This window comes from Osmerus mordax, chromosome 5, assembly GCF_038355195.1.
Source record: "Osmerus mordax isolate fOsmMor3 chromosome 5, fOsmMor3.pri, whole genome shotgun sequence".
NCBI classification, from domain to species: Eukaryota; Metazoa; Chordata; class Actinopteri; order Osmeriformes; family Osmeridae; genus Osmerus; species Osmerus mordax.
The window spans coordinates 2,186,292-2,255,848 of NC_090054.1; the positions used below are offsets into that span (position 1 = coordinate 2,186,292).

A 69,557-nucleotide genomic window follows, 5' to 3' on the forward strand; every position below is an offset into this window, starting at 1 on the left:
ACACACTCTAGACCAGGAGCAGGTGTGAGAGAACACACTCTGGACCAGGAGCAGGTGTGAGAGAACACACTCTGGACCAGGAGCAGGTGTGAGAACACACTCTAGACCAGGAGCAGGTGTGAGAACACACTCTGGACCAGGAGCAGGTGTGAGAACACACTATAGACCAGGAGCAGGTGAGAGAACACACTCTAGACCAGGAGCAGGTGTGAGAGAACACACTCTGGACCAGGAGCAGGTGTGAGAACACACTCTGGACCAGGAGCAGGTGTGAGAACACACTCTGGACCAGGAGCAGGTGAGAGAACACACTCTGGACCAGGAGCAGGTGAGAGAACACACTCTGGACCAGGAGCAGGTGTGAGAGAACACACTCTGGACCAGGAGCAGGTGTGAGAGAACACACTCTGGACCAGGAGCAGGTGTGAGAACACACTCTAGACCAGGAGCAGGTGTGAGAGAACACACTCTGGACCAGGAGCAGGTGTGAGAACACACTCTGGACCAGGAGCAGGTGTGAGAGAACACACTCTGGACCAGGAGCAGGTGTGAGAACACACTATAGACCAGGAGCAGGTGTGAGAACACACTCTGGACCAGGAGCAGGTGTGAGAGAACACACTCTGGACCAGGAGCAGGTGTGAGAGAACACACTCTGGACCAGGAGCAGGTGTGAGAACACACTCTGGACCAGGAGCAGGTGAGAGAACACACTCTGGACCAGGAGCAGGTGTGAGAACACACTCTAGACCAGGAGCAGGTGTGAGAGAACACACTCTGGACCAGGAGCAGGTGTGAGAACACACTCTGGACCAGGAGCAGGTGAGAGAACACACTCTGGACCAGGAGCAGGTGAGAGAACACACTCTGGACCAGGAGCAGGTGTGAGAGAACACACTCTGGACCAGGAGCAGGTGTGAGAACACACTCTGGACCAGGAGCAGGTGAGAGAACACACTCTGGACCAGGAGCAGGTGTGAGAGAACACACTCTGGACCAGGAGCAGGTGTGAGAGAACACACTCTGGACCAGGAGCAGGTGTGAGAGAACACACTCTGGACCAGGAGCAGGTGTGTGAGAACACACTCTGGACCAGGAGCAGGTGTGAGAGAACACACTCTGGACCAGGAGCAGGTGAGAGAGAACACACTCTGGACCAGGAGCAGGTGTGAGAGAACACACTCTGGACCAGGAGCAGGTGTGAGAGAACACACTCTGGACCAGGAGCAGGTGAGAGAACACACTCTGGATCAGGAGCAGGTGTGAGAACACACTCTGGACCAGGAGCAGGTGTGAGAACACACTCTGAACCAGGAGCAGGTGTGAGAACACACTCTGGACCAGGAGCAGGTGTGAGAGAACACACTCTGGACCAGGAGCAGGTGTGAGAACACACTCTGGACCAGGAGCAGGTGTGTGAGAACACACTCTGGACCAGGAGCAGGTGAGAGAACACACTCTGGACCAGGAGCAGGTGTGAGAACACACTCTGGACCAGGAGCAGGTGTGAGAACACACTCTGGACCAGGAGCAGGTGTGAGAACACACTCTGGACCAGGAGCAGGTGAGAGAACACACTCTGGACCAGGAGCAGGTGAGAGAACACACTCTGGACCAGGAGCAGGTGTGAGAGAACACACTCTGGACCAGGAGCAGGTGTGAGAGAACACACTCTGGACCAGGAGCAGGTGTGAGAACACACTCTGGACCAGGAGCAGGTGTGAGAGAACACACTCTGGACCAGGAGCAGGTGAGAGAACACACTCTGGACCAGGAGCAGGTGTGAGAGAACACACTCTGGACCAGGAGCAGGTGTGAGAGAACACACTCTGGACCAGGAGCAGGTGTGAGAGAACACACTCTGGACCAGGAGCAGGTGTGAGAGAACACACTCTGGACCAGGAGCAGGTGTGAGAACACACTCTGGACCAGGAGCAGGTGTGAGAACACACTCTGGACCAGGAGCAGGTGTGAGAGAACACACTCTGGACCAGGAGCAGGTGTGAGAGAACACACTCTGGACCAGGAGCAGGTGTGAGAGAACACACTCTGGACCAGGAGCAGGTGTGAGAACACACTCTGGACCAGGAGCAGGTGAGAGAACACACTCTGGACCAGGAGCAGGTGTGAGAGAACACACTCTGGACCAGGAGCAGGTGTGAGAGAACACACTCTGGACCAGGAGCAGGTGTGTGAGAACACACTCTGGACCAGGAGCAGGTGTGAGAGAACACACTCTGGACCAGGAGCAGGTGTGAGAGAACACACTCTGGACCAGGAGCAGGTGTGAGAGAACACACTCTGGACCAGGAGCAGGTGTGAGAGAACACACTCTGGACCAGGAGCAGGTGAGAGAACACACTCTGGACCAGGAGCAGGTGAGAGAACACACTCTGGACCAGGAGCAGGTGTGAGAACACACTCTGGACCAGGAGCAGGTGAGAGAACACACTATAGACCAGGAGCAGGTGTGTGAGAACACACTCTGGACCAGGAGCAGGTGTGTGAGAACACACTCTGGACCAGGAGCAGGTGTGAGAGAACACACTCTGGACCAGGAGCAGGTGAGAGAACACACTCTGGACCAGGAGCAGGTGTGAGAACACACTCTGGACCAGGAGCAGGTGAGAGAACACACTCTGGACCAGGAGCAGGTGTGAGAACACACTCTGGACCAGGAGCAGGTGTGAGAACACACTCTGGACCAGGAGCAGGTGTGAGAGAACACACTCTGGACCAGGAGCAGGTGTGAGAGAACACACTCTGGACCAGGAGCAGGTGTGAGAACACACTCTGGACCAGGAGCAGGTGAGAGAACACACTCTGGACCAGGAGCAGGTGAGAGAACACACTCTGGACCAGGAGCAGGTGTGAGAGAACACACTCTGGACCAGGAGCAGGTGTGAGAACACACTCTGGACCAGGAGCAGGTGAGAGAACACACTCTGGACCAGGAGCAGGTGTGAGAGAACACACTCTGGACCAGGAGCAGGTGTGAGAGAACACACTCTGGACCAGGAGCAGGTGTGTGAGAACACACTCTGGACCAGGAGCAGGTGTGAGAGAACACACTCTGGACCAGGAGCAGGTGTGAGAGAACACACTCTGGACCAGGAGCAGGTGTGAGAGAACACACTCTGGACCAGGAGCAGGTGAGAGAACACACTCTGGACCAGGAGCAGGTGTGAGAACACACTCTGAACCAGGAGCAGGTGTGAGAACACACTCTGGACCAGGAGCAGGTGTGAGAGAACACACTCTGAACCAGGAGCAGGTGTGAGAACACACTCTGGACCAGGAGCAGGTGAGAGAACACACTCTGGACCAGGAGCAGGTGTGAGAACACACTCTGGACCAGGAGCAGGTGTGAGAGAACACACTCTGAACCAGGAGCAGGTGTGAGAACACACTCTGGACCAGGAGCAGGTGAGAGAACACACTCTGGACCAGGAGCAGGTGTGAGAGAACACACTCTGGACCAGGAGCAGGTGTGAGAACACACTCTGGACCAGGAGCAGGTGAGAGAACACACTCTGGACCAGGAGCAGGTGAGAGAACACACTCTGGACCAGGAGCAGGTGTGAGAACACACTCTGGACCAGGAGCAGGTGAGAGAACACACTCTGGACCAGGAGCAGGTGTGAGAGAACACACTCTGGACCAGGAGCAGGTGTGAGAACACACTCTGGACCAGGAGCAGGTGTGAGAACACACTCTGGACCAGGAGCAGGTGTGAGAGAACACACTCTGGACCAGGAGCAGGTGTGAGAACACACTCTGGACCAGGTCAGTTGTTCCAGACATGCCAGTGGACTTGCTTTTAACAAGGACGGACCAAGAGAACAGTGGGATCATATACTGTACATCTTTATTGCATTTCATAGGCTACATACTTTTTCCCCCCAACACATTCCAATCATGTACAGGGCACTGCCAAAGCAATACCTTAGTAGAAATATTTGTTAGTGCGATACAATGGTAAAAATGGATTACAAAATAAAGTGACATGACAGTTTGTAAAGACAGTCATGTTGTCATGTCAACAGACCGTGGTGATTCCCGGCTCAAGAGCCGTTTTCTATCCTGTCATCTCTGCGTTAGCTCAGACAGGCATGACTAACAGGCACGACTAACAGACCCTCCTCGCGACTTGAATCAAAAGTAACAACAGGAATCAGATCAATGCGTATACTCGGAGATGTGGGGTAAATGACACACTCAGCAGGTGCTCAGTCTGAACAGTAGAGGGTGTAAAACATGCACATGCCCCGACCACAGGCACTTGTTCCAACAGTAGCCTAGCCCAAAGTAAACGTTTCAGTGTCGACATCATTCAGGATTAGCCGTGGCTGGAATGATGCTAGCTTGGCAAAGCGTTGGGATGCAGGTTTAGTGTTTGGGGCAAAGAAAGGGGTCAGTTTTCTGAGCACTTTTAGTCACAGGTTTGACCTGATCATTTCAATGAGGAAAGAAGCCTTGGTGAGTTGACTCACTGACAGCCAGTGCTACATAACCTACGAAGAATCGGAACCGACATAGTGAATGAAGCCTAGTCAACACGGGGCCCTGCTTCACAGTTTGGGGTCTTAACAAGACTTTTCCAGAACACCAACATCCCCTGCCTACTCGACACCAGCACAGCACAGGATTGACTGGATTGACTTAAAAAACACTTTGTCAAGTGGTTTCACATTGCTGTGTTTTGCAGTAATTTAACAAGTACCAAGTGTCCTTTGAACAACTCAACAGTTTTGTGGAAGCACTTCACATAACATTTTTGACCGAATCCAACAAATAATTTATTTTTAAAGTGCAGAGTTAGCTCAGCCTCATGTGAAGATAAAGAAAACTGATCAAATTCAAAAGCATGAATACATTCATTTACAAGTGAAAGTGAGGTCTCTAAACTCTCTCTCTCTATTGGTCCTCCTCTCTCGTTCTCCTCCCTCCCTCCCTTGTTCCATCTCAGCCACTTGCATCCATCTCTTCTTCCCTTCATCTTTGTTCACTCACTCCTTCTCCTTCACATTCATCTTGTCTTCCTCTCCACTCCTCCATCTCCTGATTTAGTTTCCATCCTCACCTCCCTCTCTTTCTCTCTCCCATCCTCACCTCCCTCTCTTTCTCTCTCCCTTCCTCACCTCCCTCTCTTTCTCTCTCCCTTCCTCACCTCCCTCTCTTTCTCTCTCCCTTCCTCATCTCCCTCTCTTTCTCTCTCCCATCCTAACCTCCCTCTCTTTCCCTCTCCCTTCCTCACGTCCCTCTCTTTCTCTCTCCCATCCTCACCTCTCTCTCTTTCTCTCTCCCATCCTCACCTCCCTCTCTTTCTCTCTCCCTTCCTCACCTCCCTCTCTTTCTCTCTCCCTTCCTCACCTCCCTCTCTTTCTCTCTCCCTTCCTCACCTCCCTCTCTTTCTCTCTCCCTTCCTCACCTCCCTCTCTTTCTCTCTCCCTTCCTCACCTCCCTCTCTTTTTCTCTCCCATCCTCACCTCCCTCTCTTTCTCTCTCCCTTCCCCACTTTAGCGTGTGATGAGAGTCAACAGGGCCTCTAGGACCCAGCGCACCACACAGTCTGCAGTCAGTCATCCCTCTCCTCCTCCTCCCCCTCCTCTTCCTCCTCCTCCTCCCCCTCCTCTACCACCAGGAGAAGAAGGGTCTTCTGCTCTGGAAGCTCTGTGTGTAGGACTCAGAGCTGGCTCTCTGGGGGGCCCGGGCTGTCTCCACGGTGACGGGGGGCATCTGCACCAGCTGCAGGGGCGTCTTCCCCTCCTTCATGGCCTGGGTCAGGTTCAGGATCTGGGAACACACACACATAGTCACACACAAACATACACACACACATACATAATGCACACACACAGTCACACACAAACATATACACACATATAGTCAGGCATGTACACACACACCCACACAAACACACAAATAAATGCACACCCACACACACCCACATACACCTGGGGAAGTCAGCCCTGTCAGGAGTGTAGAGGTGACTCACCTGCCCTCTCATTACAGAGATCTGTTTATGGAACTGACCCCTGTCGAAGCCTGGGTCCTTCTGTGCGAGTGCACACACAGACACACACACACACTATTTCAATTGTTATGACGCAAAAAATGGGTTCGTAGGCTTGATGTACTTGTACAAAACGAGTCAAATCGTACATCAAAGCCAGCCAGTGTTGTTCCCCCTGCGTGGCCCAGAGCACGCTCACCTTGAAGAGCTCGTAGAGGTCCTCCTCCAGGTCCTTGATGAAGTTGGGGTCGTTGAGTTTGGGCAGCACCATCTCCTGGATCTCCTGGGAGAAGGGCACCTTGGCCTGCGACAGCCACGCCCAGTAGAACGGGTCTGGGAACAAACAGGACCGCACCCATCACCACAGGGAGTCTGAGTGTGTGTGTGTGTACTCACAGGCCCTCCAGGATTCAGGGTGTTTGTGTGTGTGAGAGGCTGTGTGTGTGTGTGTGTGTAATCACAGGCTCTCCAGGAGTCAGGGTGTTTGTGTGTGTGAGAAGCTGTGTGTGTGTGTGTGTGCATGTGAGAGGCTGTGTGTGTGTGTACTCACAGGCCCTCCAGAAGTCAGGGTGTTTGTGCTTGTGAGAGAGACTGTGTGTGTGTGTGTGTGTGTACTCACAGGCCCTCCAGGAGTCAGGGTGTTTGAGGGGGAAGGCCAGGCCGTTGTCAATGGCTGCCAGTTTGATGATGGGCTCTTTAACTACCACCCAGTCTGTCTCCTGCACACAAGGTTAGGACATGGTTCAGTCAGTTTGGATTTATATTCAAACTAACTGTTCATGTCATGTGAAGGGAGCTGGCCTGGTTCTGGCCTGGTTCTGGCCTGGTTTAACCCAGGTCAGCTCCAGAAGATGGAGACCCAGTTCTAATCTGAAGTGAGCAGGTTGTGTGGCTGGGTGTACCACACAGTATCTCTCACCCTGTTGCCCCCGGTGTCTATGGGGTAGTCGTACTTGATCAGCCAGTTGTCATTCCCTCTGTCTGCAAGCACAAAAAACAACATGACACAGTCACTTCCTGTCAAGACGCACACAGCACCAACTTCCTGTAAAGGCGCACGCAGGCCCAAGCACCCCAACATCGTACCTAAGCCATAAGGGTCAGTCCTAGCCTCAATGATATGAATCAGTGAGCATATTAGCCATACTAGCTAGTTAGCAGTCATTAACATCCATTAGCTTGGCTGTCTCATGCATCCCCGAGGATTGTACGACTGGAATCCTTAAAGATCCATGACATGCTGTTTTTGGATGCTTTTATATAGGCCTTAGTGGTCCCCTAATACTGTAACTGAAGTTTCTTTCCCGAAATTCAGCCTTGGTGCAGAATTACAGGCACTACGAGCCGTTCCAACAATGAGCTTTCCTCAGGACGTGCTGTTTCTGTGTCTGTAGCTTTAAATGCTGTGAGGAAGAAAGAGGCAGGGCTAGCTGCCATGCTTCGGTCATTTGCAAGCCATTATGTCTCGAGGAAAAAACAATATCGTGCTTGCACGGTTGTAGCTCATTTTCTCATTGGTGGGCCAAATTCTCTGTTCGGGCAAAGCAGAGAAAAGGGGAGGTAACCTTCGCTCTTATGACGTCATAAAACCAGCATTTTCCAAACCGAGCGTTTCAACTTTCATTTCCTCAAAGTCAGAGAAGAATACCCAGGGCTTGGTTTACACCTATCGAAATTTCTAGCCACTGGGGAACCAAAGGCATGGTAGGGGAACTCATATTAATGTTAACATTTACATTTAGTCATTTAGCAGACGCTCTTATAGAGAGCGACTTACAGTAAGTGCATGGACATTCCCCCGAGGCAAGTAGGGTGAAGTGCCTTGCCCAAGGACACAACATAATAGCACGGCCGGGAATCAAACCGGCAACCTTCTGATTACTATCTCGATTCCCTAACCACTCAGCCACCTGACTCCCACACTGCAGATGCACCAAACCAAATAGATCAACAATTATTATTATTATTTGTTATTTAACAAATAGAACATGTTAAATAACCTCCTAAAGTGAACATTTCATGTCATGGGACCTTTAAGACTTCCTGTTCTAGGTTGTTGCACCCTGTCCGATTGGTGGAGAGGAGCATGTGACCCACCGGTGTTCCTGATGATGTAATCGAGGACCACCAAACGCTCGAACTGGAGCTGCAGCTGCCGATTGGTGTTCTCCGGCAGGGGCTCCGCCTCAAACCTCCTCAGCCAATAGTCTGCGTCTTTGTACCCTTCCACGAACAACTGGAAGGACCCAACCTGACCAACAAGACAGTGAGGATTTAGGAAACACGTCTGGAATTTGCATGCACAGTGTCATTTATACGACACAAATATGGCTTTCTTTCTCTCATCTTTTTTCTTTCCTTGTGCCCTCCCTTCTTCCACCCTGATATGGTGTGCAGTGTGGTGATAGGGTGCAGAGGAACACAGGCCTAACTTCACACCAAAGAGATAACATCTAGGAAAACAGAGGAGCACAGGCCTAACTAATCATACCAGAGAGATAACGTCTAGGAAAACAGGAGCACAGGCCTAACTAATCAAACCAGAGAGATAACATCTAGGAAAACAGAGGAGCACAGGCCTAACTAAGCACACCAGAGAGATAACGTCAAGGAAAACAGGAGCACAGGCCTAACTAATCATACCAGAGAGATAACGTCTAGGAAAACAGAGGAGGGTGAGTATTGGAATGGGGCCCTGATGATGTCATGGATCTAGGATCACTAAGGAGGAGGGTGAGTATTGGAATGGGGCCCTGATGATGTCATGGATCTAGGATCACTAAGGAGGAGGGTGAGTATTGGAATGAGGCCCTGATGATGTCATGGATCTAGGATCACTAAGGAGGAGGGTGAGTATTGGAACGGGGCCCTGATGATGTCTGAGAAGAATCACAATATGAAAGATGACACGGCTGATACACTTAGCGCGTTTTGAGGAAGTACATTTCCTATGGACTCTATGGACAGATTTGGCTAACTGAATAACTTCAGGTGGATGGTCAGATTAGCAATTTATATCTACATTGCTGGTTGTCATTATGTATATTTGAGACCAGATGAAAGTAATGTTCAAAAGGAAATGTGTGATAACTTTGGTTTGTGATTGTCCTGGTATTTGTTCTAAATGGCTGCAGTTGGATACCACAGACTGTAAAAAGAATGAAGTCCCGCCCCCTGGTGTCTGGCAGCAGCATAGGTCGTAAGTCCCGCCCCCTGGTGTCTGGCAGCAGCATAGGTCGTAAGTCCCGCCCCCTGGTGTCTGGCAGCAGCATAGGTCATAAGTCCCGCCCCCTGGTGTCTGGCAGCAGCATAGGTCGTAAGTCCCGCCCCCTGGTGTCTTGGCAGCAGCATAGGTCGTAAGTCCCGCCCCCTGGTGTCTGGCAGCAGCATAGGTCGTAAGTCCCGCCCCCTGGTGTCTGGCAGCAGCATAGATCATAAGTCCCGCCCCCTCCAAGTTAGCGAATGGGACACGAGCCAAACAAAAAAATCTAAGCGCACGTCTAATAATTTTTTCCCCAAAGATGGTTTCTTTCATTTTAGGTAGTTCTTATCACGCTGATGTCTGTTCAAGTGCTCATTTTTCAGATCAGTTTGTTTTAATTGGTTATTTAATTATGTAAAAAGGGGTTATACATGGGCTATACAAGAGAAGAAGAATAACATGTAAACATCAACTACAAATATACTTATATATACAAGCAGACATTCACATGCCTTGACCTTCATAATCACACAGTAACATACATCACATGAACAGCATGGTGCCTAACAGGTAGCTGGGTGGGGATGACAGTATGAGAGTGTTGAGTGAAAGTGACATGGATGTGATAGTGTTGAGGGAAATGCAGATCGCCAGCATGGAGGACTAAACCTGCCATATTTAGAAATGAATGAATGAATAAATAAATGTCCACATCCATGCATTTAGACATAAATATAATGACTACATACATCCATTTAAACCTAAGTAATGTAAGGAATTTTTTTGAGTTAGGAAAATGTTAAAAAGATTATAGATAATTGGTTCACTTTAACACTAATATTTCTATATTTTTATATTCATATATTTATTGATTTTTGCATTTCTGTATTCATTCATTCAGTTATCAGAATCAGAATCAGAAAGGGATTTATTCGCCATGAAAGTTTGCACAGACAAGGAATTTGCTTTGGCAGGAAGGTGCATACAATAAACATTAATAATAAACAATTATTATAATAATAAACATTATTTATTCAGTTATTTATTAATTCATTAATTCACTAATTCCTGTATTTCTTCATATCAATATGTTAATGAGATGTGTCAATCAAAAATAGGTAGGCGGTATTTGACACACCATTGGCTAATCGTTTTCAACGCATTGTATTTGATTATGTTAGCCTTACATCATCCTTGCTGTCATGGACGACGTACATGTAAATGACAGAGCAATTGACAGAGACTTGACCAGGCTGGCCGACCTCGTTGAAAAGGAAAATTTAATTCACCATATATGTCATTTGGATAAACAAACATGTTATTAAGATTTGACTACGTTAGTTGTGGGCTAACGAGATAGACGATCTGTCATCCCCCAATCAAGCAGAAGAGACTGACACCCATAGGCTACATCACAAACCAACTGAGAAATGTGGGTAGATTGACGACTCAAAGTTAATCATCGAAGATGAGAAGTAGCCTAGTCCTACATGAACTTGTTTGCCCCACAGCACACACCCATTCGTAGCCGACTGTGGCGCTTCGCAGCGCTTCAGGGCGCTTAGCAGCCAGTGTGTCCCAGGCGTTAGCTAGATTGAATCTATGGCTCTGGATTGATTGCAATGTCTGAACAGTTTCCATGCCTACTGGCCTCCTCTCATTATCATATTGGGAACAATGAATGAATGAATATGAGAGAGTGCAGAATGAATGGAGGTCTATGGAGCTATACCCCTCAAAATCCACTTTTCTCAGGATATAATTATTTGTTTTTTAATTAGAATTCTGAATTCGAAAGGGGAGGCAAAAAAAATACACACAGCTGGGTGTAAAAGTCGCCTTTCTGTTCTAAAAAGCCTTTTAAAATGTCAATGACGTCATACACATCGTACGACCAGAGATACTGCCTTCGACCTATAATCCATGTTGAACATGCAAAAACTACAATCAAATCTAAGATTTCTCAACGAAAATCAGGCGAAAGAGACAAATGTAGCCGTTTAGCTCCATAGACTCTCATTCAACATGCACTCGCGATCACCCCCAGTGGAACTGGTGGAACTGCAACCAAATTCGGTACAATGGGGCTTAATAGGGAGCCTCCTTAAACAGGCTCTGCTATAATGCACTACTTCAAACGCTGACTGCAACAATTGAATGCACCTGTCAGTCACAGTGATCTCCTAGCAACAGCCAACCCAGGCCCAGGGTCAGAGCATCACCACCCCTCTCAACAACTCATTGCTGCTAACGCTATCGAGCAAAAACTATTAAAAACTAGTCAGTGCAGATGGTTACCGAAAACATTGATTGTATTGGAAAGAAACAAGGTAGTCTAACTATGTCAAACTCCTCAACGTTTCCCTATCACAATAAAATGATCATGCAGAGTAGTATGCATTTTTAGCTACTACATGTTAACTAGAAAGCTAGCTTACATGACATTATTAGCTAGCGATATATTTGCGTATATGTCACAAATTTTACCCCACCACTTTTGGACCTGTGGTGCCACCTCTTGGGATATGGATGTGACAGTGTAAGGGATATGGATGTGATAGTGTTGAGGGATATGGATGTGACAGTGTTGAGGGATATGGATGTGACAGTGTTGAGGGATATGGATGTGACAGTGTAAGGGATATGGATGTGATAGTGTTGAGGGATATGGATGTGACAGTGTTGAGGGATATGGATGTGACAGTGTTGAGGGATATGGATGTGACAGTGTAAGGGATATTGATGTGACAGTGTAAGGGATATGGATGTGACAGTGTTGAGGGATATGGATGTGACAGTGTTGAGGGATATGGATGTGACGGTGTAAGGGATATGGATGTGACAGTGTAAGGGATATGGATGTGACAGTGTTGAGGGATATGGATGTGACAGTGTTGAGGGATATGGATGTGACAGTGTTGAGGGATATGGATGTGACAGTGTTGAGGGATACAGATGTGACAGTGTAAGGGATATGGATGTGACAGTGTTGAGGGATATGGATGTGACAGTGTTGAGGGATATGGATGTGACAGTGTTGAGGGATATGGATGTGACAGTGTTGAGGGATACGGATGTGACAGTGTTGAGGGATACGGATGTGACAGTGTAAGGGATATGGATGTGACAGTGTAAGGGATATAGATGTGACAGTGTTGAGGGATATGGATGTGACAGTGTTGAGGGATATGGATGTGACAGTGTTGAGGGATATGGATGTGACAGTGTTGAGGGATATGGATGTGACAGTGTTGAGGGATATGGATGTGACAGTGTTGAGGGATATGGATGTGACAGTGTTGAGGGATATGGATGTGACAGTGTTGAGGGATATGGATATGACAGTGTTGAGGGATATGGATGTGTTGAGGTGTGAAGGACCAGGTTACCTTCGGAGGAAGGCCTATCCGGTGGAAGCGTTGGCCCACTTTGGGCACCTTCTCCAGGGCCAGCCTCTTGCCTCTGGACTTCACCCTGTCTATGGCGTTGTAGTTAAACGTGTCACTGGCCAGGTACACTACCTGGAGGAGAGAGGGAGGGGGGAGGGGAGAGAGTGTTAGAAAGAGAGTCGGTGTGTGGGTGGGTTTGTGTGTGTGTTAGAGACAGCATGTATATGTGTGTGTGTTAGAGAGAGAGAGAGAGAGAGAGAGAGAGAGAGAGAGAGAGAGAGAGAGAGAGAGAGAGAGAGAGAGAGAGAGAGAGAGAGAGTGTCCTACCCTGGTCCTGGGGACGATGTTGAGCTCCAGCCTCTGGTCCACCAGGCTGGCCCCGGCCTCAGACAGGTAGCCCTGGTTCAGCACCAGGCAGTCCCGTCCAAAGCAGCAGGGGCAGCACAGCTTCTGGAGCCACTTGGTCCACTTGGGGTTCAGCTGGCCGTACGGCTCCTCGTTCTTCGGCTTGAACACCCCGATGATCTTCTGAAGAATACACACACACATAGCAACAAATACAAGTTGGTAGGATATTTCTACAAGTACAAGCGGATAAATGCTGGCATTCCTTCCAAACGTTCCCTATTCAAACGCTCTCGGGATTCCGTCGTTCGACAAAGTTTTAACCAGGGAGGAGTTCCGAGCCTGTTGCTAGGGACAACCTCCACCTCAATCGATGCAGCAGTCATTAGCCATGCGAGGCGGCCAGTCACAGCCAGGAAGTGACATCATAGCAGCGCTATACTACATTCTGAGCCCTGCAGTCAGAGGGTGATTCATGGAACACAGAGAGACTGTGAAACGAACCAGATGGAATTGGATTCGTTTTGCAACTCATTTATGTCAATCTGATTATCTAGAGTCACCTCACATGACTGGGGGGTAGGGGGGGGTTGCAGTGTGCCTGCAGGACTGGGGCCCTGTAACAAGGTTACATCTAGGAACCGTGATAGCTCCATCTCCAATTTCATAAGTGTGTTTATTGGGTTTGTGTGTAAATGAATACAAATATATTTTTCACAAAGAGAGGGGCCTGGTTAGATGTGGCTATTTTTATTTGAAGATCGCCAGCGCATGACCTTTCCAGTGTTAAGCCATTATCACACACAGACACACATACACACACACTACACACATGAATTGAAAGGGTAAACGTGTTCACTTGTCACAGGTCTGTGAGAACTGTCACAGTCGTGTCAGGAATTCAGACAATGTACACACGTGTACACATGCACACACACATGCCATACACCAGCAGCTACCAGAGATGCTGCTACACCAGCAGCTACCAGAGATGCTGCTACACCAGCAGCTACCAGAGATGCTGTTACATCAGCAGCTACCAGAGATGCTGTTACACCAGCAGCTACCAGAGATGCTGCTACATCAGCAGCTACCAGAGATGCTGCTACACCAGCAGCTACCAGAGATGCTGTTATATCAGCAGCTACCAGAGATGCTGCTACACCAGCAGCTACCAGAGATGCTGTTATATCAGCAGCTACCAGAGATGCTGTTACATCAGCAGCTACCAGAGATGCTGCTACACCAGCAGCTACCAGAGATGCTGTTACATCAGCAGCTACCAGAGATGCTGTTATATCAGCAGCTACCAGAGATGCTGTTACATCAGCAGCTACCAGAGATGCTGTTACACCAGCAGCTACCAGAGATGCTGTTATATCAGCAGCTACCAGAGATGCTGTTACATCAGCAGCTACCAGAGATGCTGCTACACCAGCAGCTACCAGAGATGCTGCTACACCAGCAGCTACCAGAGATGCTGCTACACCAGCAGCTACCAGAGATGCTGCTACACCAGCAGCTACCAGAGATGCTGTTACACCAGCAGCTACCAGAGATGATGTTACAACAGCACCTACCAGAGATGATGTTACATCAGCAGCTACCAGAGATGCTGTTACATCAGCAGCTACCAGAGATGCTGTTACATCAACAGCTACCAGAGATGCTGTTACAACGCCAGTAGAGATGCTGTTACACCAGTAGCTATCAGATATACTGTTCCATCAGTAGCTACCAGATATACTGTTCCATCAGTAGCTACCAGATATACTGTTCCATCAGTAGCTACCAGATATATTGTTACATCAGTAGAGATGTTGTTCCATCAGTAGCTACCAGATATACTGTTGCATCAGTAGCTACCAGATATACTGTTACATCAGTAGAGATGTTGTTACATCAGTAGCTACCAGAGATACTGGGGAGTCACAAGCAGGTGAACTCATGACATCATTCTCTGAGGTTCTATATTGAGACACAGGGCTGATGAGTCTGTCAGTTCAGCAACAGGGGGAGGACGGGAGCGAGCGAGGGAGGGGAATGTTGGAGAGAGGGATGGAAAGAGGGAGGAAGAGAGGGATGGATAGAGATAGGAAGGGAGTGATGGAGAGAGGGAGGGGGATGGGGGGAGGAAGGGAGGGATGGAGAGGGGGATGGGGGGAGGAAGGGAGGGATGGAGAGAGGGAGGGGGATGGGGGGAGGAAGGGAGGGATGGAGAGGGGGATGGGGGGAGGAAGGGAGTGATGGAGAGAGGGAGTATGTAGACAGCATCTTTAGGTTTAAACAGTGGTAAGACTTGTGGAGAGTGTGATTAAGCATAGAATGAGTCACGTTATGTAGGATGATGACAAACCACTCAACGAGCAGATAGTAAACCAAAGGCCCCGCGACTCTCACCCCTTGGCTGTCTTTGACAAAGTAGCTCCCGCTGGAGCCCTGATAGATCCGCTCCGGGAAGATCTCCTCCTCGATGGCCTGCTCTGCCTTCTCTACTATCTCCCTGAACTCCGGGTCATCCGGGAATTCGTTTCTGTGTGGGTCCCGGGGATGGCTGCTCCTGTCCCGTTCCAGAAGGGGCTGTCTTTCTCGGTTGAGTCCGGGACTCCCTCCGGACACGCGAACCACAGATCCCGGTGTGGTGGCGTTACCTCCGTAGTTCCCCCGCGGACTTGTCGCTTCGTTCTGGCAACGGCTGTAGTCGGCAGACTGCTGGAGAGGGGACACCAGAGGGCTTGTTTCATCCATTCCAAGACGGGATGGGAAACTAAGCTTGTTCGGTGGAAAGACGGGCAGCGGCCACGGTGTCGCGGACAGCTGTGTTGCTCTTTTGGTTCCGCTTCAATGCCGTTATCAGCGCTCTGCTCTGATTTCAAACAAACAGGAGTCATCTTCCGCATACAACCCAGCCCACTCTCAATAAAGGCCAGCTATTGGTGCGTTTGCCTGCCTTCTCGGGATACCGCCCCCTGTAATGGTGCAAGTGTTTTACGTCACTTATTCTCGGTCCTTTTTCTACGCGTGCCCGTGGAGATCGCTTGTGTCCACGAGATAGGGAATCCAACAAGGAAGATGCCGTCAAAGATAATCTCTCAAACCGAAGACGTAGCCATGGTGGAGGAAACCGACTCTACAGAGGAGAGCAAGACACCCAAAGTAAGTAAATTATGACTCGCATGCAGCCAGGGCTGAAAATGCTGGCTAATATGCCACGGCATGCCTCCATGTTTGTCCACTAAACATGTGGCCCTGTGTTCCTAGCTAGTATTGCGATGTTTACACACATACAGTAAGGTAGCAAGCCTTGCTTGGGGTAATAGTTATCTTGGCAACATATTACATATTCACTGTGGGTACTAAGCCTACGTACACTGTAATTTAAAGTGGTTTATGTCGGCTGTTTAGCTATGAGACACTACAGATCACATGCGCTGCTATCCGATACCCATGTGTTGTAAAGCCGATCTTTAAATCATCGCGACCGACATAATCCTGCAGACACGTGTATACACAACACGTTAGATCAGTGCTGTAGCGCAGTTTGATGACGTAGCTTCCAGCTGGTTTAGGGCCAACAGTGCAATAGCTCATGCTGTCTTTAAAATGTATATTTCAACGAGATGAGGGCGTAACGTGTGCTCAGATTGTTAGCACATACGTTGTTTTGACCGTTGAGCTAACAGTATGTATGATCTACAGAAACTAAAGGAGAAGAAAAACAAGGAGAAGAAACTGAAAAAGATTAAGTTGGAGGATGCTCATCCTGTGGAGGAGGAAGTGGAAGAATGCGAACCTCCACCGCCCAAGAAGAAGAAGAAGAAGAGAGACAAGGCAGACCAAGCTAACGGGCACGCGGACCCATCAATCGACACGAATGGCAACAGTGTCGAATCACCTTTGGAAACAATCTCCACTCATTCCATCGAAGAGATCAGCAAAGCAGAGAAAATAGAGGTATGGCAACCCTAGCGCTCACCACTAGATGGCAGACTAGCTCTGAGCTCTGGCAGGATTTGAGTTTAGAATGTACTAGATCTATGAAAACACAAACGGTGTGAAACTGTTGTGACTAATATTAAGTATGTGCTGTTTCCCCACCCTGTCCATCCTTCCGTCCCCTCAGAAGAAGAAGAGGAAGAAGGAGAAGAAGAGAGCATCAGTTGAAAAGGAGCAAGAGGTCAACGGAATCTCACCTATGACCCCCCTGACTAACGGACATTCCACCTTGGTGACCCCTACCATGACCCCGGCCCTGACCCCGGCCCAGTCCAGCGAGGAGGACTCCGATAACGAGAAAGATACGGTGAGCAGGGGAGATGGTCAACAACACCAAACGGTTAACCAAACGAATGTTTTCAGTGTGATGCAGCCAGCCATGATGGCACCACAACACAAGACTGACAGGTTAGACTGTCTGGGGCGGGTTTCTCTCAGGAACCATGGCTGGTATTGTGGAACGTTGATGCAGTGCTCCGCCGGAAGATCCGAACTGATATCGTTTTGTCTCTGTCTCCTCTCAGGAGACACCAGAACAGAAAGAAGGAGCCTTCTCCAACTTCAGAATCTCCCCTCAGACCATCAAGCTGCTGCAAGGTAACTCCTCACTTCCACTGAACATTTTCCACACTCTGGAAGATTCCCTGTCTAGGATGCTGTCTCGCCCCCCTGCTGGCTTTGAGCCCCTTTGACTCTCTCCCACCTGTGTCCATTGTCGTGGCAGCGCGCGGGGTGAAATACCTGTTTGACATCCAGGCCAAGACCTTCAACTCTGTGTACGACGGGAAGGATGTGGTGGGTCAGGCTCGCACGGGAACAGGGAAGACGTTCTCCTTCGCCGTGCCCCTGGTGGAGAAACTGCAGGCTGACCCTGAAGACAAGAGCCGAGGAAGAGCCCCCAAGGTACACACACGCCACACTAACACACGCATCACCGTTACACGAGCACATACCGGACGGTCACAGACGGACGCACAGTTTGTGGACGACACGCCCGCTCAGTCGTTGATCTGTCTTTATCTCATCCATCCATCTATCCGTGTCTTTCTCTCGTCTGTTCATCCTCTGTGTCTCCTTCGCTCTCTCATCTACTTATCCATCTCTCCCTGTCCTCCTCTCATCCCTCCATCTCTCCCGGTCGTCCTCTCATCCCTCCATCTCTCCCGGTCGTCCTCTCATCCCTCCATCTCTCCCTGTCCTCCTCTCATCCCTCCATCTCTCTCTGTCCTCCTCTCATCCCTCCATCTCTCCCTGTCCTCCTCTCATCCCTCCACCTCTCCCTGTCCTCCTCTCATCCCTCCATCCTTCCCTGTCCTCCTCTCATCCCTCCACCTCTCCCTGTCCTCCTCTCATCCCTCCACCTCTCCCTGTCCTCCTCTCATCCCTCCATCTCTCCCTGTCCTCCTCTCATCCCTCCACCTCTCCCTGTCCTCCTCTCATCCCTCCACCTCTCCCTGTCCTCCTCTCATCCCTCCACCTCTCCCTGTCCTCCTCTCATCCCTCCACCTCTCCCTGTCCTCCTCTCATCCCTCCACCTCTCCCTGTCCTCCTCTCATCCCTCCACCTCTCCCTGTCCTCCTCTCATCCCTCCACCTCTCCCTGTCCTCCTCTCATCCCTCCATCCTTCCCTGTCCTCCTCTCATCCCTCCATCCTTCCCTGTCCTCCTCTCATCCCTCCACCTCTCCCTGTCCTCCTCTCATCCCTCCATCCTTCCCTGTCTGTCAGGTGCTGGTGCTGACCCCCACCAGAGAGCTGGCCATCCAAGTGGCCAAGGACTTCAAGGACGTCACCAAGAAGCTGTCGCTGACCTGCTTCTACGGAGGCAGCTCCTACATGCCCCAGCGTGAGTTCCTCTTAGCACCCCCACAGCTGGATACGTCTGGAGCTACAATAGTTACAGCTGAAACCCTCTGGAGATGGAACCTTCTGGTGCTGGGAGCGAGAACAGTTTGTAGTTAGGACCTTCTGAAACGAGGACTACAAGTTTCTAGAACTACCATGAACTAGGACCATCCTGGAGCTAGGACCATCACTGTGCTAGAACCATCCTACAATCTCATGATACGTTTGTGTTTATACACTAACCATGTGTGTGTCCGTCCTGCCAGTGGATGCCATCCGTAGCGGGATCGACATCCTGGTGGGCACGCCTGGCCGTATCAAGGACCACCTCCAGAACAACAAGCTGGACCTCTCCCAGCTGCGGCATGTGGTGCTGGACGAGGTGGACCAGATGCTGGACATGGGCTTCGCTGAGCAGGTGGAGGAGATCCTGTCTGTCTCCTACAAGAAAGGTGTGTGTGGACACATCCCTGTGTAGGATTGAGTGCTTGGTTGTGTCTTCCTAATAGTAATTCTATGTGTGTGTCTAGCTAGTTATTAGTATGTGTGTAGCTAGTTATCACTGTTAAGCTGGTTTTGAGTGTGTTGCTAGTTATTTGTGTGTGTAACTGGTTATTACTGTGTGTAGCTAGTTATGAGTGGGTGTTGCCAGTTCTGTCTGTGTGTGTGTGTGTGTGTGTCTAACCACCTCCTGTGTGTGTGTGTGTGTGAGTGTAGACTCGGAGGACAACCCCCAGACCCTGCTGTTCTCTGCTACCTGCCCCCCCTGGGTGTACGAGGTGGCCAAGCGCTACATGAGGGGCCAGTACGAACACGTGGACCTGATCGGCAAGAAGACCCAGAAGGCTGCCACCACAGTGGAGGTGAGGGGAGGAGGGGACGGGGTGGTGACAGTTGGGGTCAGTGGCGACGGCAGAGTATTTTTGGGGGGCTAAACCATTCCCTCGTGGGGCTAAAGACGGTGTCAGTAGGGAGAGCATGATGTTCAGAAGGGCTGAATGATAATGGAACAGGTTGGCTTGTTGTGCTCTGTAAATGTCTTGGTTGTTCCTGGTGTGGCTGTGGCCCAAACGAGCCATACCCTGCCACCACCCATGGGTGGGGTCCGAGGGAGGGGTAACCTGGAGGAACCCGTCTCCCCTTGTCAGTAGCGGTTAGAACCGAAACTGAACTGTACTGTACTGTACTGTAGCGAGTGGTACGTGACAGCGCCTCCACTGGTACATGACAGTTACTGTTCTGTTGATAGTGGTACGCAAGTGTGTCGTGGCAGTTGCATTGGGTTTCTTGCAGCTTTTGTTTACTGTCGTTTAACTGCCCCACGGCCATTTTAGAATAGGAGAACAGGCTATAAACTTTTATAATAAAAAAAAAAAGGTAAACTGTTCGTGCTAACAGACTCCAAACCTACTTTTGATGTCTCAATACAAGCTCACCATACAAAGTAGTCGATTTAAACATTATATTGCATATAGTGTAATGGTGTGACTAATGCAAAGCAGACTTGTACACACGTAATGAATTAGTAACAAATTATTTTACTCAAAGTAACTGAATTTAAGCGTGCACATGAGCCACCATTGTAGACTCTCGTCTGTAATGCACATCGTTGTGTTGTTATCAGCGCCTCCTAGTGGCGTATATCATTAACTGTAATAACTGAAGTCAATATAGGTAGCCTACATTTGCATTTCGATACGCTGAGTAAATATAGTTGTTAATAATAGTTCATTATTTTCATATGAAGGACCTTGTCAATAAATGACACCCTATGATTGCAAATGTACTTTCTGGGTATTATACATATTGGAAACTACAAACTCCTGGATACAAATCTGTTTAAATCACTCATATCTTTAGCACAACTGAAGTTACATCATTTTAAAGTCGACCTGTGTCAAAAAATGATATGGGAGAAAATCCTTTTGTTCGTAATGACGTTGTGAATGTAAATGTCAGTTTAAGTATAGACTACATTAATAACTTCTCAGCAAGTTATTTCATTGATCAGTTGTTATGGGCTGCTGCAGCACTCAAAAGAGCAGGCAAACTAAGCATTTGATTTGACATGGCCTTGAAAATCTTGTCCAAAAACCGTTGAAATTAATAGTTTTTCATATGTAATCATATACTTTTTGTACATTACAATGAAGTTTAGGGTGTTAATTATACAAAACATAAAAAATCTCAATTTTGACAGAAAACGATTTTCGATCTTTTATGGCTTATAGCCAACAATGAGCGGCCGTGACATCCACGGGTTTCCGCAGGCCGCCACACATACAATTCTATTCTAAAATGGCCGCGGGGCAGTTAGGCTACATGACGGTAGACAAAAGCTGCAAGTCACCCAATGCAACTGCCACGAGACACTTGCGTACCACTATCAACAGAACAGTAACTGCCATGTACCAGTGGAGGCACTGGCATGTACCACTAGCTACTGTCACGTACCACTAGCTCCACTGGCACGTACCACTAGCTCCACTGGCACGTACCACTAGCTCCACTGGCATGTACCACTAGCTCCACTGGCATGTACCACTAGCTCCACTGGCACGTACCACTAGCTCCACTGGCATGTACCACTAGCTCCACTGGCATGTACCACTAGCTCCACTGGCATGTACCACTAGCTCCACTGGCATGTACCACTAGCTCCACTGGCATGTACCACTCATTCCACTGGCACGTACCACTCATTCCACTGGCACGTACCACTAGCTCCACTGGCATGTACCACTAGCTCCACTGGCATGTACCACTAGCTCCACTGGCATGTACCACTAGCTCCACTGGCATGTACCACTAGCTCCACTGGCACGTACCACTCATTCCACTGGCACGTACCACTAGCTCCACTGGCATGTACCACTAGCTCCACTGGCATGTACCACTAGCTCCACTGGCATGTACCACTCATTCCACTGGCACGTACCACTAGCTACAGTACAGTACAGTTTCGGTTCTAACTGCCTCTCCCCTTTGTTTACCAGACAAATTCATTAAGATTATTGTACTGTACCTGGTTTGCATGACCGTGTATTTTTACTGATCTTTTAGCAGAGGATGGGCGTGCTCCAGATATTTGTGCTACGTCCTGATGGGCTACTGTGCAGGAGTTGTGATTGCTTATAGGCATCCGTACAGATCCAAAAGTTGAGCTTTTAGAAATGTTTACTTTGTGTCACAGGGCAGTAAAACCTGGCTGATGTTGCACTACAAGAATCTTGATAAACTTGCCTGGTAAACTCGAGATGAAAGGAAATTCTCAGTTAAATACCAGGAGATATAATCTCACCAGAATGGTTCTGTAGAAGTGCACCAGACCAACCTGTTACTGCATATAGGGAAACCCTAGGTGTCTTGCTTTTTGTGTGTGGGTTTTTCTTGTGTGTGTGTCTTGCGTGTGTGTTTATCTTGCTTGTTGTGTGTGTGTGTGTGTCCAGCACATGGCCATCGCGTGTCACTGGTCCCAGCGAGCGGCCGTCATCGGGGACGTGGTCCAGGTGTATTCTGGGAGTCACGGGCGCACCATCATCTTCTGTGAGACCAAGAAGGATGCCAACGAACTCTCCCTGAACGCCTCCATCAAACAGGTAACACACACACGCACAGACCTGTCCATGACCACCCCAAACGAGCAACAATCGCACACCGTACCGCACACCTGAGTAGCGTGTGTGTCCGTGTCCGGTCCTGACGCTGTGTGGTGGGCTTGCAGAGTGCCCAGTCCCTGCACGGAGACATCCCGCAGAAGCAGCGAGAGATCACGCTGAAGGGCTTCAGGAACGGCTCCTTCGAGGTGCTGGTGGCCACCAACGTAGCGGCCCGCGGCCTGGACATCCCTGAGGTGGACCTGGTGGTGCAGTGCTCTCCTCCCAAGGTGAGGGGAGAGGGGAGGGGGAGAGGGGAGGGAGGGGGAGAGGGGAGGCATGTCTGTAGCTGGCCGCGTGGTGCTGACTGACGCCTGTGTGTGTCCTCCAGGACGTCGAGTCGTACATCCACAGGTCCGGCCGTACGGGCAGGGCTGGCAGGACAGGCGTGTGCATCTGCTTCTACCAGCGGAAGGAGGAGGACCAGCTACGCCACGTAGAGCACAAGGCTGTGAGTCCCACCCCACCCACGTTCCCTAGCAACCTGGGCACTCAGCCGCCAGGCTCTGAACCAAGATGATGTTTTTGCGTCAACGTCTGTTGTGGTTTACCCAAGAATGCTATTGTTGTTGTTTTCACCCGATGCTACAAACGTTTGTTGTTTACACCAGACGCCATGTATAAACTTGCTGTGTGGTTGTTTACAGGGAATCACATTTAAACGGGTGGGTGTTCCTACTGCCAATGACATTATCAAGTCGTCCAGTAAAGATGCTGTCAGGTGTGTTTCTCCCCACTTCTAAACCCACAGCTCGACAAAACCACTTCTAATATGCTGTTGTCTAGTCTGGAACCCAGAGAAGGTCTGACGTGTGTGTGTGTGTGTCTGTGTGTAGGTATCTGGACTCTGTGCCGACAACAGCCATTGAGTATTTCCGCGCGTCGGCAGAGAAGCTGATTGAGGAGCGTGGGGCGGTGAGCGCCCTGGCTGCTGCCCTCGCTCACATCTCTGGAGCGACCTCCCTGGAGCAGAGGTCTCTGCTCAACTCTGACGCTGTGAGTCACTCCACCTGCTAGCCTCTGCCTGCTACCCTCTACCTGCTACCCTCTACCTGCTACCCTCTACCTGCTACCCTCTGCCTGCTAGCCTCTACCTGCTAGCCTCTGCCTGTTAGCCTCTACCTGCTAGCCTCTACCTGCTAGCCTCTACCTGCTAGCCTCTGCCTGTTAGCCTCTACCTGCTAGCCTCTACCTGCTAGCCTCTACCTGCTAGCCTCTACCTGCTAGCCTCTACCTGCTAGCCTCTACCTGCTAGCCTCTACCTGCTAGCCTCTACCTGCTAGCCTCTACCTGCTAGCCTCTACCTGTTAGCCTCTACCTGCTAGCCTCTACCTGCTAGCCTCTACCTGCTAGCCTCTACCTGCTAGCCTCTACCTGCTAGCCTCTACCTGCTAGCCTCTACCTGCTAGCCTCTACCTGTTAGCCTCTACCTGCTAGCCTCTACCTGCTAGCCTCTACCTGCTAGCCTCTACCTGCTAGCCTCTACCTGCTAGCCTCTACCTGTTAGCCTCTACCTGCTAGCCTCTACCTGCTAGCCTCTACCTGCTAGCCTCTACCTGCTAGCCTCTACCTGCTAGCCTCTACCTGCTAGCCTCTACCTGCTAGCCTCTACCTGCTAGCCTCTACCTGCTACGCTCTACCTGCTAGCCTCTACCTGCTAGCCTCCACCTGCTAGCCTCTACCTGCTAGCCTCTACCTGCTAGCCTCCACCTGCTAGCCTCTACCTGCTAACCTTCCCCCCCCCCCCCCCCCCGTAGGGCTTCACCACCATGCAGCTGAGCTGCTCCCAGGAGATCCACAGCCTTGGCTACGCGTGGCGGGGTCTGAAGGAGCAGCTGGGCGAGGAGATCGAAAACGTCCTCCGCGGCATGACCTTCGTCAAGGGCAAAATGGTACGCGCTCACACACTGCTGGTATACAGAGTCAATAAACACACTCACTCACACATGATCTCATACACAGTTGCTACATGCACACTCGTGGATAAAGTATCTTAGATGCTGTGGTTTCATGCTGTTCCGTTTCTTTCCTCTAGGGGGTGTGTTTCGACGTTCCTGCTGACAAAGTCAAGGAGGTCCAGGTCAGTACTCCCTCCCTCCGGTAGCCTGGTATTGACTGATTAGTGTGATTGTTTAGCTGTAGCTTGAGAGAGGGGGTGAGTCTGGAAAGACAGACTGGCAGGGATTAACCCTTGTGTTATCTTCAGGTCATTCTGACCCATCAGTCATTGTGACCCACCGACGTATTGCGACAACTTTACCGCATACAAAAACAAAGTAAAGCATTTTCTTTTAACCATTGGGCTGTCTCAGACCCCCCACATAGCGAAGGTTAAAATAAAATGCTTTTATTTGTTTTTGTATTGGGTAAAATTGTCGCAACACAACGATGGTTCGTTGTGAAGCTTTGGGTCATGTGACCCGAAGGCAGCACAAGGGTTAAGTTATGGAACATCCCTCAATGCCTGCCCCCTTCTCTCTTGGCCTGATGCTACAGTAGGTAGGCTTTCAGGTATAGCAGAGTTATGCTACGGTAGCTAGCTAGGCTGTCAGGTATAGCGGAGTGATGCTAAGGTAGCTAGCCAGGCTGTCAGGTATAGCAGAGTGATGCTACGGTGGCTAGCTAGGCTGTCAGGTATAGCAGAGTGATGCTACGGTGGCTGTCAGGTATAGCAGAGTGATGCTATGGTAGCTAGGCTGTCAGCAGAGTGATGCTACGGTAGCTAGCTAGGCTGTCAGACATGGCAGAGTGATGCTACAGTCTCAGGTGACACAACAACGCCTCTTCATCTAGGTGGCAGGACGCCATCCATGACAGGCTGCAGAAGTTTTAAAGTATGGTGTTGTCACGGCTACCTTACACCCTCTCCATTCTCCCTCCAGGACACATGGCAGGACGGTCGCCGCTGGCAACTCACCATCGCCATGGAGCTGCCCGAGCTGGAGGAGAAACCAAGGATGGGCGGTGAACGCGGTGACCGCGGTTTCGGAGGACGCTCGTTCCGGGGCGGTGGAGGAGGAAGGGGCGGTAACCGTGGAAACAGTTATGGGAGTGGAGGTGGTGGTGGGGGCAACTGGCGAGGTGGACAGAAACGAAGCTTCAGCAGTGCCTTTGACTACTAAACCCCGCCCCCGTAACCACTGTGGACTCATCAGATTCGCTGTTTCGCCGTTGTGACAATGGCAGTCATTTTTTATCGTTTGGGGAACTGCCTGTTACTCTCCAGTTACATCTCTCTCTAGGACGAACCTCCCCGAATCTTAGAAACGCTGATTGCCTTGCAATTGCATATTTATACATTAAGTATGTCTGTAATCGCCCATTCTTCTGAATGAGAGGAACCTGACAATAAAGATAAGTCTGATCTGAATTCTTCTCTGTGCTTATCCTATGTAAACTTTAAACCAGTTAAAGATCCTTTAAAGCAAAATCCATGATTTGCTTCTCAGTACAGTATATTCGTGTGAAATGAGTTCCTGAAAACGTGTGCAAAGCGCGAAAACTTTGTCGCACCGAAATGTGGAGTTGGACCATTTCTCTTCTGACCTAAAAAACCCGACCTATCTACGTCAGATCACAGACGGTTGCATTCTGTTACTCAGCTGGTACGATGCAAAGGCAAAGTAATTAACACATTAAACACTCAGAGACTGCAGGTAGGTCTGTTCTGATATCTGCAATTGATTTAGTTACTGTTGCTGTTGCTAAATTCGAGGGTGTGGAGATTCAACTCCTTCAGGCGACACGTCCCCCCAGTCTCAAGCAGAGAAGACTGCTGATTTTCTCACAATTTCAAAGCCTATGGTGTTTCTTTTTCATTCGAATTTGGATGGGTAGTTAACAACACATTGTTCTGTGGTGTGATGAACTTAAAACTCATTTTCAATTCCACATTACAGGATCTTTAACATTAGATGTCTCACTTCTTGGTTCGGTGTTCTGCATCACAAGTTTCCAGACAAATATGCTGAAAAGGCAGAATATTAAAGTATCATGTTTAATTCAAAATACAAATATTTATAGTTGAAGTACACACAAAGAAAACATGTCTAGGTAAATGACACACTTACAGGCCTGCTTATGTGTCTGTAGATGTGACAGAAGTAGAAACACATTTCAAGTTGAGTGAAGAACCTATATTTGCCAGGTTACATGATTGCACATCTCCTTATCCATGCCATTTCACTTGCAGATATTGTCCTTAAGCACTCTGCACATTGCAATACTGCCCTTGCAAACTGCATTTTGTTGTACTGTACTTTGTGCTGTTTAATGACAAAGTTGAATCTAATATCTGCTTAGTAAACCCCTGTTGGGCTGGGAATACGAGGACATGTAGAGCTTAACAGTGAAGCATGTGCTTGCAGATCAAGAGGTCCAAGTTCAAATTGCTTTGGATAAAAGCTTCAGCTGAATACATTGTTGTTGTTACTGTTCTAAAACCCTGTTCTAGAATTGGAACACACGTAGCATCTCCCTTCTGCCAGTCTGAGGGGACTACGGGCGCGTCTCAATACTGTGACCTGCTGTCCTCCCCTCCCATAGCGGGCACTGGACGATGTCCTCTTCCAGCAGAGGAGCAGGACCAGGGGAGGAGGCAGGGCTGGACTACTGAGACAGGCCCGGTGTGCATGCCTCCACAGGGGCTCTGAGCGATGCGGAGGGCCAGTAGTAGCTGTCCGTCTGCAGGGCGCAGGGGTCGGATGTCAGGAGGTCCAGGTCATCAGCTGGAGGAACAGCAGAGGAGACTGTCACAGAATGTGGCTCCCTCACAGTCAAAAGAAACGAGCAGTCTGGCATGAACAACTGGACAACTGGGCTGGAGAGTGGGCACAGCTGGTCTGTCGTAATAATGAGGCGCTCTGTCCAAGTCCTGCTGAGAGACAGGGACCTGTCTTAATCTGTGTAAGGGAAACAAGCTTCAGCCCTAGGATTGGCGTTGTGTCCTTGGCCAAGGCACTTCACCCTACTTGCCTCGGGGGGAATGTCCCTGTACTTACTGTAAGTCGCTCTGGATAAGAGCGCCTTCTAAATGACAATGTAAATGTTAGTTCAGCCTTAGGACTGGTTTATATCGCTAGGCTGAGCTATGTTAGAGAAGCGCTTACAGAAACAGTCTTCCCAGAAGGACCCGGAAGGTCTCCAGCATCTGGGCTCTCCTGTCTGGCCCCAGTCTGAGCTGCTCAACTGGTCCACAATCTGCACGACACACACACACACAATAGAAATATTTATACTCTCTTCCCTATTTGTCACACACAGACACACAAACACACACAAAGATGCCTGCTAGTAAGGTGGAAGTCTTGATTAAACTAGAATAAGGAGTGTGTTGAGTTGATATTCAAGACAACATTGATTTGATGTTCCCAAGTAAACAGTAAAAAGTCTCCAGTATATGACATGTGGTTAGGGTTAGGATGGATGTAAACAGTCTCCAGTATATGACCTCAGTGGTGCTACTACCTTAAACACAGCTTCTGTCTGTTCCTGGTCGGCTGTGGGGCTGTCCCAGATACCTGTACACATCACACAGGGCCATTACCAAACACCCTAGGGTTGTTGAAGAGGGTGTGTATCAGTCTGTACCACAAAAAGCAGTTCTCACGTTGTGTGTGAGGGGCGCAGGAAGAGGCCTTTGGGAGGAGATGAAAGGAAGAGGAGATCTGCTCTCCTGTGGTTGAGGAGGAGGAGCAGTAGGAGGAGGAGATCTGCTCTCCTGTGGTCGCTTCTTCCTGCTTGATGGTGCAGTAGGGGGGAAGACTCTCCCTGGCCCTGGCCTGGAGGGGCCCCGAGCTGCCGTCCTCCGGCACCCCTCTGGAGCTGCAGAACACGTCTGGGGAGAGAGCGTGGAGGGAGTTGCAGAAGACCAGAAAACAGCCTAGCTGTGTTTACACGACTGTCAGCAGACAGCTGTTGACAGGAGAGGCTTGGTGGCTGACCTGGGAACCTGTCCAGGGGAACGCAGGAGTTGCTGTGGGGGTCTGGCCTGAGTTTCACGGCTGCCTCCCATCCCTGGACACCCAGAGAGAGACCAGAAGAGAGACCTGTGGAAGACACATAGAGGTGAACATACTGGATACAGATAGAGATAATCAGAGAGGCCAGCAGACAGACTTGTGGAAGACATGTAGAGGTGAACATACTGGATACAGATAGAGATAATCAGAGAGACCAGCCGAGAGACAAACAAGGGCAGTGCAAGGGTTAGGCATCTACAGAGAAAAATCCACCATTGAAACCAGTATATTGCACCCTGCACCCATAGCCCCTCCCTTCCTGGTGACCCCTTAACCCCTGATTCCTAACACCTTTAACCCCCTATATCCTCGAGCCCTTCCCCTGACCTCTCCTCCGCCGCCCCGTGGCCCTGGGGGGCAGCAGCACGTAGACCCTGGAGGCCAGACTGCCCTTCTTCAGGCTCTGCTCACGGAGCTCGCTCACGTCCGGCAGGGAGTTCAGGGCACAGCGGAAGTTTGCCTTCCAGGTCTTGGGGTCTGGCTTGTCCCTGCCCGGGATATACTTGCCTGCACACACACACACACACATACATGCACAGAAGAGCACATCCATTAAGATCTATCTACATTTACATTTACATTACATTTATTTAGCAGACGCTTTTATCCAAAGCGACTTCCAAGAGAGAGCTTTACAAAGTGCATAGGTCACTGATCATAACAACAAGATAGCCAAAGATCTACCCGCCATCCCGCCTGCCAAGACACGTATGAACACACATACACTCATGTACAAGCATGAATGTACACAAACACCAACACACATACAGACTACCCAATCACACACGCTCTTGGTCACCTGCCAAAACCTACAGACCGGATCAGACCAGACCATCCAGTGTGCCTAGTCTAGTGGCTGTACGGGTTCATCAGAACAGTACATCATGAGGTGTGTGTGAGGAGAATGTGAATGCTGGCAAAGAATCTTACAGCCACCACAGCTTAGACACAACAGTACAGCAGCTGAAACAGTGGCCCAGTCTTATACCCTAGGCATTACCACAATACGATTTTTTATCCCCACTGCAACAATTATCTGGATATGTGATTAATTATTACCAATGTAGTCAAGTCCATTGATCACTGCATAAAGTGCAGCCAATCACTGCCATTACAGGTTAACTGCTAGCAAATCACAAATACCACAGGTTCACCAGTACTATCCGATTACAAGTGTGAAAGGGGAGTTAACACTTTAGCCGTTAGTTCAGCTGGTGCTGTTGCCTGTGTTGCTTGTGTACTGTGATGTTTAGATAACTACAGCCCCCAGACAGGAGATTAATTACAGTGTGATGCTATGGGTATCTGTTCCTGAATGTGACCTTTGGTATGGCTTCAGTAATGATATCAGGTGCCCCGACCTGTCCTTAGGGTAAACTGATACACAACCTGCCAGAGCAGCAAGCTTCAGGAAAATGATAAATGTCGTAGAGAGGCAACAAACTATAGAACATTCAGCAGGTCCTGACAGAAGGAGAGTGAAACTAAGGATGAGAGAGAAATAGAGGGAGAGAGAGAAAGAAAGAGCAAGAGAGGGAAAGAGAGAGAGACTGAGGGAGAAACAGAGTAGAGAAAGATAGAGAAGCGTGGAAAAGATACAGTTGGGCTTGTGTGTGTGTGTGTGTGTATGTGTGTGTGTGTGTGTGTGTGTGTGTGTGTGTGTGTGTGAGAGCCTGCCTGGTCTGCTACCTGTGTACATAGCCCAGCTCCTGAACAGAGAGGCGTCCCTGTCGATGCTCCAGCCGTGACGAGCAGCATGCTTCCATGGAATCTGGAACACCCCTGTTGACTGAGAACCAGAGGACGGAGAGACAACTGACGAGATGAAATAGTACAAGAAAAGCATCGTGCTTCGATGTTCCACATGCACAGACATGTCTCAAACTAACACAAACTTAACTTCCTCTTGGGAAACAGAAGACCAACGGTTGTGATGTTTACTGTGTGGTTTTCACAGAATATATCTAATCATGTATGGAACTGTTGGATCTGGAACTGGAACATCTGGATCTAAAAAGAGTAATTGTGGTTCCAGTTTCGAGCCAATTAATCTGTGTTTCCTTTAGTATTTTTTTTTTTGCAGTGGAGTAGGTCTGTCCGAACAACAACCCCCCCCTCCCCTAGCCGAAACGAAGTTCACTGCTTAATTTGATCTTGACATATAGGCTAAGCATTCTGTAGCAAATAATAACAATCAACCCACTATGAATCACATTATCTTAATGTAGTGTAACCAGTTCAGCATAATAATGCACCTAAAATACAAACGTGAGTTAGTCGAATCAACAGCCACGTGCAATTTAGCAAGGTGAATAATACAAACAACGAAAATCAGCAGTTAACTTAATTTAAATTTGCAAGAACTATACACTAATACAATAACAGGCTTAAATGAACCGACAACATAAATTATACGACTTACAGTTCTCAAGGACGCACAGTGGCGCACGTGCCCGCTCGCGGTGTGAAGCGCGTGTCCGTGCTATTCTGCTATTTGTGCTAACAATCACTGCTGATAGACTGCCTTTTGTACAGCCCTATTTCTGATACAGTGGCAGCAGAATTTCTTCTGTGGCCGCCACGCCAAAATCTACATAGCGGAAACACTGAATCTCATTGTCATTCTGTTATATTCATCTTTTCGTTATTTAGCAGGCACTTCTATCCGAAGCGACATACACATAATGCATATACAGTATTTTGGTCAAAGTCAAGAAACGGTCTGTTTTTACCAGGCACAGAGCAAAGTAACCACATGTCAGCTACCAGACACAGTGAACAATAATAGTAAGTGAAGGTGTTGTGCTTCCTACCTGGTCCAGCCAGGACACCCCTGGGTATCTCCCAGACTGGATCTGCTGTTCCAGCCACGGTCGCAGACGCAACCTGCCTGGATCAGAGGCAGAGGCAGGGGGACGCATGCTGTTCTTCAGCCTCTTACCTGTCCAGACAGCTCCCCTGTCCAGACAGCTCACCTGTCCACTAACCACACCTGTCCACTAACCACACCTGTCCACTAACCACACCTGTCCACTAATCACACCTGTCCACTAATCACACCTGTCCACTAATCACACCTGCCCACTAATCACACCTGCCCACTAACCACACCTGTCCACTAATAACACCTGTCCACTAACCACACCTGTCCACTAATCACACCTGTCCACTAACCACACCTGTCCACTAATCACACCTGTCCACTAACCACACCTGTCCACTACTCACACCTGTCTTGACCTCACACCTGTCCACTAATCACACCTGCCCACTAATCACACCTGTCCACTAACCACACCTGTCCACTAACCACACCTGTCCACTAACCACACCTGTCCACTAATCACACCTGTCCACTAACCACACCTGTCCACTAACCACACCTGTCCACTACTCACACCTGTCTTGACCTCACAACTGTCCACTTATCACACCTGTCCACTCCTCAAACCTGTCCACTTATCACACCTGTCCACGTATCACACCTGTCCACTCCTCAAACCTGTACACTTATCACACCTGTCCACTTATCACACCTGTCCACTTATCACACCTGTCCACTCCTCACAACTGTCCAGACCTCACACCTGTCAGCCACTTCAATGTCCTTATGGCTGCTTCAGTCCAGGTAAGCCTCTGGCTCCAGGTTACTGCAGAATATCTTAATCCATGTATCCCCTTGAACAGTTTGACTCTCAGTGCTTCCAAACCAGCGCTGCTCTGAAAAAAACCCTTCTAACTTTGAAGTGTGGAGGACTTTCCGAGGAACTCAGGTCTGCTCTAAGCCCCGCCCTCCACTGCCAACAAAAAATTATTTATGTCTGTACTTCCGTTTATAAGGAAGGTTCTTCCAAGGTAGAAAAGGATGTCTTTCGTAGGAGGGGAAAGCTTTGCAGTTTCTCAAAGTATTACAGTAAATCTGCATTCCAATCTTCCGAAGGAAGGGGTGGGTGGAATATCATCTCAAACAAAACTGAACAAACAATTTGATGGAACTACGCTAATTTAATTATTTCTTTATCGCCATAAAAAAAAAGAAAATAAAAAAAATTGTTGAGAGATGGGAAATAAGTAGCCTACCGACAAGACAACATGAAGAAAACGGCTAATTATTTACGTAGCCTACATTTTAATAAATAATTGAATGTATTTACTGCTGATGTACGCTCTATGCTGACAGTGCTGTTTTACACAAGATGCCTGCACTTTCCAATTTTATATCTCGGTGAATTCTGCGCCAAAAAGGTCGAGGATGGCAGCCTTTAGAAGAAAAAACGATTCCCCATTGATCTGTCGACTCTGAATTTTGATTTGGGTCGTGAGTCTTATTTGAGTGAGAACGGCTCTGCATAGTCTTACTGTAGGAAAACTGTTGTTGTAATTTTGTTTAGCTGTTTGCTACTACACTTCTCACGTAGCGTAAACTTGGCCAGCTTTGAGTCTGAAAAGGCAGGTCCATTTTTATGGCGGACCATTACAGCCCGAATATAAACATCGACGGCCAGTGTGAGTCGCTATTTGACGAACACTGTTCGTTCAGTGAAGGCATGGTTATTTTCAAACAACGACACATCAACTCAAACACAATTTGACCTTTACGTTAACCTGTATGTTAACTATAGGCTACACATTGTCAAGTTAATCTAGCCTACAACGCGTGTCTGGTTAGGACTGACATTTGACCATGAAGGTTTCTTTCCCTTGTCTTCTTGCAGCTTGATTCTCATGGATAAATGGAAAACTATCACCACCTATTGGTGTGATGTGGAGTTGATGAAGTTCGACAGCTTGTCCCAAATCAAATATAGGCTATAGCTAATCCCCATACACAATCTTTGATAATATCGGAAAACTAAAAGAAAGGGGTTAGACAGCCATTCACAGCCAATTGTTGTATAAAGTAGGCAATGCAAAACATGATAAAGATCATGCTGTATCATTTATGATTTATATGTTGCCCTTACCAGTGCCAACAGAAAACAAATATGTAGGTATAGGCTAATTGTGAGCACTTGAACATTGTCTATCACTTGTGATAGAAAGATAGATTATGGTCGATAGTGGTTCAAAGCAATCAATCTTGTTCCAGTAGCCTATGTTAATTCTAAACCTTTTAATTGTATTATATTTTATTGTGTCGTATTTTTATATAGATCCGGCCATAATGTATTGGTATTAAATAGCTCAAATGTATACGAAAATAACCCACAGAGTGCAACAGTTTGAACGAACAGTGGGGGAGCGATGTGTCGCTTACAGTGGTACACAATGAAAGGGAGGAGCAGTCAGGAATGGTGACGTCGGATTGGAATGAGGGAGTTGAATGTTCCGGGTCAGAAACTGGACGGGAGGAAATTAACTCTAGGACCAGGATAACAATAAACGAAGTGAAAACCACCGGAATCAGAAATGGGACTTTTTTTCGACACACGATTGTGAGAACTGCTCAACATTCCAGTGGTAACTTGATCAAAGAGACTATCGCAAAATCAGAAAACCCTAGCAACAAAGTCACAAACTGAGACTGACAGACGATTATTCCATGCTAGTGCTCAACGCTGTTTATTTACGCCCGGGGAGGTGGTTTGGATGTTAACTTGTTGTCGCAATTCGTTGGTAAAGGAAGCTTGTATTGAGAAAGCCAAATAGTTGCTATAGTAGTGCATGCAGTAAACTGTTGCGCTCATTCTTACGTTTTAATAGGCGTCTTTACGAGATACTTTAATAGCGGATTTTGCATCACCCCGTGATGTTTCATTGCATCCCACTCTGGCGGTGCAACCGTCATGTAGAAACGGTCGATAAACGACACTGTTCTCTTCTCTACGTACCCGATGAGATTTATCGCTACGGACGGAGTTTGGAGGAGCTTTTACTGGACGCCAACCAACTCCGTGATTTGCCCAAGGTAAGTGACGAACGGTTAGCTAGCTTAGCTACCTAGCACAATTAGCTAAACTGGAGGGATTCGAGAAGTTCAATGATTAACTTAACATTCTATTGTTACGACACATGCTGTAAACCCCCATCAAATATAATGTCGGCATATTCAAGGTGTATACATGTTGCATCTCGTGGGAACAGTTCGCTGATCGTCACGCACGCCGTCCACTGCACGCAAGTCGTAGCTCTAAGATTTCCAAGTTTAGACTTGGGGCTTGGCACAGCTTTTTATATTTTCTGTCAGTGGTACACAATTACTTATTTAAGTTATAAGTAATTGTATTCAAGTTATAGGCTTCTAAATCGGTTATCACGTTTTCAGACGAGCGTAATTACGGGCAGTCGTTTAACATTCCCTCATGTCCGCCGGTGCACGGACTGACAGCTGATCACTCAAGTCTCAACGGAGGCTCCAATGTGTCTTGGTGCCCCGTTGTCAAACGAGGAGTCGTAACTCCAATATGAGATGTTTCCTGTTCAGTTTTTTGATTAGCCTATGTATGTGAAATCATAGGTTGAATCGAGTTTGCAGTTCCGCGCCGCCTTTAGCCTACCTGTCTGGGCCGCACTCGGAGTAAATCAAATGTTGCCTACATGTAGCCTACTTTCAGCTATTATTGATAACAAACTTCCCTTGCACAATTTAACGATTCACCCCTAAATTGAAAGATGTTTACGATTATTTGATCCCAATACAATGAGAAAATACAAGGAATACTCTCAGATCTGTAAGAGAAAACAGAAGAGAGGCAATCTTAATTCTGCTTATATAAAGTTGCCTAACGGTGAAAACATGATTGTCCAGGTGCTTATTTATCAGCAGGAAACACACCTGTTATGTTCCTATCGGTCATCACTTTTTCACTATAGTGTTGTTGTGTGAGAAGGGAGTGTCACTGGGCACGCTGTTCTCCTGGACCTTACTAACCCTGGTGTCAAACCCACCAGCGCTCAGAAACACAGGATCGGCTATGGCAAGCGCAGACATAGTAGAGTCATCCCCGCTCCGTGTGGTTGTTGAATAGAGGAGAAGGGGGGATCTCAAGCGTGGCAGGATGATATTCAGCTAGTCAAGACCAACTCCTGTTTGTGGTGCTCCCTGCCTTGTCGCTAATGCTATCTGAACTAGCGGAATGAACGCAGTATCTGTCACACAGAGTCAGTATTCTCGATTACTGTTGATTCACGCTTGTAGTGGCCCTATCACATGCAGTCGCATTTATTATGTAACACGAGACTAAATTGACTAGACCTTCATGTTTAAATGGCTGTGAATTGTATTCTAAATAAGACAGCCTCTAAGCATTGGGTTGAGCGAAGTATATTCTATACACATGTTGATTTAGAAAATACTTTTCTTGGGTTTGTCTGTCCTAACCAATTATCAATACATTGGTCATTTTGGTCTGAACCCATTTGAGGAGAAGGTAACCTCAGTATAGAATTGTCATTTTCTGTTTTATTGCAAACTTGTAGAAACAGGAATAGGAATGGGCTCATTTCTGCACCCAATCATATTTCACCTGAAGTAGAATAGAATAGGCTCACACACTTGTTTGATATCTGAATATTTTGAGATAGCCCTTTTACTATCAAAGCAATTAATCATATCTTGCTCTTATCATCTCCCACATTCTCCATGAGATTCAGTTGGCACTATTAAGCAAGTTTTGTTTAGAGCTCATTTGTGTTGTGTTACTTTGTAATAACTAACTCATTAAATTAAAGACTAACATGTTTTCCAGTTTCATGTAATTTCAGTGTAAGTGGGTGGCCAGGGAAGCAGCCTGCCCTGAAAGGTGATTGGGTTGTTGTCCCTGTGTTAGACCCACCTCTTACATAGTGTTAGCAACCATCAGCTGGTCGTCTGTTAACAACAGCATTGTCTACCATTCTCTTCCCTTCCACAGTTTGCAACTTTTAAAGAAGTTGTCATGGTAGAGTTCCTCATAAGGCATACAGTCAGCCTCATAGGCTAGGTAAAGCTAAGCTACCCAAGCTCCCTATCCAAGTGTTCCCTCGACTGGAGAACCCAGCCTACCTTTACCCACCTACCTTTACCCAGCCTACCTTTACCCACCTACCTTTACCCCGCCTACCTTTACCCTGCCTACCTTTACCCAGCCTACCTTTACCCAGCCTAGCTTTACCCAGCCTAGCTTTACCCAGCCTACCTTCACCCTGCCTCGATTTACCCCGCCTACCTTTACCCAGCCTACCTTTACCCACCTACCTTTACGCAGCCTACCTTCACCCTGCCTACCTTTACCCAGCCTAGCTTTACCCAGCCTAGCTTTACCCAGCCTAGCTTTACCCAGCCTACCTTTTACCCAGCCTACCTTTGCCCTAGCCTAGCTTTACCCAGCCTAGCTTTACCCAGCCTAGCTTTAACCAGCGTAGCTTTACCCTAGCCTAACATTCCCTCTTTTTTTCTCTCCTGCCTGAGTCAAAGCAGGCAGAGAGACTGGAGATGGGACCATGTCAAAGGCTTCTGGAATGTTTGACATTCTCCATGGCTGCGCTCCCATGTTGGTTTACGTGACCTCCAGATGCCCCCTGTTTCTCAGATGCGTAAACCTGGCGTACACCAGGAGTCTGTGTATTTAACCTAATGAATTTCTGCAGCTGTTTGTTTGAACAAGTTGTCCCTGGAGCATTTGTCACCTTGGCCTGGCCTAGTCATGCTGGATCATTGAAAAGATGGCCCACAGGCTTGTCTCCAGTAAGCCAGGCTTTGCAAACAACAAGCACTTGTTGTTCCCTGGTCGGTTTACTTTGATTCCATGTAGATTTTTCTGAAGCAGTTGGCATCACTGATGCCTGGGCTGATTTGAGAAACTCCCAGAAAGCTGTGCAGCTATTAGCCTAAAGGGTTAACGGGTGTTCTCAGGAAGCACCACTGACCAGGCTGGGCGTGGGGGTCGAGTCTGCCCAATCTTGAAGCCTTTAGTTCCGCTGTCGCTTTACATTTACATTTAGTCATTTAGCAGACGCTTTTATCCAGAGCGACTTACAGTAAGTACAGGGACATTTGCCCGAGTAGGGTGAAGTGCCTTGCCCAAGGACACAACGTCATTTTGCACAGCCAGGAATCGAACCGGCAACCTTCTGATTAAAAGCCCGATTCCCTAACCGCTCAGCCATCTGACCCCCCCCTTTCCTCTCATAAAACCTGACAAGCAAGGCTGACACCACCTCTGCCCCGGCCGCTGTCGCGAGCCCAGTCCAGACCTGGGGAGCAGGGTCTGGACGCCACAACCTCAGAGGAGCTAATGGCGATGTCAAATATTGACTTAGGCTTTGCCGAGTCGGATTGGTGACAGCATACTGTAGCCTGTAACACACTTAGTGTGAGGGCTGGCCCTGGGGCCAGCATTCAGGCCAGGGCAGGGGAGGGGTGCTGATGTCTGGTGAGGTAGCTGCGAGGGGAACCGGTTTGCTGTTAGCCTACAGGTGTTTCGTCACTGTGCTTGAAAACCTGCCGTGTCGGGACGTCAAAACCAAGCGGGTGATTTGTGTTTTTGGTCTGAAACAGTGGTTAAGAGTGACTTCAGACAACGCAGGGCACATTTTCTTCTGAGCTTCTGTCAAGGTTTTTGACTCGAAGACTATATCATGTACGTCTGTATGACTGAATAGGTGAACACATAGGCCTTGGTCAGTAGCATTAAGCAAGTCAAATCTAATCATTCAGACCTGACAAAGTTCACAAACAGATGGACCAAAACAAGCATGAAACCTAATGCATGCTAGTATCGTGCATACTTTACCCCCCAGTCCAGGTATTCTTGTTGGGGTGTGCCCTAGGCGCCTGTCCCCCTCTCCAGCTTCCAGTAAACTTGTTCTTGCATAAGAATGACATGGCTAGCAGTGTTGAAACAGAACCAGAAACGTAGCATTTCTGAACTGCCAATCACATCCCTTAAACAGGAAACTAGACACATCTTGTAGCAATAGGTCATATAGGTTAGAATTGATTTATTATAGGTTTAGATGATTTATAGGTTAAGAGAGGCTGCTAGGAAACTGTCAAGAGGAGCAGGACCAAATAATTCAAATGGACTTGTTACAAATGGTAAATAAACCTTGAACTTGAAACACCCATCTAGGCTGTAGGGCAAGCCTTTAGCTCAGCGCTAAGGGTTGGGGATTAGCCTAACCTACTAGTGATCGGTGCTGGGTTAGCCTTGGAATGCCTACGTCCCTAGATGTTATGTAATGATCAGTGTCCTAATGATTGGTAAATCTGTATTGAGAAGTTATGCAGGGCTCAGTGCTAGCAGAGTGTGTTTGTACCTCACCCAGAGCCTGGAACACCAGTGCTAGCGGAGTGTGTTTGTACCTCACCCAGAGCCTGGAACACCAGTGCTAGCAGAGTGTGTTTGTACCTCACCCAGAGCCTGGAACACCAGTGCTAGCAGAGTGTGTTTGTACCTCACCCAGAGCCTGGAACACCAGTGCTAGCAGAGTGTGTTTGTACCTCACCCAGAGCCTGGAACACCAGTGCTAGCAGAGCGTGTTTGTACCTCACCCAGAGCCTGGAACCCAGAGCAGGTCCACCTCTGACCCACAGGATATAGGTGCTGATGTGTTGGGGCTTGCTGTCCGCTTTCATCAATAGGGAAAATCACTGTATCGATCTGTTATGCTAGCAGCTCTTGCTAAATGGGCACTGGCACATACCGGGCTAAGCATAGAAGTAGGCTAAGCTAGGCTACATAGCTGAGGCAGAGCGAGAGAGAGAGCATGCAGAGGGTGCTGCACAAGCCTTCATGATCCCTCGCTGACTCAACCTTTGGCCCCTGCCATTGCTGTCGATGCTGACTTGGCTCTCAATTTAATTGGCTGGCGTTCCGTTAGCTTCTGATACACCACTCGCTGTGTAAGTCTCGAGTCTGTTGGTGCTGGGCAGCGCCTGGATCACGTTTTGTCAAGGCTCGAACAGGAGCGTTCAAGCGGGCCGGAGGGTTGATGCGAAGGTTGTTCTGCTCGTTTCCCGTGGCCCCCAGTACCCATCTTAAAGTCTTCCTCAGTTGGAGTAGCTGATTTCTGTGAGCCTGGGACTGCCAGGATGAGGCCTCAACAAGACAATTAGGCCATGCAGAGGCTGGAGGACAGTTCATTACGTCAGGATGATGGGGGACTGACCAATAATTGCCAGGCCACTGACCACTCTCAATGACTTTACTTTGCTCTGGTCCACCACTAACTCTACTAACTTTTCAAATGTTCTTCTTACTTTGTCGATGTGTGTGAATCAGGACAAATTCCAATGTTTCTTCAGAAGTTGCCCTCCTCTGTTTGTGATGTCCCTGTCTGGATGTAAACCCTGGTTTCTTTTCAGCCTTTCTTCCAGCTGGTGAAGCTAAGAAAACTGGGACTGAGTGACAACGAGATCCAGAGGCTGCCCCCAGAGATTGCCAACTTCATGCAGCTCGTCGAGCTGGATGTTTCCCGCAATGGTGAGATAAGTTTTACACGCACTCTCTCACTCTCTCTCTCTCTCTCTCTCTCTCACACTCTCTCACTCTCTCACTCTCTCACTCTCTCACTCTCTCACTCTCTCACTCTCTCACTCTCTCACTCTCTCACTCTCTCACTCTCACACTCACATAAAAAAGCGCTTTCATACCAGGAGGAAACACAATGCGCTTCACAGAGGGGAAGAAGGGGGTCGGATACACACACACACACACTCTCACTCAGACCCCCAGCTAGACTTGTCCCCACAATGCCTGAAAGTCCCAACACGACACGTTGGCAGTCGTCTCTCTGTCCATGTTAGGCTGACATGAGACAACAGGATCCTGGGCTGTTGAGACATGACTCAGGGCCTGGTCCTGCTCGGCTGGGCGGGGATCTGCTGCGCTGGCACGGTGCCTCACACAGGGTGCCTCACACAGGGTGCCTCACACAGGGTGCCTCACACAGGGTGCCTCACACAGGGTGCCTCACACGCCCCGCCTCCTGCCCAAGCCACAGCTGTAGAGTTCAGCCCACGTGTCTGGGCCAGGGAGGCTCCATCGTTGAGGGTAGTGCCCTGCACTGGCTAGCCTGCTTGTTTTGGAACTGCGCACACACACACACACACACACACAGACCCCCTTTCACGCGCACACACACAAACCCCCCTTTACAAACACACAGATCCCTACATACACACAGAGACAGACCCCTCACACACACACACACACACACAGACCCACCATAACACACAGACCCACACGCACACACGCACTAAGGGGTTATGTTTTATTGAGGTTAAGTGTTTACCGTCTGGGTCTGTAACATGGAATAATGTTGTACGATGGCTGGCAGCGGAATGGAAGAAATGTGCCTGCCGTTCCTGTTTAGATAGTTTCAGCCAGCCTGTTTAGGACCTGTCTTCCTGTACTGTCTCATGGTTGAGTCCAGGCAAGCCTCACCTGTGTGTAGTGTGTGAGCCCTCCCTGGTTGTGTTGAGTCTGTGTGTAGTGTGTGAGCCCTCCCTGGTTGTGTTGAGTCTGTGTGTAGTGTGTGAGCCCTCCCAGGTTGTGTTGAGTCTGTGTGTAGTGTGTGAGCCCTCCCTGGTTGTGTTGAGTCTGTGTGTAGTGTGTGAGCCCTCCCTGGTTGTGTTGAGTCTGTGTGTAGTGTGTGAGCCCTCCCTGGTTGTGTTGAGTCTGTGTGTAGTGTGTGAGCCCTCCCTGGTTGTGTTGAGTCTGTGTGTAGTGTGTGAGCCCTCCCCAGGTTGTGTTGAGTCTGTGTGTAGTGTGTGAGCCCTCCCTGGTTGTGTTGAGTCTGTGTGTAGTGTGTGAGCCCTCCCCAGGTTGTGTTGAGTCTGTGTGTAGTGTGTGAGCCCTCCCCAGGTTGTGTTGAGTCTGTGTGTAGTGTGTGAGCCCTCCCTGGTTGTGTTGAGTCTGTGTGTAGTGTGTGAGCCCTCCCTGGTTGTGTTGAGTCTGTGTGTAGTGTGTGAGCCCTCCCTGGTTGTGTTGAGTCTGTGTGTAGTGTGTGAGCCCTCCCTGGTTGTGTTGAGTCTGTGTGTAGTGTGTGAGCCCTCCCAGGTTGTGTTGAGTCTGTGTGTAGTGTGTGAGCCCTCCCTGGTTGTGTTGAGTCTGTGTGTAGTGTGTGAGCCCTCCCAGGTTGTGTTGAGTCTGTGTGTAGTGTGTGAGCCCTCCCTGGTTGTGTTGAGTCTGTGTGTAGTGTGTGAGCCCTCCCTGGTTGTGTTGAGTCTGTGTGTAGTGTGTGAGCCCTCCCTGGTTGTGTTGAGTCTGTGTGTAGTGTGTGAGCCCTCCCTGGTTGTGTTGAGTCTGTGTGTAGTGTGTGAGCCCTCCCAGGTTGTGTTGAGTCTGTGTGTAGTGTGTGAGCCCTCCCCAGGTTGTGTTGAGTCTGTGTGTAGTGTGTGAGCCCTCCCTGGTTGTGTTGAGTCTGTGTGTAGTGTGTGAGCCCTCCCTGGTTGTGTTGAGTCTGTGTGTAGTGTGTGAGCCCTCCCAGGTTGTGTTGAGTCTGTGTGTAGTGTGTGAGCCCTCCCTGGTTGTGTTGAGTCTGTGTGTAGTGTGTGAGCCCTCCCTGGTTGTGTTGAGTCTGTGTGTAGTGTGTGAGCCCTCCCAGGTTGTGTTGAGTCTGTGTGTAGTGTGTGAGCCCTCCCTGGTTGTGTTGAGTCTGTGTGTAGTGTGTGAGCCCTCCCCAGGTTGTGTTGAGTCTGTGTGTAGTGTGTGAGCCCTCCCTGGTTGTGTTGAGTCTGTGTGTAGTGTGTGAGCCCTCCCAGGTTGTGTTGAGTCTGTGTGTAGTGTGTGAGCCCTCCCCAGGTTGTGTTGAGTCTGTGTGTAGTGTGTGAGCCCTCCCCAGGTTGTGTTGAGTCTGTGTGTAGTGTGTGAGCCCTCCCAGGTTGTGCTGAGTCTGTGTGTAGTGTGTGAGCCCTCCCAGGTTGTGTTGAGTCTGTGTGTAGTGTGTGAGCCCTCCCCAGGTTGTGTTGAGTCTGTGTGTAGTGTGTGAGCCCTCCCCAGGTTGTGTTGAGTCTGTGTGTAGTGTGTGAGCCCTCCCAGGTTGTGCTGAGTCTGTGTGTAGTGTGTGAGCCCTCCCTGGTTGTGTTGAGTCTGTGTGTAGTGTGTGAGCCCTCCCAGGTTGTGCTGAGTCTGTGTGTAGTGTGTGAGCCCTCCCAGGTTGTGCTGAGTCTGTGTGTAGTGTGTGAGCCCTCCCCAGGTTGTGTTGAGTCTGTGTGTAGTGTGTGAGCCCTCCCTGGTTGTGTTGAGTCTCTGTGTAGTGTGTGAGCCCTCCCTGGTTGTGTTGAGTCTGTGTGTAGTGTGTGAGCCCTCCCAGGTTGTGCTGAGTCTGTGTGTAGTGTGTGAGCCCTCCCTGGTTGTGTTGAGTCTGTGTGTAGTGTGTGAGCCCTCCCCAGGTTGTGTTGAGTCTGTGTGTAGTGTGTGAGCCCTCCCCAGGTTGTGTTGAGTCTGTGTGTAGTCCTGATGTGTTTTCTGTTTCCCTTAGACATCATGGAGATCCCAGATACCATCTCCTACTGCAAGGCCCTGCAGGTGGCAGACTTTAGCGGAAACCCCCTCACCAGGTACGGTCACATGACAGGTACTGTCACATGACAGGGGGCGAGGTATGGTTACATGACAGGGGCCAGGTATGGTCATATGACAGCTCTTGCTTGCTCGCTCAGACAGGAGAGATGGATGGAAAACAATTTTCAAAACAAGATTTTGTTGGGAGTTTAGTTTCATTATTCCTATGTCCTTTGGTGTTCTGAAGCTCATCTCACTCACACACACACACACACACACACGTACACTTTAGAACATTATACCACAATCATCAAGGCTGTTCTGGCTGCAAAACAATAAAAACATATCTCTGTAATTGCATGGGCGTTTGTGTGTGTGTGTGTGCGTGTAGTCAGATACACAGCACCACATGGTGTTGCGTAGGACTGCCTCACGTGTGTGACAGAATATTTCTGTCCAGCTTTAAAGGCAACCTAGATGCAGCATGCCCACTGTAATGGGGCAAAATGGGGGGGGGGACAAATCAGTTTGTACACGCACACACACGTACACACAGGTCCAAAAGTCTCTCTTTTTCCTCTTTCTGTATTTATCTCTGTATCCCTGTCTCTCTCATTGTTGTGCTCTATATATCTCACGCTCTCGCTCTCTTGCTCACTATCTATAGGCTTAGGTGAAAGTGTGTGTGAAACGGTTTGTGGAGCAGAACATGTGAAGAGAGAGTGACGCAGTGGGTTGAGTTGGGTTCAGCCAGCCGGCAGGCGCTCCTTGGCCGTGCCAGCGTTTGAGCCCTGAGCCAGCCTGATATCTGTCTGCTTGTCCTGGTTTCCCAGATTGCCGGAGAGCTTCCCAGAGTTACGGAACCTCACATGCCTTTCCATCAACGACATCTCTCTGCAGGCCCTTCCTGAGAACATTGGAAAGTAAGTATGTCTCTGTATTCCCTCCTCCAGTCGGTCAGACGGTCTGGACACTCAAGTTGACCTCCTCCACCTTCCACAGAGTGTGGTGAGGTCCTGGTGTAGAACGGTTCACTGTTGACCCGGTTGGGCGATCCCCACAGATCTCTTCGAGGTCCTTACCCCTTGTTGTCGACGCGCTTCTTATCGACACGCAGCATGTTTAGGTGAAGAACGCCGGTATCTGTGTTCTTCTGTTGTTTTCATCCTTCGGAGGGACATGAGCGGGGCAGATATGGCAGACCAGTGGCCGGAATGCTGGGTCTGCTTCCTGTTCTCTCATCCTCTGAGACATACTTCATTTCCTGTGTAATTTCCTCCCTCTTTCTCTATCTGTCTGTCTCTTTGGTGCTGTCTTTCTCTCACTGTCTCTCTCACTGTCTCTCCCCCTCTTACTCTCTCCCTCTCTTCTCATCTCTTATTCCCCTCCCTACTACTCATCTCTGCCCTCCCCTCCCCTCCCCTCCCCTCCCCTCCCTCCCTCCCTCCCTCCCTCCCTCCCTCCCTCCCTCCCTCCCTCCCTCCCTCCCTCCCTCCCTCCCTCCCTCCCTCCCTCCCTCCCTCCCTCCCTCCCTCCCTCCCTCCCTCGTCCTCGGCACATTAAAGACCCACCAGAGTGGGAGTGAAAGCTGTGTCTTTCAAACTTGCCGCTCTGTGGTAAATTAGAGATGAAAACACATCCTCTCATGAACGGGAATGAGCTATATTTACTAGACGTGTGTCTGTTCTCTTCTCCTGCCTACCTCCCTCTCAGTGATAAATGGCTCTAGATTACAGGCGGCTCGTAATTCTACACTCACGACTGTCCATTAAAGTCACACAGACGCTGGCTTTCACAGCAGGTCACTAGGAACATGTGGTCATGACTCAGCCAGAGAGATCTTGCCACTATCCACTATTTATGTTTTTTTACTACGCTGTTAAAGATTAAGTGAGCGAAAGTCCATTAGGCCTGTGGGTATTGGTCCCATGTCACAACTCGCCTGTGATTGGTCTACTCAGGACTGACCCAGAGAGAAACTCTGACCACCAAACTACTGTCAGAGCGACGCACTTCTGATCCTTCATCTGTTGTACTGTCTCAGTGCACCATTTGTACGCAGCTCGGATAATAGCATCTGCTAAATGAAGACGATGTGAAATGGTGGTGGAGCTAGCTGGTGATGGATAGGTTGAACCTGGTGTTGGTATTGACTGATTGAACCTGGTCTGGGTTGGATATGATCTGGTGGTCATGATCTGTTTTGGTTTAACATGGGCTTGATTTGCGTTTGGTTGGATATGGAACGTCCACCCACTCTGGTACCTCACCAAACCTGGTACCTCACCAACCCTGGTACCTCTAACCAACCCTGGTACCTCTAACCAACCGTGGTACCTTTAACCAACCCTGGTACCTTTAACCAACCCTGGTACCTTTACCAACCCTGGTACCTCTAACCAACCCTGGTACCTCTAACCAACCCTGGTACCTTTACCAACCCTGGTACCTCTCCAACCCTGGTACCTTTAACCAACCCTGGTACCTTTAACCAACCCTGGTACCTTTAACCAACCCTGGTACCTCTAACCAACCCTGGTACCTCTAACCAACCCTGGTACCTTTACCAACCCTGGTACCTCTCCAACCCTGGTACCTCTCCAACCCTGGTACCTTTAACCAACCCTGGTACCTCACCAACCCTGGTACCTCACCAACCCTGGTACCTTTACATTTACATTTTACATTTACATTTAGTCATTTAGCAGACGCTCTTATCCAGAGCGACTTACAGTAAGTACAGGGACATTCCCCCGAGGCAAGTAGGGTGAAGTGCCTTGCCCAAGGACACAACGTCAGTTGGCATGACCGGGAATCGAACTGGCAACCTTCGGATTACTAGCCCGATTCCCTCACCGCTCAGCCACCTGACTGACCTTTAACCAACCCTCGAACCTCACCAACCCTGGTGGTACCTCACCATCCAAACCCGGTATCTGGTATCTCACCAACCCTGCCATCGCAGGAGAAAGCGTCCCACAACAGCACCAGTTGTAAACGTTCCTCGTCCATCGATGTGACAGAGTAGGGCTAGTCTGTTATGCAGCAGAGATTGTGTTTAGATTAAAGCTCAGTGGAACTCTACTAATCCCCTTGGTCACTGCTCCTGCTGGGGTTATGTGTTTGTTGTGCTTCTGGGATCCAGCCGACTCACACGGATAGCTGCCTTGTTGCTATAAAAAGCTGTTCGACACACTAGGTCACTGAAAGACAGTAACCCAGTTGAAGGATTGGCTGGCTGTGCAAGACCAGGGCTTTCCTGTCTGCTGTCAGTCCTGGAACACCACTAGAAGGGGGTTCCACCTGTATCCAAATGGAGCTGCCAGAAGGTGTGTCGGGTGTTTTTACCTGACTCTGCACTTTTTCAAGATAGTAACAGCTGAAATGGATGGCTGCTCTGTCGCAACAGGCGCATTTATAGCACTTCCTGCAGTTCATCCTCGGACTGAAGGTGGCATGCACAGGCATGGTTCAAAGGTCATTGTACAACGGCCTGCTCAACCACTAACTGCTATTCTCTCTGTCTCCTCCCTCCTTTCTCCCTCCTTTCTCCCTCCTTTCTCCCTCCTTTCTCCCTCCCTCCCTCCCTCCCTACTAACTCCCAGCCAAGACACAGTTTTCTCGTAAGGCAAAGACAGGAAGTTGTATCTTACACAGGGTTTAAACGTGGGCTGTGTTTACTGGCGAGATTGTGTCAAGGTTGTGATAAAGAAGACACTTCTCACTTCCTGATCATAGGGCACTGATAGGCCGAGGAAGGCTCTGGTTCTTTGGTAGGCTGGCTGAAGTTCCATTGATGCAACTAAATACAAACAAGTTTGTCTTTTGTTAAGCTGACTAACAAACATGTCATGTTGTGTCTACAGCCTCACCAACCTGGTGTCTCTGGAACTGAGAGAGAATCTTCTGACATTCCTACCTGAGTGAGTATTCTCCAGTCCTGATGTCTGTCTGGTGTGATGATGTTTGTCTCCTGTCCTGGTGTCTGTCTCCTGTCCTGATGTCTGTCTGGTGTGATGATGTTTGTCTCCTGTCCTGGTGTCTGTCTCCTGTCCTGATGTCTGTCTGGTGTGATGATGTCTGTCTCCTGTCCTGATGTCTGTCTGGTTTGATGAGTAATGAGAAAAAACGACACACACATGCATGCGCACACAGATGCGCGCACACACACACACAATACTCCCTGTGCTTCTGTTACCATACCTGCACACACACGCTTGCGCACACACACACAAACACACAAACCCAAACAACCCTACCTGGACATGCCCACTCAACCGACATCAAAGCAAGTGACTCTCTCTTAAATTGCTCTCTTTCAGTCTCTCTCCCTTTCTCTCCCACTCCCTGTCCCTTTTCTTCTATCTCTCCCTCCCTATTTTGGGATTCTTTTGGGACCTCTCTGTCTCTCTCTCTTTCTCTGTCTATCTGTCTATCTGCTCTCAAGGGCAGTATGAGCTGGCTACAGATCTGTCAGACAGGACATAGGACAGGGTGTCTTCTAAATTGCATGCACAGCGTCAGCGCTTCACTAGAGATTGACTCTAATGTTGGCACAACAAGGCACTCCCCATCTCAGCAGGGACATGGAACCTGCCACTGGAACTGCTGCTGCCATCACACACGCACACACACACACCACACACACCACACACACCACACACACCACACACAACACACACACCGCACACACCACACACACCACACACACCACACACACACACATCTGCGTGTGCATCTGTTAGAAGCGAGGGAAGGTGACCAGTCAGTGTGTTTTAGTTTGCCTTTTCTCCCGTGGTAACTGTAACTGCTACTGTCACTAACTGTCTCTAACTAACTGTAATTGCTACTGTCACTAACTAACTGTTAATGTAACTAACTAACTGTAACTAACTGTGAGTAGTAAAGTCAAACTAATTATTGGTTCTGCCTCCCCAGGTCACTGTCTCAACTCCACAGACTAGAAGAACTGGACCTCGGAAACAATGAACTCTACAATTTGGTAAGTGGACAGGAAATCTCCCCAAGAAGATAACATCACGTACAGAGAGAAAGGTCAGGGGTCAAAGTCAAGTGTGGAGAGAGGGGGTTCAGGGTCAAGTGTGGAGAGAGAGAGAGGGTTCAGGGTCAAGTGTGGAGAGAGAGAGAGAGGGTTCAGGGTCAAGTGTGGAGAGAGAGGGTTCAGGGTCAAGTGTGGAGAGAGAGAGAGGGTTCAGGGTCAAGTGTGGAGAGAGAGAGGGTTCAGGGTCAAGTGTGGAGAGAGAGAGAGGGTTCAGGGTCAAGTGTGGAGAGAGAGAGAGGGTTCAGGGTCAAGTGTGGAGAGAGAGAGAGGGTTCAGGGTCAAGTGTGGAGAGAGAGAGGGTTCAGGGTCGAGAGAGAGAGAGAGAGAGAGAGAGAGAGAGAGAGAGAGAGAGAGAGAGAAGAGAGAGAGAGAGAGAGAGAGAGAGAGAGAGAGAGAGAGAGAGAGAGAGAGAGAGAGAGAGAGAGAGAGAGAGAGGAGAGAGAGAGAGAGAGAGAGAGAGAGAGAGAGAGAGAGAGAGAGAGAGAGAGAGAGAGAGAGAGAGAGAGAGAGAGAGAGAGAGAGAGAGAGAGAGAGAGAGAGAGGAGAGAGAGAGAGAGAGAGAGAGAGAGAGAGAGAGAGAGAGAGAGAGAGAGAGAGAGAGAGAGCGAGAGAGAGAGAGAGAGAGGAGAGGAGAGAGAGAGAGGAGAGAGAGAGAGAGAGAGAGAGAGAGAGAGAGAGAGAGAGAGAGAGAGAGAGAGAGAGAGAGAGAGAGAGAGAGAGAGAGTTCAGGGTCAAGTGTGGAGAGAGAGGGGTCTGGGGTAAGTGTGCGTCAACAGGACCAATAAAGTTTATTTAAACAGAGTATAATTTTCCCCATCTGTCAAGTGTGCAGGTGTGGAGAAGATATTTAGGCAAAACAATACCAAAACCATTGCTATGTAGTTACATGGTTAATGTAACCTTAATGTAAAGTGATATGTAGTTACTTGGTATCTAAAGTAACCTTAATGTAAAGTGTTGCTATGTAGTTACATGGTAGTTAATGTCAACTTTATGTAAAGTGTTGCTATGTAGTTGCATGGTAGTTAATGTAAACTTTATGTAAAGTGTTGCTATGTAGTTGCATGGTAGTTAAGGTAAAGTTGAAGTGTCTCCGAGGTTGTGGTTTTAGCAGCTTGTAGTGCTTCTGGAGTAGAGCTGCGTTGTGAGAAGGCAGGCTGCCTGGGCGCGTGGCCAGCCCTGACACACAGAGAGGGGGACCTCCTCCACAGAGGAACGCAGGGGAATGCCAGCTCCCACATCTTTGAAATTCTTCCACAGCCTTGTGTACTTTTTCACTCACCTAGATATTATTCTCTTGTCTGTGTGTATTTGTCTCTCTATATATACCTGCCTGTATCTGTCCCTCTCTCTGTATCTCTCCCTGGATCTCTATCTCTCTCACTTTGTCTCACTCTACGTATATATCTATTAATCTCTCTCTCTGCATCTCTCTCTCCTTTCTTTCCCCGCCCCTCCTGTCTCCCACATAGCCAGAGACAATTGGAGGACTTGTCAGTCTTAAGGATCTGTGGTTGGATGGGAACCAGTTGGCTGAAATACCTGCAGTAAGCTATTCCTAACATGCTGCTATTTGTCAGTGCTTTGAATATGACTTTAAAGAGTTTTCTTGTGGCATTTAAAGGGCAGCTTGTTCTCATGGAATTTGATACCACAGCAAGCGATTGCTCTTAAAGACATGAAGTCTATTGAGTGGATAATGATTCCATCTGTTCATGTGCGTGTACACATCTTGCCTCAGTAAATGTTTGTGTGTGTGCGTTTGTGTATGAGCACCTGTGTGTGTGTGTGTGTGTGTGTGCCTGCCTGTGTGTGTGTGTGCCTGCCTGTGTGTGTGTGCCTGTGTGTGTGTGTGTCCTCCAGGAGATGGGCAGCATGAGGAGTCTGGTGTGCCTGGACGTATCAGAGAACAAGCTGGAGCACCTTCCAGAGGAGCTGGGCTGTCTGCTGGCCCTGTCAGACCTGCTGGTCTCCCAGAACCTCATCGACGCTCTGCCAGAGGGCATCGGTCAGCCCCCATCTCCTCTCGCTCTCTCTCGCTCTCTGTCTCTCTCTCTCTCCTCTTACACAGGTGTGTGCGTAATGTGCTGGGCAGGGTCTATGTATTAGTGTGACTGGAGGCCTGTGCTCTGCAGGTAAACTGAGGAAGCTGTCCATCCTGAAGGCAGACCAGAACCGCCTGACCCACCTGCCCGAGAGCATAGGGAGCTGTGAGAGTCTGACTGAGCTGGTGCTGACAGAGAACCAGATCCAGGTGGGGGTGTGGGGAAGGGCTTGGATGAGTTTTGGGGTGTAGAAATGTGTTTTCTGTGTGTGAGTGACGAGAGAGTGAGGGTGTGAGAGATGTCTACTGAGGAGATAGACCTGTGGAAAGATATATAAAGAGAGAAATCCCCAAAAAGAAGAACTTCTTTAAATAGTTTAAGCTCTGACCACTTAGCATGTCCTCAGACCGGCCCTGCTAATTGGCTGAGAGACTCCTGCTGTGGGATGCTGCTTTTCCTCACCAGCCAATTAGATTTGTTTGTCATCCTCACTGCCTAATCGTGTTAATAAATCCTAGCATCTGGCCTTCAGCCATCAGTGTACGAGTATTCTCTGTGATTATACATGGTGTGTGTGTGACAGTCTGTGTGTATCTTTTGTGTAGACATGTTCTAGTGTCCATGTTTGTGTTGTCTTTGAACTGTGTTCTGGTGTCTACGAGTGGGGTCCAAAATCTCAGAACTGTGGTAACAAGTCGGTACTCAAAACATTTTTTACCCCTGACCTGTTTGCATGCCTGAATATGACATGGCTTCTCAAACATGACTTACCCTGCCTTTAAACCAGGTGAGTTTAAAAAACATGTTTTATGTAGACAGAGAGACTAAGGTCCAATACAACTGGTTTTATTGGACCTTAGTGTTCCTAAACTGTAAATAAAAATAAAGAGATATAGATTTAAATATGCATTTCCCACTATATTGACTTAATAATCCTAGACCTGGCGTCCAGCCAGCCCTGTTCAACTGCCTTCATAACTTCAGTCAGCTCAAATTAGTTGTTGTTCATCAATTGACAAATGTACAAATACTGATTTCGATGGTATACTGTAACCATAGACAGATTGTCGGCATTTGCTATTCAGTAACATTCCTCCTCCTCGCGTCTTATGTTCCAGAACTTGCCGAGGAGTATTGGCAAACTGAAGAGGCTGTCGAACTTCAACTGTGACAGGAACCAGCTGAGCTGGCTCCCCAAAGAGGTAGGCCCCCTGTGACTTGCTGCTGCCTATCCTGGCCAGGACGCTCTAAAATAAAAGATGTCGTAACTAGGTCATCCCTTCCTGGGGTAAAAAAAATAAAATAAAAAAGTTTAAAAAAGATGCCTTCACGCACATAAGCGACTGGCCTCCACAATGTTGTCGTAGCAACCGGAGAGTTGTGACCATATGGTGATGGTGAGTGAGGCCCCGCCTCCTCCTACTCACCGTCTGAGACGGACACACGCTGCCCAACACTGAGACAGATCACACGCTGCCCAACACTGAGACAGACCACACGCTGCCCAACACTGAGACAGACCACACGCTGCCCAACACTGAGACAGACCACACGCTGCCCAACACTGAGACAGACCACACGCTGCCCAACACTGAGACAGACCACACGCTGCCCAACACTGAGACAGACCACACGCTGCCCAACACTGAGACAGACGACACGCTGCCCAACACTGAGACAGACCACACGCTGCCCGACACTGAGACAGACCACACGCTGCCCGACACTGAGACAGACCACACGCTGCCCGACACTGAGACAGACCACACGCTGCCCGACACTGAGACAGACCACACGCTGCCCAACACTGAGACAGATCACACGCTGCCCAACACTGAGACAGACCACACGCTGCCCAACACTGAGACAGACCACACGCTGCCCAACACTGAGACAGACGACACGCTGCCCAACACTGAGACAGACCACACGTTGCCCGACACTGAGACAGACCACACGCTGCCCGACACTGAGACAGACCACACGCTGCCCGACACTGAGACAGACCACACGCTGCCCGACACTGAGACAGACCACACGCTGCCCGACACTGAGACAGACCACACGCTGCCCAACACTGAGACAGATCACACGCTGCCCAACACTGAGACAGACCACACGCTGCCCAACACTGAGACAGACCACACGCTGCCCAACACTGAGACAGACCACACGCTGCCCAACACTGAGACAGACGACACGCTGCCCAACACTGAGACAGACGACACGCTGCCCAACACTGAGACAGACGACACGCTGCCCAACACTGAGACAGACCACAAGCTGCCCAACACTGAGGGATCCTGCAGCAATCACATGCTGCAATCACATGCTAGCAGTTGATATCTTTCTTTCTTTCTCTCCTTCTCCTGTACATGCAGTAGCAGTACTTGGTGGTGTATGGACTGTCTGCTGTATGTGGCAGTAGCGTAGCCTGGGGTATAGGCCCCCCAGATTTCTGATTGCTACCAATGAAAAATGAAAGAATAGTTTTTAGAAGCCCCTTCATTTTAAGATGGGACCCTCCAAAAATAAGATTCTGGCTACCCTACTGGTATGTGCTGAAGAAACGTCAACTGAGATATGGTGTTAATAGATAGACCCACTCCTGTTCACAGGTTATGTGGAGGAGACAAACTGTCTCCTTCACCTGTGGTTCTCGAGGAAATACAAAATAACCTTTCGGGAGCTTTGAGAGCAAAGACTGTATTTCAATGAATCCAGCACTAGATGGCTGCTGCGTGCTTTTGTATAGAAACTTTGAACAAATAAGCGACAAACTAAAGAAGTTACTAGTCATAGCGTTGCTAGGGAAGTGGAGACAGATGTAAACAGTGACGTCATGACGGGGGTCTCTAGCCCAGGGAAAAGCAAACCGGTTCTTAGAAGGTTCACAAGGGGAACAAACGTCAAACTGGCACTAGTAACAGTCCAGAACCTGAACTAGCTTTGCATTGATGGAAAGGGGGTAGCAGAGGGTTTGTGGTTTGATCTCGAGCTCACCCACCTCAATGTTAGCTCTGAATGTTAGCTCTGAATGTTAGCTCTGAATGAAAAGTCTGTTCGATAGCTTTTTTTTGTTGGTGTGTGTGTGTGCGTGCGTGAGTGCATACCTACTGGTCTGCACGTGTGTGTGTGTGTGTGTGTGTGTGGTACAGACGGTACCATGACATCAGCTCCCAGGCCGGGCCTGCACCAATCACAGCTGTCTCTGCAGGGTTCAGACTCACGGGCTAACAGACCTGCTGTTGTACTGCAGCTGAGCTGGGACTGTTCATGTCCCTGACCTACTCAGAAAGATGAGGGCCGTGTGTGTGTGTGTGTGTGTGTGTGTGTGTCCACATTTTGTTCTCAACCTCTTGTCTGTTAGAGATGCACAGAGAGAGAGAGAGAGAGAGAGAGTGAGAGGCAGGCAGGCAGGCAGGCAGGCACAGTGAGATAGTGGGTTAAACAATGAAGTGGAAGGGAATTGCTTGTCCAATGCTGTCCCTGCCTCTACCATGCTGTCCCTGCCTCTACCATGCTGTCCCTGCCTCTACCATGCTGTCCCTGCCTCTACCATGCTGTCCCTGCCTCTACCATGCTGTCCCTGCCTCTACCATGCTGTCCCTGCCTCAACCATGCTGTCCCTGCCTCTACCATGCTGTGCCTGCCTCTACCATGCTGTGCCTGCCTTGTTGATAAATGGAACTAGCGTTGAGGTTAAATTAGTCTAAGAAGCTTAAAAATGCATACACTATTTGCCAATAAGACAACCTTTTCAATATTGTATTACTCCTACAGATATAGGTTTTCAGCAGGTTTAAATGTATCGATCTCTCGAAGTGTCTTATTTTACCCATTATGCAAAGCGCAACAGGCTAGCAAAGTCAGTCTTATGTTAGTCACTGATAGTGAAGCTTTATACAAAAGGTACATTGAAGTGTCTATGGCAAGTCGAACTTAAAGTTACATTTAAGTCCCAGACTAGGTCTATTTTTATACAATTGGCCCCAGGCCATCTCATGTTGTACTTAGAAGGAAAGTCTTTTCTGGAAACTATATTTGAGCTTGTTTACTCCAGAAATCATTCAGTAACCTCCCTGTGTCATGCATTCAACTAGGTGGTTGAATTCTTTAAGCATTTAAGTTCTTTCTCGAGTACCTCTGATTCTTCCTTTTAGAAATCACACAGGTAGTTTACACACACATACATAAACACACACCAGCACACAGACACTTCCTCAGTAGGTGATTCATATTAAACAGTAGTACCAGTTGAACCCATCTTGTATACCTAACTAGCACTTATGATCACCCAATGTCCTGTTGACATGAGCAGGTTGAGTCACACACACACACACACACACACTCTCTGTCTCTGTGTGTGCTTCAGTAGGTGGTGCTACAGGCGTTCGGTGTGCAGCAGAACCCCTGCAGTTACCGACACACTCCGAGGTTAATTGTGGCTAATTTTATCCCCGTCTGCCAAGCGTCACGGCCAGTCGATCGGTCTGCCTCCAGGACCGCCTCTCCTAGGCCAGCGAGGCCCCCATCGCCCACCCCTCCTCACCCTGACAGCAGGTCTAGAGGGGCACTTCCCCCTGGGGTGATGACACATCATCCATCCGTCCAGTTTATATACCCTGTCTGAAACCTTCACTGTCTGAAGCCTACAATGAACTAAATAGACATTTCCGCATTGTGCAAGAGTCGTGTCGAGAGGTTTTCGAACAATTCCAAACATGTCCAGGGGTTTGCGTGTTTGAAAGAGTGTTGTATTCACTTGTCCTTTAACTTCAGGCTCCCCTTCCTTTTCCCCTCTCAGTGGTGTTTGTCCAGAAGATCTGTCTGTCCGCCCAGCCGGGGCGCAGTGGCTGTTTGATGTGTGTGCCTGCTCCTCCCTGTTTCAGATCGGCGGCTGCAGCAGCCTGAACGTGTTCTGCGTGCGGGAGAACAGGCTGACCCGGATCCCTTCTGAGCTGTCCCAGGCTACAGAGCTGCACGTCTTCGACGTTTCCGGAAACAGGTATTCAGACCCACGCATTCTCCACCTCCGACCTTCACCTACGTCCTGTCGACCTCTGGCCTCCGCTTCATCTCAGGTGTCACAGCATTGGATTAAGTTGCGGTTCTTCTGGAGTTTGATCTGGAGTTTTCTAAGTGGTGACCGACAGTGCCCAGGGTAACCTGGATGTTACCATGTGTTGAACTGTCCTGTGACCCTCCAGACTGGCCCACCTGCCCATGTCCCTGACCACCCTGCGACTGAAGGCCCTTTGGCTGTCAGAGAACCAGTCCCAGCCCCTGCTCACCTTCCAGACCGACGTGGACCCAGAGTCGGGGGAAAAGGTGCTCACCTGCGTGCTGCTGCCCCAGCAGCCCTGCGAGACGGACAACAAAGGTACACTCCTGGTCATCATTCAACCATCCTTCTCTGTCCATCCATCCTGCTCTGTCCATCCATCCTGCTCTGCCTCTGTCCAGCCATCCTCCATTCCTTCCTCCCCTGTCTCCATCCTCCTCCACTAACTCCCTCTTTCCATCTATTCATCCTCCAAGTCTCTCTCCCCTCCCTCCCTCCTCCATGTCTCTCTCCTTTCTGTATCTCTTTCTTATCCTCTCTCTATCTCTCTTGTCAACTTTGTATCTTCCCAATTCAGTCCAAGGGTCATAACATCTGGGACCTTTATATAAGAACAGCAAAAGAGAACATTCTGGAACCTTTATGTAAGAACAGCAAGAGAGAACATTCTGGAACCTTTATGTAAGAACAGCAAGAGAGAACATTCTGGAAGCCATGGAGGCTGATGCTCAAATGAAAGATGACCCTGGCAGTGTTCATAGATAGTTGGATGAGTGTAGCTCAGTGGGGGAGCACAGGTTCAAATCCCCCCTGTATGCTGCCTTGGATACATTTGGGCAAAATGAGTACATTATTAATATTATTAGGAAGAGAGAACGTCCTCAAAGCTTCTTCAAGGACTGTGCTCTGGGCTACGCTCATACAGAACGTACATGTATAAATAGATGATGGTTTCTAATCCCCCACACGCCCCTATATAGACTACTCCTCTCTATCTGGGTTAATCCTCAGGTTAGGTGATGTCACACAACTCACAGCCTGCCGTTTCCTTGTCAAAATCAACCTAGGGACCCATCACATCAGGACATGTGATTGGGTCACGTGACGGGGTCACATGGTCTGCCTGGGGAAGCGGAGCGTGTGCCTCCCAAAGCGTATCACCCAATCACATCAATCCACTGGTCCTGCAGGAATCACTGTGTTCCTCTATCCTTTCATCCCTCCATCAGTCCATCCTTTAATGCCATCTATTCCATCACTCACTCCCTCCTCCTCTCTCCATCCTGCTCATCCCTCCTTCCATTCCTCTCTTTCCTCCCTCCCTCCCTCCCTCCCTCCCTCCCTCCCTCCCTCACTGCTCCCCCTGCAGACTCTGTTCCTTGGTTGTGTTCAGAAGAACCTCACTGGATTGGAGGGTTAAAGAGCTTAGAGTTTTGTCTGGCCTGCTGCCATTACAATCTCTCTGTCTAGCTGTCGCACTTGTCTCTCTCTCTAGCTGACTCACTCGCTGTGTCTCTCTAGCTGACTCGCTCGCTGTCTCCCCCCTCTCTCTATCTCTTGTTCTAGCTCGCTCTCTCCCTCTCTCCTGTTCTCCTCTCCCTAGCTCTCTTGCTCCTTTTCTTTCTTTCTAGCTCTCATCCTTTCTTCCTCTCTCTCTTTCCAACTCGCTCTAGTTCTCTCATTGTCAAGCACTTTCTCTTACTCCCTGGAACTCTCTCTCTCTCTCTCTCTCTCTCTCAGGCCTGACTCCATTTATCAATCTGATCCCATGTTTATTGAAACTACACTGGCGTTATCCCCTACCACCCTTCTTCTGTGGTTAACCTCCATCCTCCCCCCCATACCACTTCCTGTCCTCCCGAACCCCACCTCCCAGTTGTAGATGTAGTCTTGTGACCTTCCATCCCCAAGGATCAGCAGGGGCTCTGAGCTTAGCTCCCAGAGAGAGGCTAAGGAGCGAGGGGTTGGGGGCTATGGGGGGGGGACAGGAGGTAGGGAGGAGGAGTTACGGGGGGACAGGAGGTAGGGAGGAGGAGTTACGGGGGGACAGGAGGTAGGGAGGAGGAGTTACGGGGGGACAGGAGGTTACAAGAGGGTGTGGGAGGGTGGAGATTGTCTTGCTGTAAGCCTGTGACTAAGCTGGGATTTGAAACTGTGATCAGGCAGTTCAAAGCTCTCATTTACAAGCTCCGGGTCACAGGGCTAGGAGCCACCATGCTCAGCAATCATACAGGAAACACTGGTCTGTAATCTGGGGAATCTCTCTCTCTCTCTGTATCTCTCTCTCTCTCTCTCTGTTTCTCTCTGTATCTCTCGTCAAGTGCTCATTTCATCAAGATGGGTATTCACTGGGGTTAGTGGTCTGAAGTTGTTTGCAGAGGGCTGCTTGATTTAAAGCTTAACAGTCCCAGGGTCTGAGGCACCAGCGTGTTCATGTGTGAAGCCTGAATCACTAGCGTGTTCATGTGTGAAGCCTGAAGCATTAGCGTGTTCATGTGTGAAGTCTGAAGCATTAGCGTGTTGGTGTTGATGTGTGGGTTGAGCCTGGAGTCTTAACCTGCTGACTGACAGCCCCACAACCCCATCTCTTCCTGTGTGCTGTTCACAGCTGGGCTCTGGCTCAGCTGATCCCCTATGATGGCTCCAGGAAACACAGAGAGAGAGAGAGAGAGAGAGAGAGAGAGAGAGGGGGAGAGAGGGGGAGGGAGGGGGAGGGAGAGGGAGAGGGGATGTGGAGAGAGAAAAGGGAGATGTGGAGAGAGAAAAGGGAGATGTGGAGAGAGAGAGGGGGGGGGCGACTGAGGGAATGAGAGAGAGCGGAGCGAGAGAGGTAGACGGTGGAGAGAGTGAGACCCACCTCTGTGTGCTGATTGGTTGCCCCCCCTGTCGCTGTTCCTGTGTCAGGCACGGACGCGCTGGCGCGCTGCGGAGCCCTGGAGAGCCTGGTCCAGGACATGGCGGACGACACCTGGGACGAGCGCGCCCCCAAGCGCATCAGCGCCATCCACTTCCTGGAGGACGACGAGGAGGAGGATGACGAGAAGGTGAGCTCTCAGCCGAGGAGCAGACCGTGTGTTAAGGTTGTGTGTGTGTGTGTGTGTGTGTGTGTGGTTGTTGATGATGGAAGACAGAGGTCTCCAGAGTGTCATGGCTGTCACAATCAGCCCGCAGACTAACAAGACAGGCAGGCTCGAGCTTTCACAACAACACTCTCAAGATGACAGGAAGGAAACAGACCAGTCATCTCTCTAGTTTTAGGAAACGTATTTCCATCGTCAGGGATACCACACGGACCTGTTTGGTCTGTGTACTGAAGTACACCCATCTATCTCCCCCCAATTGGGAACTCCTGTTTTGGAGAACCACGGCCATTATTATTACAATTAAAGGTACAATAGGTACAATTTTCTTTCAGTAAAAAACAAAAAAGGCCTGTAGTGCACTACAGGCCTCATCAGCTTACATGTTGTGTTAGCTGATGAGGCACTCTGAGAGCTGTTTTGCAAAACCGATAGCTCAGTGCCAGAGGAATGTACATTTCTCATTTTTGGAGCAGCCACTACTTTCCAGCCAATTATGTTCCAGCACTCCTGTTCCAGCCAATTGCCAGCGGCGAGGCAGGCCTTCCTCCTTGGCTTTTTTGGTGAAACCACTGTCAATCAAACACGAGCTGGAGGAAAGCCCAGAAATTCAGACAAGAACTGTTTTTTGTTTCTCATATTTGAATTTATTTAATTATGGCATCTATTATAGCTTTAATATAATAATGTCCTGCTTCTCCCCTCATGAAGAATCCTGTCGAGGAGATCCACGCCCATTATAAGAATCATTATTATTACCATCATCCCCTTCCTGTTCGGTCAGCTGACTTGTCACAGACCATGGGTGGAAGAACCTTCTCATGCACTGCTCCCAACCTGTGGAACTTTGGAAAAGTGCTCCTTCGCTTGGCCATTTTGAGAATCTGCTTAAAACGTACCTTTTTTAGTAATTTAGTCTTTAATTGTTAATTTAAATGTTAGTACTGTTATAGTATATTATGTTTTATGAGTTCAGAAATGTTTGCTGTACTGTAGCGCTTTGAGTACAAGAAAAGCACATTACAGATCAAACATTATTATTATTATTATCATGATTATTATTATGAACATAATGGTGTCCCCTTCCCCCTGCAGGGAACCCTGATGAGGAGAGCCACACCTCACCCAGGTGAGCTGAAGACCATGAAAAAGGCTGTGGAAAACCTGCGGAACGACCTGAACGCAGCAAAGGGCCTGGACTCCAACAAAAACGAGGTCAATAGCGCTGGCGAGCGGGTCACCACCTCTGTGTGACCTCCGACACCCGCTCCCAGCCTCCCGTGTCTCTCGCTCCTCGTCACCCCCCCCCCCCCCCCTCCTCACCTGCTCAGACACACCATCCATCAACTGTTTACCCACAATCCCCTTCTGTGGCCTGGCTATGAACCTCTTCCTCCTCTGGCTCCGCCCTGGGATTCCGTCGTGTTCTCCACAACCTGTTCTGTTTGTTCCAGAATCTTCCAGGACCTTCCGGAACCTTCTAGAACTTTCCTCTGTCATCTGCAGCTAACCCCCCCCCCCCCCCCCCCCATGTGTTTTGGCTCTCATACAACCAGGGCTCATGTGCCTTCTGACTGATCAAACCATTCCCGTGGCAATAATATGCACAGGTTTGCTCCTTTATTCTTTTTAAAGGTATTTTTTACATTTTAGTTGTTTAAAAAAGAGAGAGATGCTTTTTTTATGGACAGTAGGTAGTTGCACTATTGTACTTTTTTTAGTTAAATATTGTCTAAAATCGTCTTAAATATATTATATATATATATATATATATGTGTTCTATTTTTATTTTTGAAAACACTGGGTGACTATTTTACTTTTTACATTTTGGGGAAACATTTTACCCGATCGTGTTAGAACCTACTGATTGAGGATTCTTGTACAGACATTTTGTGAATATTGATACTTTTATACGTTTTGGCAGCTCAGATGGTGTAAATTAAAATTGTATAGCCAGTCTCTTAATCAATTTCAGGTAAAAAAAAAATATATATAACCGAAATTGGTACGTATTTTATTTACTAAAGAAATGAACAAAATTGTCTTTGGGGTGAGTCAGTAGCCTTGGAGCTTCTGACCACTGTCATGTGACTTCCTGGATGAATCGTAGACTTTCTCTGATTGGCTGGGTGAATAAGGAAGTGAGGGCTTATCGTCCAGAGCATCTAGCTAGGCTTCGCTCCCGGCCTCCTCTGGGTGGCAGGAAGTGAGCAAGGCTGCCTGGCTCTCCCCAGTTGCTTTGCCTTGCTTTGTTTTTATCAAACAGATTCTTAAAATACCTGCATTTTTATACCTGACTTCCTTTTATACTGTCATAAAAGTATAAACAACAGCAAGACTAACTGCTGGTTGAAAATGCTGTTGTTTTTTAACTGTACAGTAAGGCTCTTCTCAAAGTCTTATATTTGTCTTAAATTAGGAACAACTGTTGTTCATCTGGTACACTACAATATATGTATATCTTTTGTCTTAATTTTTTTTGCCAGGAGACGACCATAAAATTGGTTTTAATGTTGATTTCTACATCTTTGACGTACTGTTTCATTATAATTATTATATTAGATTCCTATTTTCTGATTAAGCTGCACAAAACACAATCTCAGATAGGCGGGAATGCTGAGCCTTGCTATTTGGATGACTTTTAACCACTGATACAATAAAATGGGTATAAAACCAAGTTATATGATTTTTTTTCCCCTCAAACTAAGCATCCTAAACCCTTTAGCTGTGAATCTATAAAATATACTGTGAAAATATGTTGAGTAAGGATAACATTAGTACTGTCACCCCAGTTATTTTACGTTAAATCATAATTTCCCCATCAGTTAACATCAAACCAGACATCCCTGCTTTCATGAAGTTTATTCATTTTAATTTACTTAAACTCATGATATAAGAGCGGCAAAATGGCATTTAACTAGTTGCTGATTAAATTAAGTCAATAGGATGTTAATTTGCATGCTCTCTCATGAAATCAGACTTCATAGATTTTCAAGTACATTTCACGTGAATCTTTAAATGCTCTAGAAGAGTCTATCCCACGATCCCGTCCTTTCCTGTGTCTCCAGTCCTGCATGTCTCATCGTGTGGTCTGACTCACCTACCTGGGGCTTCTGTTCCATCTGTTCTATCTCTCTGCTGCTGTCTGAACATAAAGGCAACACTGCATCTCATCAGTGAACATGTATGACTGTGTAATATGCCTGCGTATGGGGATATGGGGGTGTTTATGATATGTGAGGTCACAGTCTAGCCTTGATTCTAAAGATATGATACCTGGCACAATGAAATCTTGCTGATTCACTGAAGATACCACTCAGCTATCATCAGCTATCTAGTCCTAGACAGCACAGGGATGTAACCATGTCTTACTCTGCACAGGAAGTGACCATGTCTTACTCTGCACAGGAAGTGACCTTGTCTCCCAGAGGAACTTCTGTATATCTCTCTGGAAGGGGAGGGCTTCAGTCTACACTTCCTGTCTGCACATGCACAATACTGTGTAAACTATGAACCTGAAAATGTAATAGGTTGAGGCAAGAGGGTACATCTAGTCGGGTCTTTAAAAAGGGGGAGGGGGGGGGAGGTGCCAATCTGTTAATATGGAAACATGTTAGTATGTTCCTGCCTTTGTTGTAGCATGCACTCAAAATTAAACAAAAAACTGGGCAACACTTTACCTTAACGTTACCTAAATAGTTTTTATTGTATTTATCTTAAGTGACGTACAAATACACTTAAAGGGGTTATTGACTGATTTTATAGGGTATTTCACATTGTTCCTTAAGGTCTCCAAATAGGGTATGTAACATTGGTGGGGGTGAAAATGGCCCGGATGCTGTTCTATGCGGCCTAATGCAACCCTGTGAAATAGACTTAGAATGAAACGAGAAGTTTTCTCCCTTTTATGATATGCTCATGAATTTTTAGATAAGCTGCGCGCTGATTGGTTGGTTTACACAAGTGAAGCTGCAGAGCAAAGACGCAACATAGCCAAACATGCATCGTGAATTGTAGATTTACATGACAACACAGGTTATTTATTCGAATGAAACAGTCAGGAACATGAAATAACGTTACATTGTCAATAAACTAAATCATCACACATTCTAGATGCTAGATACAGGATACGTTAGCCTTGGGTATTGCTATGTAGTTACTTGGTAGTACATTTATTTAACATTCATTTAAAGTGTTGCCAAAAGCCGTGACAGAAAGCCGAGTATCTCTCATGTCACACTGACAGCTATGATGTCATTCTTCTTCTGGTTGATTGTGCTATTTTGGTTTGAGAACGTCCACATGGTTACACAGCATGAAAGAGTCTCCAAGTCCATGTGAAGAACTTCATGTTGCCGTCAGCGTCCACCTGGACACCACAGAAGCTTTGTGGGATACTTGGGCACAGTAGAGAACAACAGCAGCCAACTTGTGACAAATCCTGCGAGAAGCTTTGAAGAATTTACCATAGGAGTACAAATAAGAACTAAACAGGGAGAGATTAGAGAGAGGGAAGGAGAGAAAAATAAAAGGGAGGGGGCGGCAACAGGACGGGGAGGGAGATGGCACGGTCAGAGAACAGGAGCCAGAACCAGGACTCACACAGCCACATACTCACACAGTAAACGACAGAGGGCCGACAATCTTCCTAACATCTGCTGAGACGTGCTACCTCCCGGCAGTCTCCAGACCTGTCGCAGTCATCACTGACACTTCATTTACAGGCTCCTCCTGAAGATGGACCAATCATGTTCCCTCAGCAGTCCGTTGAGGCATTAGGGTTAACACCAACCAGCTGTTACAGTTGGCAGTACCTCGTGTCAGCAGACAGACCATTCAGGTTCCCTGGTGGTGGAATGTGGAGGAGTGGTGTGTTGAGCTATAAGCTCCATGTTCTGGCTGTTCTCTCCAGGCCAGAGGGAAGCCCCACGCAGGGTACGGGGAGAACTCCAGCAGACAGAACTGGCCCGTCTCCGGCCTGCAGTGGGGAGCCGCCAGTCACAGCCTGCAGGGGGAGCTCAAGCTGTTCCCCGTCAACGACACGGTGCTGAACCGCTGCGCCAGCCCAGAGAGGGAGGCGGAGGAGGAGATGGAGGAGGAGATGGAGAACGAGCACACTGAGGACGTGAGCCTGATCTCTCATAGCGACGCTTGGGGGTGCCAGAGTGACACAGTCTTTTATCCTCTCTCTCTTTCTCTCTCTCTTCCTCTCTCTTTCTCTCTCTCTCTTCCTCTCTCTCTCTTCCTGTCTCTTTCTCTTCTCTCTCCCGCTTTCTCTCTAGCTTTATGCTCTCCATCTCTCTCAATTTCTCTCTGACTCTCTCTTTATCCTCACTTTCTCTTTCTCTTCACTTTCTCTCTATCTTCTCTCTCTCTCCCTCTTCATGTCTCTTGCTCTGTGGTGGCTGTGGCTCAGGGGGGCAGAGAGTGTCGTCCATTAAACGCCAGGTTGCCAGTTCGATCCCCAACTCCTCCAGGCCAGCTCTGCTCCTGATGGGCAGGCCGGCACCTTGCATGGCAGCGGGCAGGCCGGCACCTTGCATGGCAGCTCTGCTCCTGATGGGCAGGCCGGCACCTTGCATGGCAGCTCTGCTCCTGATGGGCAGGCCGGCACCTTGCATGGCAGCTCTGCTCCTGATGGGCAGGCCGGCACCTTGCATGGCAGCTCTGCTCCTGATGGGCAGGCCGGCACCATGCATGGCAGCTCTGCTCCTGATGGGCAGGCCGGCACCTTGCATGGCAGCTTTGCTCCTGATGGGCAGGCCGGCACCTTGCATGGCATCTCTGCTCCTGATGGGCAGGCCGGCACCTTGCATGGCAGCTCTGCTCCTGATGGGCAGGGCGGCACCTTGCATGGCAGCTCTGCTCCTGATGGGCAGGCCGGCACCTTGCATGGCAGCTCTGCTCCTGATGGGCAGGCCGGCACCTTGCATGGCAGCTCTGCTCCTGATGGGCAGGCCGGCACCTTGCATGGCAGCTCTGCTCCTGATGGGCAGGCCGGCACCTTGCATGGCAGCTCTGCTCCTGATGGGCAGGCCGGCACCTTGCATGGCAGCTCTGCTCCTGATGGGCAGGCCGGCACCTTGCATGGCAGCTCTGCCGCAATGGGAATGGGAAAAAAGGAGAAGCAAGAAAATTGAAGCACTTTAAGTGCCACTAAGGTAGAAAGGAACTGCTGTCCATTTACCTTTTTCTCTCTGTCTCTCTCCCCCCTCATGAAGAGGCGTCATGCTGGCTGTTTCTCAGAGGAAGAAGGGGTAGCGAGGCACGTCCGTCCTCAACGCCTCGACGACAGGAAGCTCCAACGCCACAAAGCTGCCCAAGCCATCCTTGGTCCCCATGGCGACCCCCCACAGAGCTCAGAGAGCCCCTTCCCCTCCTCCAATCGGAAGCCGAGACCGGCTGTTTCCATGGAGACGACCCTTCCTCCAGAGCCACTCATCTCCCAAGTGCCATTAAGAGTAACCCAACACCACCTCCCCCAAACCTCCAGGCTATCTAAGACCGAACACATTTTCAGCCATCAGCTGAATACACCTTTAGGGTTAGAGCAGCCTTTTCTCAACCCTGGTCTTCAGGGTCCCCTTTCCTGCATGTTTTATTACTGTAATTAGGATATATGAAAACTTATATTTGAAATTCACCTTTCTTGTACTAAAAGTGCTTAGATGTTTCCCCCTTTCAACAAACCTTTATTACAATGAATGGGTCAACATCAGGCTTTTGCTGAGCTTGATAACAATCCATTCATTAGAATCAGGTGTGCTGGTGCAGGGAAACATGTAAAACATACAAGCCGTGAGGACCAGGGTTGAGAGGCTGGTTTAGTTGAAAACTTAGCTCTTTAGATCTCCAGTATGTCACACGTCTCTCTGAGGAAGGAATCTGGAGTGATGGTGCAAGTAAATAAATTAGTCTCTCACCTAATCTTTCTCCCTCTCTCTCTCCCTCCCTCCCCTGCTTTCTCTGGGTCCCTCCCTCCTTCCTTCCTTCCTTCCTTCCTTCCTTCCTTCCTTCCTTCCTTCCTTCCTTCCTTCCTTCCTTCCTTCCTTCCTTCCTCCCTCCCTCCCTCCCTCCCTCCCTCCCTCCCTCCCTCCCTCCCTCCCTCCCTCCCTCCCTCCCTCCTTCCTTCCTTCCTTCCTTCCTTCCTTCCTTGCTTCCTTCCTTCCTTCCTTCCTTCCTTGCTTCCTTCCTTCCTTCCTTCATTCCTTCCTTCCTTCCTTCCTTCCCTCCCTCCCTCCCTCCCCTGCTCCCCCTTGGTCCCTCCTTCCCTCCCTCCGTCCCTCCCTCCCTCCCCTACTCTCTCTGGGTCTCCCTCCCTCTCCCCCTCCCTCCCCTACTCTCTCTGGGTCTCCCTCCCTCTCCCCCTCCCTCCCCTACTCTCTCTGGGTCTCCCTCCCTCTCCCCCTCCCTCCCCTGCTCTCTCTGGGTCTCCCTCCCTCTCCCCCTCCCTCCCCTGCTCTCTCTGGGTCTCCCTCCCTCTCCCCCTCCCTCCCCTGCTCTCTCTGGGTCTCCCTCCCCCTCCCTCCCCTGCTCTCTCTGGGTCTCCCTCCCTCTCCTGCTCTCTCTGGGTAGCTGCAGATCAAGGTGTCGGGGCAGATGAGCAGCCTGGGGATCTGCATAGCTGGAGGGAAGGGCTCGCTGCCCTACAAGGAGCAAGATGAGGTTAGCCCCAGCCCAGGATAGCTCCGCATTACTGCTCTATACTGCTGCTCTACACTGTTTATTTATACTGCTGCTCTATACTGCTGCTCTATACTGCTGCTCTACACTGCTGATTTATACTATTGCTCCATACTGCTGCTCTATACTGCTGCTCCATACTGCTGCTCTATACTGCTGCTCCATACTGCTGCTCTACACTGCTGCTTTATACTGCTGCTCTATACTACTGCTCTATACTGCTGCTCTATACTGCTGCTTTACGCCTGGGACACACTGGCTGCGAAGCGCCTGGACGCGCCATGCAGCACCACGATCAGCTACGATCGGCTACGACTGAGCAAAAGCTGTTCACACCAGACGCGCATTTCTCCGTGCCGGTCACCAAGCCTTTCAGCTACTCTGAGCTTTCCTTTATGCTGACATGGTACATAAACATGGCATTGTCTCTATCTCAGCATTGATCCTTATCTACGTTGTCCTTGTAAAATTGTTGCTGCAACAACTCCCTGTGCTTTTCAACTTCGAGAATTCATTTGATGCTGATTTTAGAAATCGACTTGGGGGTTCTCTCTCGGTAGGCTATGTCTGCAGGCGTGTGTGTTGTGTGCAACGCGTGACAACTCGTTTCTCTCAAACAAACAAAACTACTACGGGCATGCTAGCTCAACAGATCAATCCGTTTATTTTCATTAGTTTTCATCAGGGTAACCACATGTAAAGGACGTTTCTTATCAATATTGTGTAATTATAAAGTCTACAACTTTACAAATGTTCACCGTAGTGTACAATTAATGGAGTAAAATCTTAATAACATCTTTTTTTATTCAAATATATCAACCAATATGGTGTATTTTCACCATCCGGCAGCCGATTTTGAAAGCGTCTCGCGAAAAAATTCAACCAGCTGCCGAAACGATCGTTGCGGATCGCAGGCGATCGCAGGCAATCGCAGGCAATCGCGGCGCTTCGCAGCCAGTGTGGTCGGTCCCATTTGAAAACATGGGCGCCGAAAGAAAAAAGGAGGCGCTTCCAGGCACGTCGCAGCAGATCGCAGGCAGTGTGTCCCAGGCGTTATGTTGCTGCTCTACACTGCTGCTCTACACTGCTGCTCTTTACTGCTGCTCTATACTGCTGCTCTATACTGCTGCTCTACACTGCTGCTCTTTACTGCTGCTTTATACTGCTGCTCTACACTGCTGCTCTACACTGCTGCTATATACTGCTGCTCTACACTGCTGCTCTTTACTGCTGCTCTATACTGCTGCTCTACACTGCTGCTCTACACTGCTGCTCTTTACTGCTGCTTTATACTGCTGCTCTACACTGCTGCTATATACTGCTGCTCTATACTGCTGCTCTACACTACTGCTCTATACTGCTGCTCTACACTGCTGCTTTATACTGCTGCTCTACACTGCTGCTCTACACTGCTGCTCTTTACTGCTGCTCTTTACTGCTGCTCTATACTGCTGCTCTACACTGCTGCTCTACACTGCTGCTCTTTACTGCTGCTTTATACTGCTGCTCTACACTGCTGCTTTATACTGCTGCTCTACACTGCTGCTATATACTGCTGCTCTACACTGCTGCTCTACACTGCTGCTCTTTACTGCTGCTCTTTACTGCTGCTCTATACTGCTGCTCTACACTGCTGCTCTACACTGCTGCTCTATACTGCTGCTCTATATACAGCTCTATACTACTGCTCTATACTGCTGTTCTATACTGCTGCTCTATACTGCTGCTCTATACTACTGCTCTTTATTGCTCCCTGTCTCTGTCTCTCTGTCTCTGCCTCTGTCTCTCTCTCTGTCTCTCTCAGAGCATCTTCATCTCCAGGGTCTCTGCAGGAGGTGCAGCTGAGAAGGCAGGGGTCCATGTTGGAGACAGAGTCCTCGAGGTTGGACCCCAGATATCTACACTAACCATAACCCCAGCTATCTACACTAACTTGACACTTGACTCTTGCTCTTGACGAAGGCGGTCGCATTTTTCTATCTTCCCCTCCCTGACCTTCCCTGCTTGGCTGTGTCTGTGTCTTGTCTTGTCTCAAGATACTCTCTCATCATCACTCTCCGAAACTAGAAGCATGGAATTAATTAGCTGGTCTCTTAATGCTATTGACACCATCTTCTCGAAGAGAAGCTCGGGTGCGGGGGAACCCAACTGTCCGGACGGGACGTTCGCAGCTGGCTACACGATGGACGCGTGGGAGAATTGGCGTGTCGTGTGTCTAACGGCGCTTTCCGTGGAGGACGTTGAAGACATCTTCATATTCGGAACCATGATTACAGGCTTTCTGCTGTTTGGAATAGGCGCTGGCTTTGTATATCGTAAAATCAAGGAAACGGCTGCAGCCGTCAAAAGCCCCGTTAGGCTGCCCGATATGATTGAAGCGGTGGGCAGAGTTGCTGGAGCTCAGTCTGTGAACTTACAACGCAGCATTGATTACAACAGGGATAAGTTTGCGGCTCTGCAGAGGAAGATGGAGGACTTGGAGACCTTCCTGAAGGGTGGACGCGAAAATTGAGTTGCGGCTACTCGTCAAAACAACTACCCCAATCTTATCCTCTTTCGGCCCCGTAACCAGCACAAGGCCTGGCCAAGGTCGTTGCTGGAAAACAACTCCCCTGGAGAGCGCTGAAGCGAGACTATCTTGCTCCTCCCTTCCCCCCCCCCACCGACATCTGTGGTTTGGTCTCTTCCCGGGTCATGACCAAGGATGTCTCCTGGCCAACACAATCTGCATAGGGAGAATCGGACTGATTGTGGCCTAGGTCGAGGGCGCCAACCCAGACTTACTCACACATTAACTTTCACCTACTACAGATATCACCACCCCCCCACCCCCATCCAACGCCTTCGCCTGCTTGTTTCCCCAGGGTGGCTGGCGGTTCTGTGTCCAGCGCCTACATGGCTGCAGGTCCAGATGCTGCTTGTCTACCCCCCCCCCCACTCGTTGCAAGTATCGTGTTTTTGTAAATGTTGTTGTGCTTATGTGCTGAGGTTTTTGTCTGTTCCCACACTGTACTCCTCTAGGAGCATTGTCTGGGTGTTGCCTTTTTCTCTCCTCCTCTCTCCTCATGTTATGCTGTAACTTTCTAGTGGCGCCGAAATTGGCTGCCTAGGTAGGCTCTCCTACCGAAGTAAATTCCTTGTCTGTGCAAACTTTCATGGCGAATAAAAACCCATTCTGATTCTAACCATAACCCCAGCTATCTACACTAACCATAACCCCAGCTATCTACACTAACCATAACCCCATCTATCTACAGTAACCATAACCCCAGCTATCTACACTAACCATAACCCCAGCTATCTACACTAACCATAACCCCAGCTATCTACAGTAACCATAACCCCAGCTATCTACACTAACCATAACCCCAGCTATCTACACTAACCATAACCCCAGCTATCTACACTAACCATAACCCCATCTATCTACAGTAACCATAACCCCAGCTATCTACACTAACCATAACCCCAGCTATCTACACTAACCATAACCCCATCTATCTACAGTAACCATAACCCCAGCTATCTACACTAACCATAACCCCAGCTATCTACAGTAACCATAACCCCAGCTATCTACACTAACCATAACCCCAGCTATCTACACTAACCATAACCCCATCTATCTACAGTAACCATAACCCCAGCTATCTACACTAACCATAACCCCAGCTATCTACACTAACCATAACCCCATCTATCTACAGTAACCATAACCCCAGCTAT

The 69,557-nt window shown here is 48.9% G+C and overlaps 4 protein-coding genes across 9 annotated transcripts; 2 read left to right on the top strand and 2 right to left on the bottom strand.

Moving 5' to 3' along the window:
- Nucleotides 1–5,511: 5,511 nt before the first annotated feature.
- On the bottom strand, nt 5,512–15,806 carry LOC136943384 (phosphatidylinositol 4-kinase type 2-alpha-like). The gene is made up of 9 exons (XM_067236671.1): nt 15,353–15,806; nt 12,935–13,135; nt 12,608–12,739; nt 8,114–8,267; nt 6,936–6,997; nt 6,636–6,735; nt 6,216–6,349; nt 5,999–6,058; nt 5,512–5,796 (listed from the first exon to the last, which is right to left on the bottom strand). The coding sequence occupies exons 1-9, from the start codon at nt 15,698–15,700 to the stop codon at nt 5,635–5,637; spliced, it is 1,353 nt and encodes a 450-aa protein (XP_067092772.1). The 5' UTR covers nt 15,701–15,806; the 3' UTR covers nt 5,512–5,634.
- A 144-nt stretch (nt 15,807–15,950) lies between these two features.
- Nucleotides 15,951–25,817, top strand: ddx21 (DEAD (Asp-Glu-Ala-Asp) box helicase 21). Its single transcript, XM_067235925.1, has 16 exons — nt 15,951–16,108; nt 16,652–16,906; nt 17,076–17,255; nt 17,473–17,545; nt 17,673–17,851; nt 18,675–18,792; nt 19,058–19,243; nt 19,509–19,654; nt 22,241–22,390; nt 22,516–22,677; nt 22,779–22,898; nt 23,095–23,168; nt 23,284–23,443; nt 24,205–24,339; nt 24,483–24,527; nt 25,330–25,817. Exons 1-16 carry the CDS (start codon nt 16,025–16,027, stop codon nt 25,567–25,569), a joined length of 2,307 nt encoding a protein of 768 aa, XP_067092026.1. The 5' UTR covers nt 15,951–16,024; the 3' UTR covers nt 25,570–25,817.
- A 654-nt stretch (nt 25,818–26,471) lies between these two features.
- Nucleotides 26,472–32,190, bottom strand: irf1a (interferon regulatory factor 1a). Of its 6 annotated transcripts, none has more exons than XM_067235927.1 (10): nt 31,698–31,737; nt 31,596–31,629; nt 31,281–31,510; nt 30,157–30,256; nt 28,795–28,974; nt 28,390–28,494; nt 28,056–28,283; nt 27,914–27,966; nt 27,556–27,646; nt 26,472–27,174 (listed from the first exon to the last, which is right to left on the bottom strand). In XM_067235927.1, the coding sequence occupies exons 3-10, from the start codon at nt 31,386–31,388 to the stop codon at nt 27,056–27,058; spliced, it is 984 nt and encodes a 327-aa protein (XP_067092028.1). In that variant the 5' UTR covers nt 31,389–31,510; nt 31,596–31,629; nt 31,698–31,737; the 3' UTR covers nt 26,472–27,055. The 6 variants fall into 6 exon arrangements, with proteins under 6 accessions (XP_067092028.1, XP_067092031.1, XP_067092029.1 ...); XM_067235930.1 differs by lacking the exon at nt 31,698–31,737 and having other exon boundaries at nt 31,281–31,420; nt 31,472–31,510; nt 31,596–31,663; XM_067235928.1 differs by having other exon boundaries at nt 31,281–31,425; nt 31,596–32,190.
- A 1,619-nt stretch (nt 32,191–33,809) lies between these two features.
- On the top strand, nt 33,810–59,636 carry lrrc1 (leucine rich repeat containing 1). The gene is made up of 14 exons (XM_067237112.1): nt 33,810–34,375; nt 39,755–39,872; nt 42,874–42,952; nt 43,730–43,819; nt 46,763–46,819; nt 47,835–47,898; nt 49,431–49,505; nt 49,822–49,966; nt 50,094–50,212; nt 51,122–51,205; nt 54,896–55,011; nt 55,214–55,386; nt 57,973–58,112; nt 59,244–59,636. Exons 1-14 carry the CDS (start codon nt 34,217–34,219, stop codon nt 59,400–59,402), a joined length of 1,578 nt encoding a protein of 525 aa, XP_067093213.1. The 5' UTR covers nt 33,810–34,216; the 3' UTR covers nt 59,403–59,636.
- Nucleotides 59,637–69,557: the final 9,921 nt, after the last annotated feature.

What these genes read in the sequence shown, in the direction of transcription:
- LOC136943384 (XM_067236671.1), bottom strand. Translation starts at nt 15,700, where the DNA reads ATGGATGAAACAAGCCCTCTGGTGTCCCCTCTCCAGCAGTCTGCCGAC. An exon ending in ACATCGTCCCCAGGACCAGG is followed by an intron (nt 12,740 to 12,934) that starts GTAGGACACTCT and finishes TCTCTCCTCCAG; the next exon opens with GTAGTGTACCTGGCCAGTGA. An exon ending in CCCTGACTCCTGGAGGGCCT is followed by an intron (nt 6,350 to 6,635) that starts GTGAGTACACAC and finishes GTTTGTTCCCAG; the next exon opens with ACCCGTTCTACTGGGCGTGG.
- ddx21 (XM_067235925.1), top strand. Translation starts at nt 16,025, where the DNA reads ATGCCGTCAAAGATAATCTCTCAAACCGAAGACGTAGCCATGGTGGAG. An exon ending in CAGCTCCTACATGCCCCAGC is followed by an intron (nt 18,793 to 19,057) that starts GTGAGTTCCTCT and finishes CCGTCCTGCCAG; the next exon opens with TGGATGCCATCCGTAGCGGG. An exon ending in TCCAGTAAAGATGCTGTCAG is followed by an intron (nt 23,169 to 23,283) that starts GTGTGTTTCTCC and finishes GTCTGTGTGTAG; the next exon opens with GTATCTGGACTCTGTGCCGA.
- irf1a (XM_067235928.1), bottom strand. Translation starts at nt 31,388, where the DNA reads ATGCGTCCCCCTGCCTCTGCCTCTGATCCAGGCAGGTTGCGTCTGCGA. An exon ending in CACGGGGCGGCGGAGGAGAG is followed by an intron (nt 28,495 to 28,794) that starts GTCAGGGGAAGG and finishes TGTCTTCCACAG; the next exon opens with GTCTCTCTTCTGGTCTCTCT. An exon ending in AGACAGAAGCTGTGTTTAAG is followed by an intron (nt 27,647 to 27,913) that starts GTAGTAGCACCA and finishes TGTGTCGTGCAG; the next exon opens with ATTGTGGACCAGTTGAGCAG.
- lrrc1 (XM_067237112.1), top strand. Translation starts at nt 34,217, where the DNA reads ATGTTTCATTGCATCCCACTCTGGCGGTGCAACCGTCATGTAGAAACG. An exon ending in CTTCCTGAGAACATTGGAAA is followed by an intron (nt 43,820 to 46,762) that starts GTAAGTATGTCT and finishes TTGTGTCTACAG; the next exon opens with CCTCACCAACCTGGTGTCTC. An exon ending in ACAATGAACTCTACAATTTG is followed by an intron (nt 47,899 to 49,430) that starts GTAAGTGGACAG and finishes TCTCCCACATAG; the next exon opens with CCAGAGACAATTGGAGGACT.